Source organism: Zea mays, chromosome 7 (assembly GCF_902167145.1).
Source record: "Zea mays cultivar B73 chromosome 7, Zm-B73-REFERENCE-NAM-5.0, whole genome shotgun sequence".
NCBI lineage: Eukaryota > Viridiplantae > Streptophyta > Magnoliopsida > Poales > Poaceae > Zea > Zea mays.
The window spans coordinates 138,518,275-138,589,886 of record NC_050102.1 but is presented as its reverse complement, the minus strand read 5'-3'; the positions used below and the strand labels follow the sequence as shown (position 1 = coordinate 138,589,886).

At 48.8% G+C, this 71,612-nt stretch overlaps 2 protein-coding genes across 6 annotated transcripts; both read left to right on the top strand.

Annotated features, from left to right (window-relative positions):
- Positions 1-45,605: 45,605 nt before the first annotated feature.
- On the top strand, positions 45,606-49,265 carry LOC542666 (squamosa promoter-binding-like protein 17). Its single transcript, NM_001308478.1, has 3 exons — positions 45,606-46,225; positions 48,081-48,217; positions 48,313-49,265. Exons 1-3 carry the CDS (start codon positions 45,897-45,899, stop codon positions 48,981-48,983), a joined length of 1,137 nt encoding a protein of 378 aa, NP_001295407.1. The 5' UTR covers positions 45,606-45,896; the 3' UTR covers positions 48,984-49,265.
- Positions 49,266-56,686: 7,421 nt separating this feature from the next.
- Positions 56,687-61,227, top strand: LOC100216639 (EIL transcription factor). Of its 5 annotated transcripts, none has more exons than XR_555347.4 (4): positions 56,762-57,076; positions 57,399-59,364; positions 59,443-59,644; positions 60,709-61,188. XR_555347.4 is itself a non-coding variant. In XM_035960396.1 (3 exons), exon 2 carries the CDS (start codon positions 57,529-57,531, stop codon positions 59,356-59,358), a length of 1,830 nt encoding a protein of 609 aa, XP_035816289.1. In that variant the 5' UTR covers positions 56,687-57,271; positions 57,399-57,528; the 3' UTR covers positions 59,359-59,364; positions 59,443-61,188. The 5 variants fall into 5 exon arrangements, 3 of the variants coding, with proteins under 3 accessions (XP_035816289.1, XP_023156230.1, NP_001346402.1); XR_004851188.1 differs by having other exon boundaries at positions 56,930-57,289; positions 60,709-61,227; XM_035960396.1 differs by having other exon boundaries at positions 56,687-57,271; positions 59,443-61,188.
- The last annotated feature ends 10,385 nt before the right edge of the window (positions 61,228-71,612 follow it).

Below are 71,612 nucleotides of genomic sequence, written 5' to 3'. Positions count from 1 at the left end.
ACCCTAGGACATTTCCGAGACCAGCGGGAATGATCTTGTAACGGAATCCCATCAGAGGGAGGCATCGAGCCCTCGGACCCCGTCGACAGGGGACCGGGTCCGGCAGATCACCCACAGGTACTTTTGGGCGTGCCTCTGGGCCTCTAGCCGACCCCTAACAAATGGGGCATGGACGTCCGCTCGGATTACCCGCCAGCAGCTCACCGGAGACACCATGTTCGGCGCCCTCCGAGGGCAACATGGCGCTTTCCCCCCTCCTCCTTGTGAAAAGGCGACACATGGGCGTATGTAAAAAAGTCGAGTCTGTCCCTGACCGTCCTCTCGCCCTGTGCAGAGGCTCGGGGGCTGCTCTCGCAAACCCGGCTCCGGCCAAACCGTTGACAGCGTCAACATACCAGCCCGAGAACTTGGGACCCGACCGTGCACCCGGGCTACGGCCAGCTCGCATGAGGGAACGACCAGACCAGCCGAAGCACTACGCGAGACATTAAGACCTCGGAGGAGTCAAACCACTCCTCCGAGGCCTCGGGGGCTACACCCGGCGGGTGCGCTCGCGCGCACCCACCGGAACAAAACGCAACCGAGAAAGGCTGGTCCCCTTGCAAAAAAGTGCGACAAAAGCCTCCAAGCGAGTGTTAACACTCCCTTCGAGGCTCGGGGGCTACTGTCGGGGACCATAATTAGGGGTACCCTCATTACTCCTAATTCTCAGCTGGTAACCCCCATCAGCACAAAGCTGCAAAGGCCTGATGGGTGCGATTAAGTCAGGGATCGGTCCATTCGAGGGACTCGATCACGCCTCGCCCGAGCCTAGCCTCGGGCAAGGGCAGCTGACCCCGGAGGATCTCCGCCTCGCCCGAGGCCCCCCTCCAGCGACGAACATACTTCCGGCTCGCCCGAGGGCCAGTCTTCGCCAAGAAGCAACCCTGGCCAAGTCGCCACGCCAACCGACCAAATCGCAGGGGCATTTAATGCAAAGGTGGCCTGACACCTTTATCCTGACGCGCGCCCTTCAGTCGACAGAGCCAAAGTGACCGCAGTCACTTCGCCGCTCCACTGACCGGCCTGACAGAAGGACAGCGCCGCCTGCGCCGCTCCGACTGCTGCGCCACTCGACAGAGTGAGGCTGACATGCAGTCAGGCCCGGCCTCAGGCACCATAGGAAACTCCGCTTTGCCCGACCCAGGGCTCGGACTCAGGCTCAGCCCCGGAAGACGGCGAACTCCGCTCCGCCCGACCCAGGGCTCGGACTCGGGCTCAGCCCCGGAAGACGGCTGAAGCGTCCCCAATCCTCTGGGACTCAAATGTGATACAATTACTAGTCCCAGGAGGCTAGTAAACACATTTATACATCAGATGATTCTAGATCTGCTTAAACGAGACAAACCTACAAAGGTGCGAACAACTTTAAGAGTTGGTCCACAACTCGAGACATATCATCAGAGTGGGGCTGAATGTTGGAACTTGCGCTCAGTTGCAAGGGGATCCAACGGGGGTGAACAGTGACGTTAACAGGGTTTTCGCGCTAGATGGCAAAAGCTCTGTTGATCTAGCCTCTCAAGGGCACTGTGCGGGGGTATTTATAGGTATCCGAGTGCCCAACGTCTTGTGTTAAGGACGCATGTGCCCTCAGATACCTAGGTTATCCCCAGAATATTCCCATAAAGCGGGGTTACAGACCGTAATTACAAGGCGCCTTTACAAATTAGGCCCGTAACACGCAGTAGCCACGCAGGGCCTGTTACAATGGGCCGGATCACCCGTGGGCCTCCATGCTGGACGAGGCCGCACGGTGGAATGACCTCGTTGTAGTCTTCGCCCGATGACGTATGGAGCGAAGGGTGTCCTCGCCCGTTGTCTTGTCTCCGTTGGACCAACGACCACGGCGAAGGCCTCGAGCGAAGGGTTGCATCTTTGCCTTCGTCCCCAACATTTGCCCTCCGAGGGACCAGTTCGACTAAGTCATCTGGTGCTGAAGACGTCACTAGATGGTGGAGACGCTGCCCTCGCTCGAAGTGGTTCCGCGGGGGTTTTTGACATGACCGTTGATTGACACCGTACTGTTGGACTGCGGGTTTCTCGAAGCGCCGCGCCCTATGTATAAAAGGGGGCGGGGGCGGCGCGCTTTGAACTTTATCCTTACGCGCTCCGTGAAAAGCCTAGCCGCCTTTTCCACCGTCTTGCTGCTCGTCTGCCCTCCTTGCTCCTGTTCGCCGGAGATCTGGCTCGAGTGAAGCAAACCGCCCGCCGCCGCCGACGGTACGTAGCGATGCCGACCTCTTCTTCTTCCGCTGCCGCTACGCCGCCGGACGACGCGTCGTCTGAGGAAACGCTGAGTACTTTGGCGGCGGAGGAGTTGCGTGCCGGCGATACGGTGGATTTTGGTGTGTCGCGGATGTCGTCGGTCCGCATGCAAGATATGCAGCGGCTGGGTTACTTTGGCGGTGGAGTCGCTCGTGTCCCGGGGACGGAGGAAGTCCCCGCACCGGAAGGTGAGTTGGTTGTGTTCGAGGCGTTCTTCGCTGCCGGTCTCCGCCTGCCTACGCACCGATTTGTTGGAGAAGTTCTGCGCAGATTTAACGTTCAGATCCATCAGCTGACTCCGAATGCCGTGGTGGCACTGTCGAAGTATGTGTGGGCGACGACTTCGTACGGCGGACAGCCATCAGTCGAAGTCTTCGCGAAGTACTATTGCCTGCACTGGCAGAAGAGGATGATTGGGGATGAAGTTGCCCAGTTTGGGTCCTGTACATTTACGCCGAAGACCGGCAAGACCACGATGGAGGTAGTGGAGTTGGTTCCCTACGCCCACAGCAAGTGGGGCAATTGGCAAGATTTTTGGTTCTACGTCACGGAGGGTACCGTCGAAGACCATCCGGGGCTCCCCGTGTCCGAGATGTGCTCGCATTTCTACTCAGCGTACCCGCCTTTTGAAGTGGCGGAGGAGGATGCGGACGAAGGGGCCCTTCGGTGCGCCGCCGGCCTGAGCAGTGGGCACGATTTGATTGAGGAATTTATTGCGTACGGGGTATGGCCTTTGGCGCATGGCTGGGCGTTGGGCGAAGTGTGCCCTCGCCGGATGCCTTCTCATGGTGGGAAGCTGGTGCGAAGTCCTGTCTTCGCGCTGGATCTGCATAGCCACGATCCGGTCGCCTTTGTGCGTGAGGCGGAGGATGGGGCGGTGCGGATCGTTGGTCGGTACGTGCCGAGGACAGAGGGCTAGTGAAAGTCGCCGAGAGGGGGGGTGGATAGGCGAAACCTGAAAATTAAAACTTTATCCCCCAACTAGATCCTTTGATTAGTGGTTAGAACAAGATGAACAATTATCGGAGTATAAAAACTAAGTTCTTGCTAGTAAAGAGTATAGCTTTCAAATAATGCGGAAGTGATAAATCAATACAACTAATAATTCTATGATAACAAAGCAAGAAAGCTTAGATGAAAAAGAGCACTAACTCAAGTTCTTTTCTTGCGGAGTGTTGCTTCACTTAAATGAGATTTTAACTTGAAGCAACACCAAATGATATGAGCAAAGAATAGTGCAAGAGAACTTAGAGTAAGGGAAAGCAAACAAATCACAAGCAAAAGCACAATGAACACGGGTGATTTGTTTTACCGAGGTTCGGCCCTCGAAGGCCTAGTCCCCGTTGAGGAGTCCACTTAAGGACGGGTCTTTTTCAACCCTTTCCCTCTCTCCCGATCACACAAGGATCGGCGAGCTCTTCTTCTTCTCAAGGATCACTCTCGATCCCACAAGGACCACCACAATCTTTGGTGTCTCTTGCTAGCTTTTACAAGCCTCCAAAACTTTGGAGGAAGTTTGGATGGGAGTCAAAAACTCCACGCGCAAATGAACACAAAGATGTAGCACACACTATCTCTCAATGAATCTCACAAGGCGCTAGGGCTAAACTCAATTGAGTAGCTCTCAATTGCTTGCACTCTCTTTTGTGGCACTTGTGTTGGTTGTAGTGGACTAAATCTTGTGTATAGGATGGATCAATGAATATATGTGGTTGGGAGGGCTTGAGTATGTCAACTAGATGACTTGGAATGTTGCTTGAACTCCCTCACATTGAAGTGGCCGGTTGGGGTGGTATTTATAGCCACCATCCAATTTTGTAGCCGTTGGAGAAGCTGCTGGCGATGGGCGCACCGGACAGTCCGGTGCACACCGGACATGTCCGGTGCGCCAGCCACGTCATCCTATCCGTTGAGATTGGAGTTGGTCGACCGTTGAAGGCTTTGTCCTCATGTGGCACCGGACAGTCCGGTGCCCCTCTGACTTCTGCTCTGACACTCTGAATTCAACTGTACACTTTGCAGAGTCGACCGTTGCGCGCAGATGACCGTTGCTCCGCTGGCACACCGGACAGTCCGGTGTACACCGGACAGTCCGGTGAATTTTAGCGGAGCGACCTCCCACTTTCCCGAAGCTGGCCAGTTCAGAGCCGCTTCACTCTGGAGCACCGGACACTGTCCGGTGGTGCACCGGACAGTCCGGTGAATTATAGTGGGCTGCGCCTGAGAAACCCGAAGGTGAAGAGTTTGAAGGCAATCCTCCCTGGTGCACCGGACACTGTCCGGTGGTGCACCGGACACTGTCCGGTGGCACACCGGACAGTCCGGTGCGCCCGACCAGGGAGCACTTCGGTTTCTTTTTGCTCCTTTCTTTTGACTCTTGTCTTGTTCTTTTTATTGGTTTTATGTTGAATCTTGGCACCTATAAAACATATAATCTAGAGCAAACTAATTAGTCCAATTGTTTGTGTTGGACATTCAACCACCAAAATCATTTAGGAAAAGGTTTAAAGCCTATTTCCCTTTCAGCTAGCGTAGCTGGGATATCCGCGGGTCGAATGACCGTTTGAACAGGGTTTTTGAATTGAATCGACTGCCGTATGGCGGTTATCCCGGCCAGGACGATGTGGATCGTCGCGGGAAGAAACCGATGGTAGAGTCTGGAGACGACCCCGCGCCGGCGGCCGCCCCGTCCTCTAAGAAGAGGAAACTAGGCACTTGTGTTGGTTGTAGTGGACTAAATCTTGTGTATAGGATGGATCAATGAATATATGTGGTTGGGAGGGCTTGAGTATGTCAACTAGATGACTTGGAATGTTGCTTGAACTCCCTGGCATTGAAGTGGCCGGTTGGGGTGGTATTTATAGCCACCATCCAATTTTGTAGCCGTTGGAGAAGCTGCTGGCGATGGACGCACCGGACAGTCCGGTGCACACCGGACATGTCCGGTGCGCCAGCCACGTCATCCTATCCGTTGAGATTGGAGCTGGTCGACCGTTGAAGGCTTTGTCCTCATGTGGCACCGGACAGTCTGGTGCAGCACCGGACAGTCCGGTGCCCCTCTGACTTCTGCTCTGACACTCTGAATTCAACTGTACACTTTGCAGAGTCGACCGTTGCGCGCAGATGACCGTTGCTCCGCTGGCACACCGGACAGTCCGGTGTACACCGGACAGTCCGGTGAATTTTAGCGGAGCGACCTCACACTTTCCCGAAGCTGGCCAGTTCAGAGCCGCTTCACTCTGGAGCACCGGACACTGTCCGGTGGTGCACCGGACAGTCCGGTGAATTATAGTGAGCTGCGCCTGAGAAACCCGAAGGTGAAGAGTTTGAAGGCAATCCTCCCTGGTGCACCGGACACTGTCCGGTGGTGCACCGGACAGTCCGGTGCGCCCGACCAGGGAGCACTTCGGTTTCTTTTTGCTCCTTTCTTTTGACTCTTGTCTTGTTCTTTTTATTGGTTTTATGTTGAATCTTGGCACCTGTAAAACATATAATCTAGAGCAAACTAATTAGTCCAATTGTTTGTGTTGGACATTCAACCACCAAAATCATTTAGGAAAAGGTTTAAAGCCTATTTCCCTTTCAATCTCCCCCTTTTTGGTGATTGATGCCAACACAAACCAAAGCAAAAATATAAGAGAATAATTGAACTAGTTTGCATAGAATAGGTGCAAAGATTGCTTGGAATTAAACCAATATTGATTTCATAAGATATGCATGAATGGTTTTCTTTGTTTTTAACATTTTGGACCACACTTGCACCATATGTTTTGTTTTTGCAAAATCTTTTGTAAATCTTTTCAAAGTTCTTTTGCGAATAGTCAAAGTTAAATGAATAAGAGTTTACAAGGCATTTTCAAGATTTGAGATTTTCTCCCCCTGTTTCAAATGCTTTTCCTTTGGCTTAACAAAACTCCCCCTAAATGAGATCCACCTCTTAGTGTTCAAGAGGGTTTTGATATATCATTTTGGAAATACTACTTTCTCCCCCTTCTTGAACATAATAGGATACCAATTGAAAATTTCTCTTTGAAAGACTAAGTTTTTGAAATTGGCGGTGGTGCGGTCCTTTTGCTTTGGGCTAATACTCTCTCCCCCTTTGGCATGAATCGCCAAAAAAACGGAGTCAGCAGAGCCCATTGATAACTTTTCTCTCTCTCCCTTTGGCAAAAATATATGAGTGAAGATTATACCATAATTGGAGAGCTAGTGTGGAGTGATGGCGAAGGGTAGATAATACCGATAGAGTTTAGTGGAAGCCTTGACTTCGCCGAAGACTCCATTTCCCTTTCAATCTACGACTTAATTATAGAGATTACTTGAAAGCACATTAGTCGTAGACATAAAGAGATATGATCAAAAAGATATATTAAATTAAGCATGATCATAGTTCTATACAACATAGATTGCTCCCCCTAAATATGTGCATGGAGAGAAAGAACACATAGTTTGGCCTAAAATGCCAATTGCACATAATTAGGTTAATGAGAACATATCTAAATCATATAGAATGTGAAGTGCATTGTGCCATAGGATAAGTGTGATGCTCATGACAGTTTATGCACTACTGAAAGCATGTTACAAATATTTTAAGCATTTTCCCTTAAGGATTTCAAAGAGGCTTAAGGACCATCCACCTTTGAGACAAAGGCAGCTTATCCTCATTACAAGGTCAAGCTTTAAGCTCTTTGACAATAAGATTACTTCATCCAGGTTAACAAAGATGCATAAATGCAAGAATGAAATGTTTGAGAGGTTAAACTAGGTATGAAGCAGGGAAAAAATGCAAAGGACATGCTTTCTCTTCCTTTTATACAAGATATGTAAAGAAAGTATAGAAAAAGGAAGATTCAGGTACAAGTTTGAATGAAAGGAAGTGGTTTTACCCTTTTGTACCTTCACATAGAGACGCTCTCTTCATTGTGCTTTGTCTTTAGTCTTGGTTGCTTAAGACCTATACTTAATGACAATATGTGGAAATACTTTGCACAAGAGAGAGTTCTATAACTAGTGATCTTTTTCAAGTTATTGTTAGCATATATCAAATGGATCACAAGTTGCATAAATGAATCATGAATTCTCCTTTTTCCTTAGTGCATACCAATTGAAATCAAATTCAAATTACATGAGGCACTAAGAAGCATAAGTGATAATTGAAGTTGTTCAATGATCAACCAATATGCGATCAAGAAAACAACAAAGGCATTAAATTTTCAATCAAGCTTAAAAATAGGAGAATCCAATAAGCATGCTACTTTTAGAAATGAAAGCAACAATCCTTGATAAAAGTGATATTACTTTAACAAGTTTGATTGATGAGAAGTAGCATACTATATGAGAAACATTATTCTCATGCAAGAGACTATATGAAATTACTAAGATAAAGCAATAGTCTCAACATAATCAAAATATAATAATGGACTCCCCCTAAAGATATGCATCAAGTAATTTAAAGAAATGATTTCGATGCATTCATTTTTAAGGACATAAAGGGGGAAGCATTATACATTTTGATCAAGGCTCATAAATTTTGCAACAAATAACTTAAGCCTGGTAACCTCATAATGAAAAAGGATTTAGAATGCTTACAACCACACCATTGATTGTTGTGAAAACCTTATTGTCCAAGTAGGTGTTGTTGACCTTGATGTTCTTTTCTTTTTCATTTGAGTGCCCTCCCTTTATATTTGTCTCTTTTTCCTTCCAAACTTATTGAAAATACTCAAGAGACATGTTAATAGCGCAAGGGAGTATATGGTGAAGGATGATTACTTTAGATAATTAGCATACAAAATTCATCATCCACAAGTCACACAGACATGAAGTAAAATCCTTAACATTAGTGCATTTCATTTGAGAAAAATGAGAGAGCACCTTTTAAGCATTTTAATAATCATTGGAGATTTTACTTTATCATATTGAAGTTAGTTAATCATCACTTGGAAGCAAATCAATATGATAACATATATATAAATATCGCAAAGGCATTAAATAGATTCTAATGGACAAGAGCTTTTAGAAGAATGAGATTGAATGCACATTTAGTTGAAATGAGTCCAATAAAGAATCTATTTCTCACATGGGTAGAATATGATAATTTAGATTAAATAGTCATTGAGATGGGAACTAAATTTAACCAAGAAGATGAGTTCCCATACCTTTGCTTTTACCTCTCTTCCTTTGGGTGAAGAGCAACCCATGAGGCTTGTGGCATTAAACTTGCACTTACTCTCTTGTAGATTTTCATAAGTAAGCTCAAGAGAGATGTTAAGAACAACACAAGCACTAGTTTCCCTTTTTGTAATCATTTTTGATAAAGAAAGAAAAGGTGAATTACTAAAGCATGGAAACTTTATAAAATGAACTAGATTATCTTATGAAGTATGCCTAGTTTTAACTCATAAAACAAGCATGGTTAAATTCTTGAGACTATGGGAATAAATCTAATTCATAACATGGAGAGCGATAAATGTAGGAGAATCATATCCAATTTAAGCAATAAAACATACAACATAAATTATTGGATTGATTTTCCTTGTCATGATGGATTACGCATTTCCATAGAGAAAATTATCTCTACAAGTGAGACTACTTAAATTATTTAGATAAAAACATTAGTTCTCACTTTTCTAGCTATAGAGAGAATTTTTCCTTTTATAAGTGTCCTAAGTATTTGAATTCCTTACATGACACTTTATTCTTTTAAGAACATGAAATATCTCTCTATATCTAGAACATGGCAATAATAGACTAATTAATGTAAAAACATGCCATGAGAACTTGCAACAATTCAAAGCATGTAGATTGTCATAATAGAATTGATAAATACACAATCTACCATATGAGAGGAATTTCTTCAAAGAATGATGACATAATTTTAAAACATCCTTAAGTGCTTTCTATTTCTATGTGACTACACAAGGCACATGACAAATTAAGATAATTGCACTTAAGAATATAAATGTTACCATCCCTTGACTTTCCTCCATGTTGTAGGCTTTGATATTCCGCACATGATGATTCTTTATTTCCTACAACATTAATATCTTCCCGAGATGATATGAGTTTTGAATACAATAAACTGAAGTAACCTTGGGTCAATCTTGAATATGTAGATCATTTGAAGATTGATAGCTTGAGTTGATAAGAATTGAATTAACTCCCTCAAGCACTCCAAAGGTTCATACCATCTCCTTCTCCTACAAATCTTGTCAAGCACATTTTGGTACCCATCGCTTGATGGGTCCATTAAGGTTAGTAAACAAAGATCTAGGAACCCAAGTGTCCTTTGTGCTAGCGCTTGGTAAACTTGTTACCTTTCTAGCACAAGTTGCAATCTTGGGTTGCCTAGTTATATATGAATCAAATGACAAATTAGGAGTGAAATTGTTACCAATGGGACAATCCTTGCATTGATGTCCCTTTTCCCGGCATGTGTAGCATAGGCGTTTTCCAAGTTTTGAAACTTTCTTCCTTCCTTGTTTGTTGCTTGCTACATGGTTAGTAAAAATTTTCTTTTCTAACCCTATGCCTCTTTGTTTTAAATGGGGACAAGATCTAAGTGAGTGTCCCTTCTTGGAGCAAGTAAAACAAAGTTTATCATCCTTGTTAATAATCAAGCCATTAATATAGGGGCATGACCTAATCAAGTGCCCCTCTTCAAAGCATTCACTACACTTCTTAATGTGAAGTGTGGCTTGATCATTACCTTGGATGTTACCTTTTGTGGAGGCGTGGTTGAGGCTTTTGGAGGAGGTGTTGAATTTCATATTTTGTTCCCTCCTCATGGCAATCCTCAAATCCTTGACATTTTCCTCAAGGGATGTAGTGCATGCCACGGTTGTTCCCGTCTCAAGCTTCTTCACCATGTGATCACGGTTATCTTGAGAAGGTTGGGCAATGCATTTCCCTTTTAGTTGTGTCAAGCTCTTCTTTAGCCTCTCATTTTCTTCTTTGAGCTTTTGATATGTATCATCATTTGTTCCTGCAAATTCTAGCTCAAAAGAAGATTTGCTTGTCGACGGACAACAAGCATTAGCACATGGTAATATAGTATCAATATGAACACATGTGCAAGAGTGAGGTTGTTGGAATTTTAAGTTTTCTATCACAACCTCATGAGCAATGTTTAATATGATATGATCATCTCTAAGATTTTCATGAGAGCATATGAGCATATCATATTTTTCTTGAAAAGCTAGATTTTCAATTTTTAGCTTTTCTACTTGGTCCTTAAGCAAGGTATTCTTATTTATTAATTGAGCTATACAATGTAACGCGTTATCTTGCTCAATTGAAATAGTTTCATACCTTTGGACCAAATCAACATGAGAGCACTTTAGCTCCTCATGCTCTTTAGTCAACTCGTCAAAGTATTGCATCTTCATGGAGAGAATACTTTCTAGCCTTTGACGAGCTTCGCTTTGCTCTCTCGCTCTTTCTATAAGTTTGAGCATGACCGCCTTATCTTCTTGGCTTAGGCGAGCGTAGAGTTGCATGAAGCTTCTTTCTTCCTCCTCATCCTCATTTGTGCTTCCGCTATCATTTTCATTAGCCACACAACACATGTGGGAATCGAAATGGGAAGACACACCTTTTGGAGAGGTGGATTCATCGTTTGGTCTCCACCGTTCATCTTCTTCTTCTTCCTTGCAAGGGTTAGTATCACAAATACCAAAGGAAGTAGAAGCACAAAATGAACTATCATTTTTGGACTTATTAAACTTGCTTTTAATTCTAGTCCAAATATCATGCGCATCGGGAATATGTTCATAATGATTCATTATGAGGGCATGATAATCTTCCTTGCTAAGAGAATTAACCAAGATGTCAAAAGCTAGATAGTTTAAGCGAATACATCTTTGGTCTTCATCGGAAACATTTTCCCTATCATAACTAGGAGGGATAATACTCTTGTCTAAAATTTGTTCTAATTGTGGATCTACGGTTCTAAAGGCATTTATAACTCTAGTAGACCATGAATCATAATTAGAACAATCGGAAAGCAATATTTCAAGAGTTACCTCCGTGTTTTCCTTAGAAGATGTCTTCTTGTTCTTTTGGGATCTTTTACGAGCCATCACTTCGAGTTGTTAGACTCAAGATGAAGTGCCTAGCTCCGATACCAATTGAAAGTCGCCTAGAGGGGGGGTGGATAGGCGAAACCTGAAAATTAAAACTTTATCCCCCAACTAGATCCTTTGATTAGTGGTTAGAACAAGATGAACAATTATCGGAGTATAAAAACTAAGTTCTTGCTAGTAAAGAGTATAGCTTTCAAATAATGCGGAAGTGATAAATCAATACAACTAATAATTCTATGATAACAAAGCAAGAAAGCTTAGATGAAAAAGAGCACTAACTCAAGTTCTTTTCTTGCGGAGTGTTGCTTCACTTAAATGAGATTTTAACTTGAAGCAACACCAAATGATATGAGCAAAGAATAGTGCAAGAGAACTTAGAGTAAGGGAAAGCAAACAAATCACAAGCAAAAGCACAATGAACACGGGTGATTTGTTTTACCGAGGTTCGGCCCTCGAAGGCCTAGTCCCCGTTGAGGAGTCCACTTAAGGACGGGTCTTTTTCAACCCTTTCCCTCTCTCCCGATCACACAAGGATCGGCGAGCTCTTCTTCTTCTCAAGGATCACTCTCGATCCCACAAGGACCACCACAATCTTTGGTGTCTCTTGCTAGCTTTTACAAGCCTCCAAAACTTTGGAGGAAGTTTGGATGGGAGTCAAAAACTCCACGCGCAAATGAACACAAAGATGTAGCACACACTATCTCTCAATGAATCTCACAAGGCGCTAGGGCTAAACTCAATTGAGTAGCTCTCAATTGCTTGCACTCTCTTTTGTGGCACTTGTGTTGGTTGTAGTGGACTAAATCTTGTGTATAGGATGGATCAATGAATATATGTGGTTGGGAGGGCTTGAGTATGTCAACTAGATGACTTGGAATGTTGCTTGAACTCCCTCACATTGAAGTGGCCGGTTGGGGTGGTATTTATAGCCACCATCCAATTTTGTAGCCGTTGGAGAAGCTGCTGGCGATGGGCGCACCGGACAGTCCGGTGCACACCGGACATGTCCGGTGCGCCAGCCACGTCATCCTATCCGTTGAGATTGGAGTTGGTCGACCGTTGAAGGCTTTGTCCTCATGTGGCACCGGACAGTCCGGTGCCCCTCTGACTTCTGCTCTGACACTCTGAATTCAACTGTACACTTTGCAGAGTCGACCGTTGCGCGCAGATGACCGTTGCTCCGCTGGCACACCGGACAGTCCGGTGTACACCGGACAGTCCGGTGAATTTTAGCGGAGCGACCTCCCACTTTCCCGAAGCTGGCCAGTTCAGAGCCGCTTCACTCTGGAGCACCGGACACTGTCCGGTGGTGCACCGGACAGTCCGGTGAATTATAGTGGGCTGCGCCTGAGAAACCCGAAGGTGAAGAGTTTGAAGGCAATCCTCCCTGGTGCACCGGACACTGTCCGGTGGTGCACCGGACACTGTCCGGTGGCACACCGGACAGTCCGGTGCGCCCGACCAGGGAGCACTTCGGTTTCTTTTTGCTCCTTTCTTTTGACTCTTGTCTTGTTCTTTTTATTGGTTTTATGTTGAATCTTGGCACCTATAAAACATATAATCTAGAGCAAACTAATTAGTCCAATTGTTTGTGTTGGACATTCAACCACCAAAATCATTTAGGAAAAGGTTTAAAGCCTATTTCCCTTTCAGCTAGCGTAGCTGGGATATCCGCGGGTCGAATGACCGTTTGAACAGGGTTTTTGAATTGAATCGACTGCCGTATGGCGGTTATCCCGGCCAGGACGATGTGGATCGTCGCGGGAAGAAACCGGTGGTAGAGTCTGGAGACGACCCCGCGCCGGCGGCCGCCCCGTCCTCTAAGAAGAGGAAACTAGGTACTGCTATGGGAGGACTTGGGGTTTCCGATGGTTTTGCTAGAGAATTGATGAGGACATGCGCGGCCCCGGGGGGAAGGATGTCTTCGCCCGAGCTCCGGGAGTCTTCGGCGCGGATGCTGAGGGTTACCGGGGGTTGGTGGCCTGGGAATGTTCCTATCCCCCGCGCGGCCGGCGAAGACTTTTTTACATCTCGCATGGTTCGTGAGTGGAAACTGTTTCCTTACGGGCGGAATATTGTTGCTGTTGTGTCGGCAGTGATGGACAAGGATTGCCAAGGAGCTGCACAGAAGTGCCAGGCGGTTGTTAGGCTTCATGAAGCCAGGCCGAAGAGGCAGCAGAGGGCTGCGAAGGCTACTGCCCCCGGCGGAGGCTAGCCGCCGCTGGCGGCGAAGTCGGTCGTCCCTGCATCCAGCAGGGCGCCGGAGGCTGCGGCTGCCACCGGTGGTTCCAAGTCTGTGAAGGCTGCACCGGCGTCCGGCAGGGTGCCGGAGGCCGTGAAGGCGGCCCGAGGGTTGCCGCCGCCGGGCAAGCGCGTCGCCGACTTTGCCACCGACATTAGTGTGGAAGACTATCTTGTTGGTAAGTCGCTAGCTCGTTGTTTTTTTAATTTGTTGATACGTCGTAGGGTCGGACGAAGGCCAACTTGTCGTTGTTCCGCCTGCCGCGGCGACCACGGCGGCTGCCGTAGTGCCAAAGGCGAAGGGTGGTGCTCTGAGTGCTGGCGGCGAGATGCCGGCACTTGCTGCTGTCAGGGACGAGGCGGGCGCTGTGTCCCGCCGGCTGAAGGAGATGAAGGAGGCACTAAGTCAGGTACATTGAGCTAGACTTCGGTTCGTTTTTTCGGCTTCATTGGGGTTGTGGTCTTACGTGTGTTTTGCAGGCGGCTGACTTCGCAGATCGCGCGGCGTCGGGGGCCCTCACGGCAGTTGTGTCTGCCGAAGTCGAGAGACTTCGGACGCAACATGCCGACGCCGTCCGGGAAAAATCGGTTGCGGACAGTAAGTGCCGCAAGCTGGCGGACAAGGTGGCCGCGCTGGAGGGGGAGAAGACTGACCTCCGGCGCCAACTGGCGGAGGAGAGGAGGGAGGCCAATGAGGCCCTCGCCAAGGCGCAGGCTGCGCAGGCGGAGGCCAATGTGGCGCGGGTGGAGGGCAATCTTGCCAGAGAGCGTGCCGAGCAGTTGGAGGAACGGCTCAGCGCCCTGCAGAGCCGTGTGGAGAGGGCCGAGGCCGCGACGCGCACGGAGGCTGAGCGGACACGCAAGCAGCTTATGGATTCATACCGTGAGCTGGGCGCGCGGACCGCTGAGTTCGAAGTGTCGGACCGAGAGCCCGGACTTTGCTGCCTGGAGTGGGTACAGGAGGAGTTGCAGGCGCTCCCCACCATCGTGGAGGGGTTCATGTCTTATGCCTCCCTGGTCACCTGCGAGGGGGCGATGAACGCGCTCTCTCGCGAAGGGTGCCGGCACTTTGAGGTCTTCGACCAAGCCGATGAGGATATCGAGCGTGATATCTACAAGGTTGAGGACCCTATAGTGAAGGAATCCGCCGGAGCCCTTTACGACCGGATGTGGGGCCCCCACGGTCGAGAGGTGGTCAGGGAGCGGGCCGAGACGGCGAGGGGTCAGGTAATGCTTGGCTTTTGTTTGGTGTTTGTTGGATGTGGGCTATGTGTGGGTTTGCTGAATTTGTGTGCTGTGTCTCAGGCGGCGCGTGGCGAGAGGGTGGATGACTTCGGGGCTTTGAACAGCGCGCTGCCTGACCCGGAGTCGAACCCGGCGGAGGCTGTGCCCGAGGCCGCCCTGGAGCCGCCCCCGGAGACCGCCAAAGGCGTTCCTAATGCCCCCGCAGCCACTGCGGCCGGCGAAGGCCCGCCGCCAACTGTTGCGCCGAGGGCTGAGGATCCTGTGACGGTGGCGGCGGAGGCGACGGCGGAGGCGACGGCGACGGCTGGGTCTTCGCAGGTGGCGTAGTGGGTGTGGGTAGTTAGGGAATTTTGGATATGTTGCTGAATCTTGGTTGCTGCGCAGGTTCAAGATTTTGGGCCTGCGCACGCAACCACCACTACTAATTTTTTGGCGGCTTCGACCGTGGATGATGGTAATAAATCGGATGGGTCTACATCTAAGTTTTCTAATTTTGGTGACTCTGGGAGCTCGGTTGAGTGGACTGAGGAGTCGTCGGATGAGGACTTGGACTATTTTGCGGCCTTGGATGTGGCAGCGGCGGAGGCTTCACCGTGCGCTGCGGATGCAGAAGATGTGCCTGGTCCGAGTACTGGGCGTAGGCGGCGAAGGGCGGTTGCGAAGCGTAGAATGAGTGGGGCGGACGGCGGTCGACTTCGTGTGAGTAGGGCCGACCGGCAGGAACTGTTGTCCTTGCCGGCCGCCGTGAGTACAGGTGAGGGGGAATTGCGGAGTCTTTTTGCGGGTGAGGAGCTTAAGATAATGTTATTCAACTATAGGGAGATGGGAATTATTCCGAAGGTTGAGCCGATGTAGAGTGTGATGTCCTCGCTTGTACATGTGTAATGGCTTGTATGATGAAGTTGTGTGCCCTCGCACATTCGGCTAAGCTAGCGAAGGCGTTACGTACTTGGTCAGGTGTAATTGTTATGCTGGACTGGTGTGCGTGTAGTCGGTCTTTGCGCGGACTGTTGCACGGACAGGTGTGATTGTTATTGTGCTAGCCCGGCTGCGCCCGTAGGCGACTTCTGCACGGATAGTCTCCTTGGTAGACTTCGGTTTTTCGCACTTGTTGTGCTAGTCCGGCTGCACCCTTAGGCGACTTCTGCACGGTAAGTTTTCACGGTAGACTTTGATTTTTCACACTTATTGTGCTAATCCGGCTGCACCCTTAGGCGACTTCTGCACGGTAAGTCTTCGCGGTAGACTTCAATTTTTCGCACTTATTGTGCTAATCCGGCTGCACCCTTAGGCGACTTCTGCACGGTAAGTCTTCGCGGTACACTTCGATTTTTCGCACTTGTTGTGCTAATCCGGCTGCACCCTTAGGCGACTTCTGCACGGTAAGTCTTCGCGGTAGACTTCGATTTTTTGCACTTGTTGTGCTAATCCGGCTGCACCCTTAGGCGACTTCTGCACGGATTTGTCGCACGCGAGGGTGGCTAGCGCTGAGCCTCGCGGTGACTTCGTATTGGTCGAATGTCGAAGACCGTCGTCGCGGTCTTTTTTCGACGCATGTTTTTGCGGGGGATTTTTCACTTGTATATTACATGGCTCCGCCTCGTTAAAAACCTCACCCCCCGGGGGAAAAGAGTGCGGGCCAGAATAAATTGTTTTTTGCGAATTACAATGGCGAATCAGCCCTGATGAGTCAAACAAAAAATTTGCGGAGGTTGTCGATGTTCCAGGAGTGCTCCAGGTCTTCGCCGTTTGGCGTTGTGAGCCTGTAAGCGCTGGGGGAAGCTTTCGTCTTGACTATGAAGGGGCCCTCCCACCTGGGCTCCAGCTTGCCCTTGGACTCTGTCCGGGCTGTTCGGATGAGTACGAGGTCCCCTTCGCTGAATTCCCTCGGGATGACTGCATGGTCGCGCCATGCTTTTGTCTGGGCTTGGTATTTGTTTAGAGCCTGTAGGGCGAAGACTCGGTCTCCATCGATGAGATCCTTTGAAGTGGGCTCGTCCAAGTCGGGGACGGCTGACGGAACTGTTCGCGGGGACCCATGTTTTATTTCTTGTGGGGTCATGGCCTCCGATCCGTATAGAAGGCGGAAAGGAGTGAACCCGGTCGCCCTGCACTCGGTCATGTTTAGTGCCTAGACCGCCTCGGGTAACAAATCGGCCCACCTGCCCTTTTTTCGTCGAGGAGCATCTTTTTGACAGCTGTGAAGATTTTTCCATTGGCGCGTTCCACAACTCCGTTGGACTGCGGGTGATAGACTGAGGCGAAGGCAAGCTTGGTGCCGATGGTGAAGCAAAAATCCTTAAAGTCTTGGCTGTCAAACTGCTTGCCGTTGTCGACTGTTAGTTTGGACGGTACTCCGAAGCGGCAAACAATGTTTTGCCAAAAGAATTTTTGGGCCGTCTTTGATGTTATTGTGGAGACAGCTCTTGCCTCGATCCATTTGGTGAAGTATTCGACAGCGACGAATGCGAACTTAAGGTTCCCCTGAGCCGTGGGTAGGGGCCCGACGATGTCTAGGCCCCAGCGCTGGAGAGGCCATGTGTGGGCGATCAGCTTTGTAAATTGCGAAGGGCTGCCTGATCGAGGGGAAAACTTCTGGCAGGCTTCGCAGGACCTTGTGACCCGATTTGCGGCGCAGATCATTGCGGGCCAGTAGAAACCTTGGCGGATCACCTTAGCAGCTAGGGCCCTTGGCCCTGCGTGAGAGCCGCAGGTACCACTGTGGACTTTGCGTAGGATCTGGACACCTTCGGTTTCGGTGACGCATTTAAGCATTGGCTGACTGACCCCCTTCTTGTAGAGTTGGCCCTCAATCAGTGCGAAGTCCCGGCTTCGATGTTTGAGGCGCTTGGCCTCGTTGATGTCGGTTGGGTGATAATACCCCTGTAGGAACAGAGTTATTGGTGCCCGCCAGTCTTCAGTCATGATAAGGTTGACTATGCGGTGGCCCTCGCTGTCATTGGTTATTTGGAGCCCTTCGGGGCTCCGGACGGCTGGTGTGCCGATGACGTGGTAGAACACGTCGGAGGGCAGGGACTCGCCTCTGGCGGCAGCCTTGGCCAATGCGTCAGCCTCTTCATTCTTGGCCCGGTCCACATGCTGCAAAGTGAATCCCTTGAATTGTCTCTCGAGACTTCGGATGTCCACGAGGTATTGCATGAGTGCGGGGTCCTTCGCTGCATAGTCTTTCTCGACCTGGCCGGCAACCACCTTGGAGTCTGTTCTGATGATGCAGGTGGTGACCCCAAGGGCCCTCAGCTTGCAGAGACCGAGGATGACTGCTTCGTATTCTGCTATGTTATTTGTGCATCTGTCAGATTCCAGAGCGAAGCTGAGGCGGGCTGCATATCTGTGCTTGACCCCGGCTGGTGAGGTGATGACTGCAGCGGCGCCTGCCCCCGCATGGCACCATGCGCCGTCGCAGTGGATCGTCCAAACCTTCTCTGCGGACGGGTCCGGCTGTGTTATTGGCCCAGTCCAGTCGATGATGAAGTCTGCCAGGACTTATGACTTGATGGCTGTCCTGGGCTCGAAATTGATGTGGTAGCCGGAGAGTTCGGCCGCCCATTTGGTAATCCTCACCGATGCTTCCGGATTTCTGAACAATTCGCCGAGTCCCCTGTCTGAGGTGACTCGGACCTTGAATGCTTCAAAATAATGGCGCAATTTGCGCGAAGACATAACAACTGCGTAGGCAATCTTCTCTAGTTCTGTCATGTTACATTTGGACGGTGTCAGCACTTCGGAGACGTAATAAACTGGGCACTGCCTGATTACGCCCTCAACTGTCTGCTCCTGCACCAGTGCCGCACTGACCGCATGAGGCGAAGCCGCTACATAGAGCAACAGTGGTAGCGAAGAGTCGGGGCTTGTAAGGACTGCCAACTCCGACAGGTACTGTTTTAATGAGGCGAAGGCCGCTGCCTGCTCTGGTCCCCAAGCAAAGTCCTTTGCGCCACGGAGAGTTTTGAGGAAAGGAAGACTTCGCTCAGCGGATCTGGAGATGAATCTGTTGAGGGCGGCCAATCTGCCCGTCAGGCGCTGGACGTCTCTGGCGGACTGCGGAGGCGTCATGTTTATGATGGCCTGAATTTTAGTTGGGTTGGCCTCGATGCCGCGGTGTGATACCAGGTAGCCCAATATTTTGCCTTGGCGAACGCTGAAGATGCACTTTTCTGGGTTTAGGCGGAGTCGTGCGTCTCGCATGTTCGCGAATGTCTCGGCGAGGTCAGCAAGATGGTCCTCCTTGCTCTTGCTGGCGACGACGATGTCGTCCACATATGTGAATATATTTCTGCCAACTTGCCCTTCGAGCACTGTTTTGTAAGCCTGGAAAAGGTGGACCCGGTGTTCTTGAGTCCCTCCGGCATTCTGATGAAGCAATATGTGCCGAAGGGTGTTATAAAGCTGGTGCTAGCCTTGTCTTCCTCCTTCATGTATATCTGGTGGTAACCGGAGAAGCAGTCGAGGAGTGACATGACTTCGCACCCGGCCGCGCTATCGACTATTTTGTCGATCCGCGGCAACGGGAAGTTGTCCTTTGGGCAGGCCTTGTTGAGACTGGTGAAGTCGATGCACATTCGCCACTTCCCGCTCTTTTTCTGCACCATTACAACGTTGGAGAGCCACGTGGGGTAAGCCACCGGCTCGATGAATTTGGCTTCCAGGAGGCGGTGCACCTCTGCCTTGGCGGCCTCTGTCTTCTCGTCGGACATTTTGCGAAGCCGCTGCTTTTTCGGTCTCACTGAAGGGTCAATTCCCAAGCTGTGCTCAATTATGGATCGGCTGACCTCAACTAGGTCGAGGGCTGACCAGGCGAAGACATCTTTATTCTTGGACAGGCAGCAGAGGAGTTTCTCCTCTTCATGCGAAGTGAGGTCTTCGCTGATAGTGACTGTCTGCTTGGGCGTGGCCTGATCGAGGGGGACAGTCTTGGTCCCGTCGTTGCTCTGCAGCTGTGCCTTGTCGTGCTCTTTGTCGGTTGGGCTGACAGGCGCAGGGACTTCGCGCTGGGCCGTGAGGTAGTGCACGTTTCTTTGCCCGGGGACGAAGTCCCGTTCTATGTTGCGCGCGGTCTGTTGATTGCCGTAGACCGCAATGGCGCATAACTGTAACACCCTGAATTTGGGGGTATAAAATTTCTTTGCTCATATTCACAAATTCAGGTGTTACTTCCCTTTTCTCATCCTTCCTCATTCTTTTCTTTCTCATTTCTATAGGAGAAAAGTGCTTATTTTATTTGTAATTATAGTTTAATATGGTTAAACCCTAAGGGAGTATGAGTTGTTGCATCATGTTGAACCCTAGATTTCACTTTTGCTTGGTGCATAATTCTTGGAAAGTCTAATTTGAATTTGTGGCTTATTTGGATTTGAATCAAATAGAGAAAATAAAAAGAAAAGAGAAAAACAAATTTCAGAATAAAAAGAAAAGGAAAGAAGCCCAACCCCGCCGCCCCCTCGGCCTTTCGGCCCACTAAGCCCATCCCGCGCGCGCGCCTCTCTCCCCCCCGCTCTCTCTGCCCTGGCGGGCCCGCCCGTCAGCACAGCCGCCTTCCGCGCGCCCGCCCCCGCTTTCCCCTCTCTCTCTGCTCGCGGGCCCGGGCTGTCAGCCCCGTCGTCCTCGCGTAACCGCCGCCCGTCAGCGCAGCCGCCTTCTCCGCGCCCACGTCGCGCGTGGAGCTCGCAACCGCCCCGCCCCTGGCCACTTGAGCCCAGAGCCCCACTCGCCCTCTCCCCCTCCCTCATTTGCGCACCAGCAGACCCCTCTTCCACCTCCCCCTCGCTGCACGCACGCCCGAGAGCCGCCGCCGTAAACCCCCGCCGTCCCGAGCTCGTTTCCCGTCGCCGTTGGAGCTCCGCCGTGCCCGTTGCCACGGTGAGCTCCGCCTCGACGTCCGCAACCCGGGACGCGCCCCAATTTCCTCTCCCCCTCCCTATTTCTCTCTGCCCGCACTCACCCGCCGTTCCCCGTGCAGCCGCGGAGGTCCGCCACCGTCGCCCCGGGCCACCGTCGCGCCATTGCCGCCACCGAGGAGTCCCCGGAGCCCGCCTTGAGGTAAAGAACCTCTCCTGCCCCCTCCAAACCCGCGTATTGCCTTCTACTGCGCTTAATTCCTCGCCGGAGTTGTTTTATGCCGCCGCCGAGCTGCTCCGTCGTGAACCGCCCCCCTCCGGTGTCCCTGCCCCGACCCAGCCCCCACCGGGCGATTCCCCGTGCCCTCCCCAACCTTCCTGGCCGCTCAGGTCGCCCCAGAGACCCGCCGAGCGCCCGCGCCCCTCGTCTCCGGCGAGTCCTCCGCCGCGAAGACGAGCGCCGCCGCCCCAGCTAGCCGTAGGAGAAGCCAAGGCCGCCCACCCGATCCCTGCCGCCCGTCCCAGATCGGGCGGCCCCGTTTTAATTAGGCCGAGCCTAATCCCGACCGTCCGCCGGAGATCCAGCGGCCCAGGCCCGCTTCCCCCACACCCCGCCTCCCTGCCAGTTGGGTCACCTCGACCAACCCTATGTTTTACTACATATATATACTATATTATACCTTGTAAAAGTTTTTATCTTATTCTGTCTATGGTTTATTCACTTGTCATATTAGTTCTGCTCTTACTCTTATGCTTACGGTGTCTTTTGTAGATGGCTCGTCTTAGACACACTGCACGTAAGTCGGTGATTCCTTTCCTGCCGTCTCGACTTGCGGAGCGTCCTCTGCACCGCACCGTGTCCGGTCAGTCGAGTCACCTGGAGAGACTGCACCACCGCCTGCGTGAGGAGCAGGAGCGCCGGCGCCAGCACAGAGAGCAGCAGGGCTCTTCCTCCCCACCTCAGCAGGAGGTGGAGTCCGTGAGGCGCCGTTCCTCTGTTGCCCAGCTGGAGGCGCCCCCTGCACCACCGCGGGACGCCCCGGCTGTTGGAGGAGGTCCTGGAGGAGACCCCGACGACGATGACTCAGACCACAGCACAGAGTCTTCTGAGCCGCAGGAGGCGGAAGGATGGGTCGCCCGACCCATCACCCGTGACGCCGCTCGCGGTTGTCACTTCCACGACGCACTCGACACCTTGCTGCGCCAGGCTTTCGACCGGCACACCTGGTCGATCGAGTATCGTTGTGTAGTCTACCAGCACAGTCGCGGGAGGTACCCGGACCGCTGGGAGGCTACCTGCCTAGTTCGCCGTCCGGAGGATGACCTCCGGGGTGCGGAGGCCGTTTCGGAGCACTATTCCATCTCCGAGAGGGACACTGCAGAGGCGGCTATGCAGGATGCAGCACGGCGTGCACTCTCCCAGTACTGTTCTTTGTTCGGTGGGGTGGCCGACGGTCTTAACCTTCGGTACTACCCCCGCCGCCCTACTGGCAGCACAGAGAGTGTGGTTGTCTCACCTGTTGGTGAGGCTAACCCTAGGTTGAGCAGCACAGTCAACCTAGCCGCAGTGCTTAACACCGAGCTGGATCACTCTCTGGACGAGCTAAGCAGGGCTCGAACGGAGATTGCGGAGTTGCGTGCTGAGCTGGCAGAGCGCCATCACCAGGAGGGTGGTTCCCCCGCTCCTGTTGGGACTCAGCACCCATACCGCTCGCCGCCACGTGGTCACCACACTTATGGTTCCCCTGTCTGTAAGACCAGGATAGATCTGGATCCTTATATCGTTAGCGTCGGAGTTTGTAATAATTCTTAAGTCAGATGTCTCAGTCTTAGGTAGTCAGTTTAGTCTGCTTATCAGTTGCTTCCATTTAGTTTAGTTTGCTTATCAGTTGCTTACATGCTTGTTATGGTGAACTTGTGCTGGATTTGAATCTTTGTAATGACTGTAGCCAACATGTGGGTTTCCCCTGCAATTTGGCTTAGCTAGTAATGTTAATGAAGTCAGTTGTTTAGTTGGGAAACCATTTACTTCTACTTTCCTTTCTATCTGAGAAGCTGTGTTGAATCATAATGAGGATCAGTGAAGCTCTTGGTTCACTCAGTGTCATGAAGAATTCTGTATTTTCCTTTTCTTATGCTGAAGGATTGTAAGATCAATGCTGATGTATGAATGTCCTCCACAGATGTCTGACAACAGGCGCCGATGCAACAGGCGTGCTCAGCAAGAGCAGCATGACCAGCAGGAGGAACATCAGAGGCAGCCTCCCCCACCACCCCCGATGTCAGTAGAGCAGATGTTCTTGATGCAGACTCAGGCAGTGCAGGCCATTGGGCAGACTCTGGCAGCCATGCAGCAGGCTCAACAGCAACCCCAACCCCAATTGCAAGTGCAGATGCCCCAGATGCCACGGGATAAGCGTGGTGAGTTCATGAGAGGGCACCCTCCTACCTTCGCCCATTCTGCTGACCCCATGGATGCAGAAGACTGGCTGCGCGCGGTGGAAAGGGAACTGCGCACCGCCCAATGTGACAACAGGGAGAAGGTTCTGTATGGTCCCCGGCAGCTAAGGGGAGCAGCCCAGTCCTGGTGGGAGTCCTACCTCGCCACACATGCTGACCCCGAAGCCATCACCTGGGAAGAATTCAGCGAGAGTTTCCGCAGGTACCATGTGCCAGAGGGACTGATGATCGTGAAGAAGGAGGAGTTTCTGGCTCTGAAGCAGGGACCCCTGTCTGTTAGTGAATACAGAGACAAGTTTCTGCAGCTGTCTCGTTATGCACCTGAGGACGTCAACACTGATGCTAAAAGGCAGTACAGGTTCATGAGAGGTTTGGTGGATCCCCTGCATTACCAGTTGATGAATCACACCTTCCCCACCTTCCAGCACCTGATCGACAGGGCAGTTATGACTGAGAAGAAGCGTAAGGACATGGAAGATCGGAAGCGCAAGATGAGTGGACCCCAGTCCGGAGGCATCAGCCGTCCACGTTTCCCAGGCAGTTCATCTCAGCAGGGCAGGCCTGGTCACCCACAGGGATACCAGAATCAGAATCAGCGTCCGCATCAGCAGCAGTTTCAGAGGCAGTACCCACAGCAGCAGCAGCAGTATCGTCAGCACAGCCAGCAGGGTAGTAATCAGTATCAGAATCAGAACAACCAGGCACCTCGCCTTCCTGCCCCAGCAGCAAATCAGAGCAACCAAGCAGCCCCAGCACAAGGGGGAGGCAGAGGATGTTTCCACTGTGGAGATCAAGGCCACTGGGCGATGCAGTGCCCAAAGAAGTTGGCGCAGCAGCAGACCAACCCCAATGCTCCAACAAGGCAAGGTGTACTGCAGCCGGCAGCAGGCAATCGTAGCCAAGCGTACAACCGTGGAAAGGTGAACCACTTGGAGGCCGAAGCGATCCAGGATGCACCAGATGTGGCAGTAGGTATGTTCTCCGTCGAATCTCATCCCGCAAAAGTGCTATTTGATACTGGTGCAACTCATTCATTTGTCACTGCAACCTGGGTAGAATTGCATAACATTTCAGTAGAGGCAATGATGCCGCCCATGAGGATTAATTCGGTTGGTGGCAAGGTGCAAACAGATAAAATATGCTCAAATATAATGGTGGAAATAAGGGGGATAGGATTCCCCAGTGACTTAATAGTAATAGACACCCCTGGGATAGATGTTATTCTAGGGATGAATTGGTTAATGAAGTATGAGGCAAATGTTAGTTGTGACAAGAGGACCGTAACATTGAAGTCCCCGTCAGGAGAAGAGGTAGTGGCCGAGCTATGGATGCCTAAATCAGCGGAGGGAGTCTGTCACCAGATTTCAGTTGATAGTAAGGAGCCTAACCCGCTCGAGGCTATCAAGGTCGTGTCAGACTTTCCGGATGTGTTTCCCGAGGAGCTAACGGGCATGCCACCCAAGAGAAAGGTTGAATTTGCCATAGAGCTTATCCCTGGTACCGCCCCCATTTCCAAAAGAGCCTATCGAGTGTCTGGACCAGAACTGGTGGAACTCAAGAAGCAGATAGATGAGATGTTAGAGAAGGGTTACATCAGACCAAGTACCTCGCCTTGGGCCGCCCCAGTGTTGTTTGTAGAGAAGAAAGATGGTACCAAAAGGATGTGCATAGACTACAGAGCCTTGAATGAAGTTACTGTCAAGAACAAGTACCCCCTGCCAAGGATAGAAGATTTGTTCGACCAGCTCAGAGGTGCCAGCGTATTCTCGAAGATAGATCTGAGATCAGGTTATCATCAACTCAGAATCCGACCCTCGGACATACCGAAGACGGCATTCATCACCAAGTATGGGTTATATGAGTTCACAGTTATGTCCTTTGGTTTGACAAATGCGCCAGCCTTCTTTATGTACCTGATGAACAGTGTGTTCATGGATTATCTGGACAAGTTTGTGGTAGTGTTCATCGATGACATTCTCATATACTCTCAAAGTGAGGAAGATCATGTAGAGCATTTGAAGATGGTATTGCAAAGACTTCGAGAGCATCAGTTGTATGCCAAGCTGGGCAAATGCGAGTTCTGAATTCATGAAGTCTTATTTTTGGGTCACATCATAAATCAAGATGGGTTAGCAGTGGATCCGAAGAAAGTGGCAGATATCCTGAACTGGAAAGCACCAAAGGATGTTCGTGGGATCAAGAGCTTCATTGGAATGGCCGGATACTATAGGCGTTTCATTGAAGGCTTTTCAAAGATTGCTAGACCAATGACAGCATTACTGGCGAAGAAGGTTGAGTTTAAGTGGACCCAAAAGTGTCAGGAAGCATTTGAAGAACTGAAGAATAGATTGACTACAGCTCCTGTGTTAGTCCTGCCTGATGTTCACAAGTCATTCTCGGTGTATTGCGACGCTTCTTACACCGGATTGGGATGTGTGCTAATGCAAGAAGGAAGAGTGGTAGCATACTCATCTCGGCAGCTGAAGATCCATGAGAAAAATTATCCCACACATGACCTGGAGTTGGCAGCAGTGGTTCATGCCTTAAAGACCTGGAGACATTACCTGTATGGGCAGAAGTGCGACATCTACACAGATCATAAAAGTCTGAAGTACATATTCACCCAGTCAGAGTTAAACATGAGGCAGCGAAGATGGTTGGAATTGATCAAAGACTATGAGTTAGAGATACATTACCATCCAGGCAAAGCCAATGTTGTTGCAGATGCTCTGAGCAGGAAGAGTCAAGTTAATATGTTGGCCTCGTACCCGATGCCATATGAGTTAGCCAAAGAGTTCGACAGACTGAGCCTCGGTTTCCTGAACAGTACGCAAGGAGTAACAGTGGAATTAGAGCCCACCCTAGAGCGGGAGATCAAAGAAGGGCAGAAGGATGATGAAAACATCAACAAGATCCGGCAGCTGATCTTAGAAGGAAGAGGCAAAGACTTTCGAGAGGATGAAGAGGGAGTAATATGGTTCAAGGACCGATTGTGTGTTCCCGACCTCAAACCTATTCGGGAACTGATCCTCAAGGAAGCTCATGAGACAGCTTACTCCATACACCCTGGAAGTGAGAAGATGTACCAGGATTTAAAACGAAGGTTTTGGTGGTATGGCATGAAAAGAGAGATTGCAGAATATGTCGCCATCTGTGATAGCTGTCAGAGAACCAAAGCAGAGCATCAGAGGCCTGCCGGATTGTTGCAGCCATTGCGGATTCCTCAGTGGAAGTGGGATGAGATCGGGATGGATTTTATAGTTGGCCTACCTCGTACCCGGGCCGGTTATGATTCCATCTGGGTGGTTGTGGACCGCTTAACAAAGGTGGCCCATTTCATACCTGTGAAGACAACATACACCGGAGCAACGTTAGCTGAGTTATACATGTCACGGATAGTCTGCCTTCATGGTGTGCCGAAGAAGATAGTGTCAGATCGAGGAACGCAGTTCACCTCTCATTTTTGGCAGCAGCTACAAGAAGCTTTGGGCACCCATTTGAACTTCAGCTCAGCTTACCACCCGCAGACAGACGGTCAGACTGAGAGAACTAATCAGATCCTAGAGGATATGTTGAGAGCCTGTGCGTTGCAAGACAAGTCAGGATGGGACAAAAGATTACCTTATGCAGAATTCTCCTACAACAATAGTTACCAGGCCAGCTTGAAGATGTCGTCGTTTCAGGCACTCTATGGATGGAGTTGTAGGACTCCGCTGCATTGGGACCAGCCTGGAGAGAGACAGGTGTTTGGCCCCAACATCTTGCTTGAAGCCGAAGAGAATATTAAAATGGTTCGAGAGAATCTGAAGATAGCACAATCAAGACAGTGAAGCTATGCGGACCGAAGGAGAAGAGAACTGAGTTTTGAAGTGGGAGACTATGTATATCTGAAGGTGTCACCTATCAGGGGAGTCAGAAGGTTCGGAGTTAAAGGCAAGTTAGCACCCCGGTACGTTGGACCATATCAGATTCGAGCAAAGCGTGGAGAAGTGGCCTACCAGCTCAACCTACCAGAGAGCTTGTCAGCAGTGCACAATGTGTTCCACGTGTCGCAATTGAAGAAATGTCTGCGAGTACCAGAAGAACAGTTGCCAGTGGAGGGTTTGGAAGTCCAGGAGGATCTGACCTACATAGAGAAGCCAACGCAGATTCTGGAGTTTGCAGACAGAGTCACCCGGAGGAACACCATCAGAATGTGCAAAGTCAGATGGGGTCACCACTCTGAAGAAGAAGCAACCTGGGAACGAGAAGATGACCTGAAGGCCAAATACCCTGAACTCTTTGCTGACCAACCTTGAATCTCGGGGCGAGATTCTTTTAAGGGGGATAGGTTTGTAACATCCTGAATTTGGGGGTATAAAATTTCTTTGCTCATATTCACAAATTCAGGTGTTACTTCCCTTTTCTCATCCTTCCTCATTCTTTTCTTTCTCATTTCTATAGGAGAAAAGTGCTTATTTTATTTGTAATTATAGTTTAATATGGTTAAACCCTAAGGGAGTATGAGTTGTTGCATCATGTTGAACCCTAGATTTCACTTTTGCTTGGTGCATAATTCTTGGAAAGTCTAATTTGAATTTGTGGCTTATTTGGATTTGAATCAAATAGAGAAAATAAAAAGAAAAGAGAAAAACAAATTTCAGAATAAAAAGAAAAGGAAAGAAGCCCAACCCCGCCGCCCCCTCGGCCTTTCGGCCCACTAAGCCCATCCCGCGCGCGCGCGCCTCTCTCCCCCCGCTCTCTCTCTGCCCTGGCGGGCCCGCCCGTCAGCGCAGCCGCCTTCCGCGCGCCCGCCCCCGCTTTCCCCTCTCTCTCTGCTCGCGGGCCCGGGCTGTCAGCCCCGTCGTCCTCGCGTAACCGCCGCCCGTCAGCGCAGCCGCCTTCTCCGCGCCCACGTCGCGCGTGGAGCTCGCAACCGCCCCGCCCCTGGCCACTTGAGCCCAGAGCCCCACTCGCCCTCTCCCCCTCCCTCATTTGTGCACCAGCAGACCCCTCTTCCACCTCCCCCTCGCTGCACGCACGCCCGAGAGCCGCCGCCGTAAACCCCCACCGTCCCGAGCTCGTTTCCCCGTCGCCGTTGGAGCTCCACCGTGCCAGTTGCCACGGTGAGCTCCGCCTCGACGTCCGCAACCCAGGACGCGCCCCAATTTCCTCTCCCCCTCCCTATTTCTCTCTGCCCGCGCTCACCCGCTGTTCCCCGTGCAGCCACGGAGGTCCGCCACCGTCGCCCCGGGCCACCGTCGCGCCATTGCCGCCACCGAGGAGTCCCCGGAGCCCGCCTTGAGGTAAAGAACCTCTCCTGCCCCCTCCAAACCCGCGTATTGCCTTCTACTGCGCTTAATTCCTCGCCGGAGTTGTTTTATGCCGCCGCCGAGCCGCTCCGCCGTGAACCGCCCCCCTCCGGTGTCCCTGCCCCGACCCAGCCCCCACCGGGCGATTCCCCGTGCCCTCCCCAACCTTCCCGGCCGCTCAGGTCGCCCAGAGACCCGCCGAGCGCCCGCGCCCCTCGTCTCCGGCGAGTCCTCCGCCGCGGGGACGAGCGCCGCCGCCCCAGCTAGCCGTAGGAGAAGCCAAGGCCGCCCACCCGATCCCCGCCGCCCGTCCTAGATCGGGCGGCCCCATTTTAATTAGGCCGAGCCTAATCCCGGCCGTCCGCCGGAGATCCAGCGGCCCAGGCCCGCTTCCCCCACACCCCGCCTCCCTGCCAGTTGGGTCCCGCCTGTCAGCCCGCCCGCGCGCTCGCGCTGCCCGCCGGTCCCGCCTGTCAGCCCGCCCGTGCCCGCGCTGCCGTTTGGGTCCCGCCCGTCAGCCGCGTGCTCGCGCTGCCCGCCCGGCCCTGCCTGTCAGCCGCCCAGGCCGCCGCGCGCTCGCGCGCCCGCCCGCAGGATCTAATCCTGGTCGTTCGCCTTAGATCTGACGGCCGTAGTAGCCCGATACCCCTTCGCCCGCGCGTTTTCTTAAAGAGACCCCCGGTTTTCTGGAATTTGAACCCGCCGTCCCTGGTTTCTCTCAGTTAGGTCCCTGGGCCTTTTATTTAATTCAAAATAGGTATTTAGGGTATATTTTTAACCCCTAAACTTGTAAAATCCATAACTTTGTCATATGAACTCCAAATTAGGTGCTTCAAATTGCAAAATGCTCATGATGTTTTTGTCTGTCTATTTAAACAATGTTTCCCTGCTGTTTCCATGTACCAATTGATGATTAATCATTAGGATAGGATTAAGGTTATTGGAACCCTATTTGAGATAATTAGAAGTTGGTAGACTTTAATAAAAGTTGGAGTACTTAAGTTTAGGGACTTAAACACCTAGGTTTAGGAACTTAAAACCATGTAATGATTTAATCCCACCCCTGACTTAAACCTGATTAGTGGATAATGAATCACTTTGTATAGTCCTCTACCCCAGACCTAGGGAACACCAGAGTGCCTATCCCTTTTCTACAATGAACTTGTGATCCCTCTCTGCTGCATATGTTTGGTATGTTGCTTTTTGTTTGTTATTTTCCCAAGTGCATAGTGTGAATGATTACTTTACGTAGACAACGAGCAGTCTGTGTTTCCCGAGGAAGTTGCAGAGGAAGTCCCTGATCAGCAGTTTGGTGAAGGCAAGTGTCCTCTGTCCCATTATGTCCTATTCATTTATAACTTACTACCCCGCATTACTTACTTGAAACCTAAGGATTGACTAGCTTTACACTTTACTTTATCCTTGATGACCTTATGGGCTGTTATGGTTAGCACTCTGCTATTGCCTTAACTTAATCAATGAACATGATGTGACTATTTATGATACTGTTATCCTGATGATGTTGATGATTTTGTGATACTCTAGGGGGCTCAGGCTGTTTCCTGAGTACCTCTCCGTAAGGACCTGTTCGTTGAGAGACCACCCGGGATAACAGTGCAACCATGAGGGTGAAATGGGATGCCCTTAGCTAACTAATTAGAGGAACTAGAGGTGTAGTTGCTTAGTCGTCGTGCCGTCAATGGGGTCCAGGCACAGTGCTTGCTCTGCCGAGGCTGAGTGCCGAGGTTCTTTCGTTTTGCTTTTTGTTAGTCACTCTCCTGCGGGGAGGGGTACTGTGTTTATCAAACTGGAGAAACCTAACGGGCAGCTATGATCTCTAGGGAATCTTTGTAAAAGCTACGTAGTGATGCCCTGCCGGACCACCTAGGTAGTGGTCAATGGGGATTAGCTCTCCCCGGGTAGAAAGGGAATCATGACTCATGGGTAAGCGTGATGTTGGTAAGCGTGGTGTGGTGGATGCGGGGCGGGGGCGTGGATATATGGTGGAGGGGGTTGCTGGTAAGTGTGCGCGATAACTCTGGGGTTGTCGGCTGGCTGCGCCCGTGCCATCCTGTCTTTGGTGGCCTTCGTTTCTGGGCAGTCTTTGGTTTGGTGGGAGCAGTCTTCGCCATGGAAGAGGCAGTAGAATCGGCGCGGCGGCTGCGCACGCCCCCGACCCCTACCGCGAGTTCCATTTCCGCGGCCCTGGGAGGGATATTCCTGGCGACGAGGGGCGTCAGCAGCGGGGTGCTGGTTGGCGATGTTGTGCACTTGCTGTTGATTGTGGTCGTCTCGACCGGAGTCTTGCTGCGGAGTCCTCGTCCACGTGCGGCTGGACTATGGAGCATCTTTGGGCTTCCTCTGGGACTCAACCTTGCGCTGGTGGAGCTCTTCGGATTTGGCGTATTTTTCAAACAGCTGATATAATTCCTGGAGGTTCTTGGGCGGATCTCTGATGCAGTGGCTATAGAGGACGCCGGCGCGAAGGCCACTGATGGCGTAGTGGATAGCGATCTGGTCATCGACTGAGGGCAGCTGTGACTTGAGTGTTAAAAATTTGCGGTAATACTCCCGCAGAGTCTCCTTTTCCAGCTGCTTGCAGAGCGAGAGTTCGGCCAAGGCGTCGGTGTCTGGGCGGTACCCTTGGAAGTTGAGCAGGAACTTGTCCCGGAGGCTTCTCTAGGAATCGATGGACAGCGGAGGCAACCTGGTGAACCAGGTGAGAGCTGGCCTTCGAGGGCGATGATGAAAGACTTGGCCATTGTGGCGTCGTCCCCTCCGGAAGATGCAACGGCGACCTGATAACTCATTATGTATTGTGCTGGGTCGGTGCTGCCGTTGTACTTGGGATAGGTCCCTGCCTGGAAGTTGGCGGGCCAAGGCATTACTTGCAGATGTGGCGCCAGGGGACTTCGCTCGTCGAGGTAGTTGACCCCTTGGAATGGCGCGGCGTGCGGGAAGGTGTGGTCGCGTTGGGGGAAACGCGGGTCTTCCGGTTGTGCGCGCTGCTGCAGGGGTGGGCCGTGCTGCAGGCCAAGGTGGCCTTCGCGCTGCATCAGCGTGATCTCCCGCTCGAGGTCCTGGGCCTTCTGCTCTTCGTCGCGTATCATTTGCCGCACCTTGGCTAGTGCGGACACGCGCTGGCGCTTGGCCTCCAGTATCTCTTTCTGCCTCTGGAGATTGCGGTTCTTGAGGCGCAGGGCGCGCAGCTGTAGTTGTTCTTCCGCTGAGACGCCGAGGACTTCACCGTCCTCGGTGAGGTCCGCGCCCTCCGGTGGGGCGAAGCCTGGGGGAGGCTGCGATTGTCCTTCAGGGCCGCAGGTGCGGAGAGTGTCGTCTTCGCAGGTGCGGAGAACGTCGTCTTCAGTGGCCTCTTGGTGGGTGGATTGGGTGAGGGCGAGGGCCTTGCCCTTTCTTGCGGCAAGTAGCGCTGCCTTCGCAGCCTCGTCTGCCTTCGAGTTAGCTTTCTTGGGTGCCATCGCGGGTGGTTTTTTCGTAGCACGAACGGTGGGCGCCAAATGTTGGAACTTGCGCTCAGTTGCAAGGGGATCCAACGGGGTTGAATAGTGATGTTAACAGGGTTTTCGCGCTAGATGGCAAAAGCTCTGTTGATCTAGCCTCTCAAGGGCACTGTGCGGGGGTATTTATAGGTATCCGAGTGCCCAGCGTCTTGTGTTAAGGACGCATGTGCCCTCAGATACCTAGGTTATCCCCAGAATATTCCCATAAAGCGGGGTTACAGACCGTAATTACAGAGGCGCCTTTACAAATTAGGCCTGTAACACGCAGTAGCCACGCAGGGCCTGTTACAATAGGCCGGATCACCCGTGGGCCTCCATGCTGGACGAGGCCGCACGGTGGAATGACCTCGTTGTAGTCTTCACCCGATGACGTATGGAGCGAAGGGTGTCCTCGCCCGTTGTCTTGTCTCCGTTGGACCAACGACCACGACGAAGGCCTCGAGCGAAGGGTGGCGTCTTCGCCTTCGTCCCCAACACTGAAGCAGCCCGATATACGTAGTGAAGCAATTCAGCGGTCCAACAGCCACAGGCAAGGTTGGGAACAGTCATAACTCTTACCCGATCTCCTTTTTCTGAAAAACAACAAATAAGCAAGGGTGAGTACAAACGTACTCAGCAGCCCACCTTCACCCGCGGAATGGGGAAATCAGATATAATGCATGGAATATGTGGAGCTCAGGATATTTTGCAGAAATAGCAATATTTTATGCAGAGTTGTTTTAAAAAACATTTTGTATTTTTGCAAAACGCATCCTCTCCAAAAGGAGCAGGAAGTTTTTCAGTATTATAACAAAATCCCCTGGACTAAACAATCCAGGTATCTCAGTAGTTCCCACTGGTTTTCATTTTCAAAAACAGCTACTGGACTTCCCGTCCACCATAGCTCACGACTCAACCGCCGAACCTTTTAAAAACCACTTTTCTCAAAACCATCTCTTTTTTTTGGAAAACAAAACATTAATTGCCATACCATACCAGACTCGTCCATTCCTGTGGACACAGACTATTCGAATAGGTTTTCAAACTCTGCGCAGAGGTGTACACTTTACCCACTAGTCCGGCTCTGCGATCTCATAGCTAGTGAGACCCGAATCCGAATCTCTTTCTTTCCTCGCACGTCCTAACCTTAACGGTTATCCGGAAGGAGTCAGGCCACCACCATGTCCAAACCGGACAAAACTTTCCCCCTCCTTATCCTCCCGGTACTCCCCAACCTTCATAACCCTAGGGTCGGACCGCACGAGTTCAGATTGAGTGACTGCCCACACAGTCTCGAGTGGTTGTACTATTAAAGAGTACAGGTAGTGAAGATGACAAATCGATCCTTATATGAGGGGACAATCCTTCTGCTCACGCCTAAACCAGTTGAGCCAACACCTTAGGCCCTCCCCTAAACCAGGGAGTCCCTGATTATCCCACTCACAAGGTGATAAGGGTGAAAACCCTTCATCACACACATTTTGAAAAGCATTTTCTTTTGAAAACTCACACCTGTTCTCAAATCATTTGGAACATATATATCAGGGATTAATTGCGGCAAGCGGCTGGGTGGCCATAATAACATGTCTCAAAATCATATCATGCATAAAATAACAGGCTGAGGGTTGTGGTTGAAAAATCATAGGTAATTTATGCATCAAAGGGATCCAGTGAGCTTGCCGTGCTTATTCGGCGAAGGGGGAAGGGGAGCTCGCGGAACTGGCTTCTGGCTCCACCGCCTAGCGTAGACTTGCAGATCTGGCCTCCACGAGACGACATGAACGCTCCGATAACTATGCAACATGAACAAGCAAACATACAAACCAGCAAGTATACCAACAAATATTTAGTATAGTGGTCAGAATAGCGATATATGGATGGGTAGAGTCTTGAGTAGAATCTGTGTCATGTGGTGTTGTGATATTACTGGTGGTGGAGCGGAGGTGCTTACCAGGAGGGTGGACTGGAGGCGAAGCGACACTATGCGTGTAGCCGGCAGAGCGGAGTAACTGAGTGGGTGGGGTGTTTGCCTTGGCTGAGGGTGTTGAGTGTGTGTGGAGAGGGAGAGGGTAGCTAGGTGTATTTATAGCTGGGTAGATGTGGTGTAGCACAGTGAAGTTCACTGTTGGTGAGAATAGTGACGAATGAATCGTCTGACTTAGTATGAACAGGAGAGTTATAGGCAGAATATGGGACAAGTGTATTTTGGGAGTTTTCTGGAATATGGACCATGCTTAAGGGATGACATGGTTGGATAGGGAATAGTTTGATAAGAATTTAGAAACGAGAATTATTGGAATCTGAGTTTGGGAGCCTGGTTCGAAGGAATCTCAAAGTTAAGCGTGCTCAACTTGGAGAAACCTGGGATGGGTGACCAGATGGGAAGTTCCCTACTGGAAGGAAAATCACAGTCACCGGAGTTCGTATGACTGGAATATGGGTCTGGCTGGTCTTAGGTGGACTGGACAGCATGATGTATGAGTAGTTGAAATTTGGGGTGATCGGCTAATAGATGAATAGTAATGATGAATAGTAACGATGAATAGTGACGACGAAAAAGTTACTAGATATCATCGATGAGTAGTAACGATGATGAATAGTAACACTGAATAGTAACGATGGTGAATAGTGTCAGTGAATAGTAATGATGAATAGTAACGGTGAATAGTGATGGTGAATAGTCGTATGAACGAACGATGAATAGGAACTATGAACGAACGATGAATAGGAACTATGAATGAACGGACGAACGATCGAATGATCGGACGAACGAACGATCGGAATTTCGGCAGCATAACGGCAGGACAAAGATTATCTGGAAGAACGATGAATAGGGACCATGAACGAACGATGAACGATGAATAGGAACTATGAACGAACGATGAACGATCGAATGATCGAACGAACGAACGATCGGAATTTTGGCAGCATAACGGTAGGAAAAAGATTATTTGGACGAACGAACGGACGAACGATCGAGTGATCGGACGAACGAACGATCGGAATTTCGGCAGCATAACGACAGGACAAAGATTATCTGGAAGAACGATGAATAGGGACTATGAACGAACGATGAACGATGAATAGGAACTATGAACGAACGATGAACGATCGAATGATCAAACGAACGAACGATCGGAATTTCGGCAGCATAACGGTAGGAAAAAGATTATTTGGACGAACGAACGATCGAACGATCGGACGAACGAACCATGAACGATCGGATGAACGAACGAACAAACTAAGAACAGGGGACGAACGATCGAAGAACGATCGAACGATCCTAGTGCTAGTGTGTGCTTGTGTGGAACATGGAGTGGGTGTGTGTGTGGGGGGAAGAGAGTTGCCATGAAATGGCTTGGGGTGGGATGAGAGGAGGCCCTTGCCCCTCTATTTATAGCCATGGTGGGAGGATTAGGGGGAGGGATGGGAGGATTAGTGGGAGGATGAGATGATTAGTGGGAGGTTAGCATGTATTTGCCTTGTATAAGTGAGATTTGCTTGTAGAGCTCACCGTATGACACTGGAGGCATACGTATACGTATGAGCATGAGGAAAGTTATGAAGAAGATATTTGTAGGGACTTGAAAAATGATTCTGAAGGTATTTCTCAAAAGGAAAAATACCTGGAGATATATCGATGGAATATTTGGGCAGTATTTCTGGAAAGAACTTGAAGAGGATCACTATGGAAATATCTGGGCAGTATTTCTGTAAACAATTTGAGGGGGATCACTGGGGAAATACTTGTAGGATATTTTGAGGAGGATTTTGGAGATAATATAGACCACTATATTTTATTTGTTGATATCAACTTGCAAACAAACATTTTGAAACGAAATTTGAAATTCATTTTGAATTTAGAGCAAGTTTGAGAAAATTTCAGGATTTGAATTTTTGGGATGCTACAACGGCGAACTCCGCTCCGCCCGACCCAGGGCTCGGACTCGGGCTCAGCCCCGGAAGACGGCGAACTCCGCTCCGCCCGACCCAGGGCTCGGACTCGGGCTCAGCCCCTGAAGACGACGAACTCCGATTCGCCCGACCCCAGGGCTCGGACTCAGCCCTGGCCTCCGCCGACGGTCTCCGCCTCGCCCGACCCAAGGGCTCGGACTCGACCTCGGCCTCGGAAGACAGACTCGACCTCGACTTCGGAGGAGCCTCCACATCGCCTAACCTAGGGCGCGGACCGACCACGTCAACAGGAGGCGCCATCATTACCCTACCCCAAGCTGACTCAGGCTACGGGGAACAAGACCGGCGTCCCATCTGGCTTGCTCCGCCAGATAAGCAATGATGGCGCCTCGCACGCTCTGTGACGACGGCGGCTCTCAGCCCCCTTACGGAAGCAAGAGGACGTCAGCAAGGACTCGACAGCTCCGACAGTTGTCCTTCCGCCAGGCTCCAGCGCTCCTCCGACGGCCACGACACCACACGAACCGGGTGCCAAAACCTCTCCGGCTGCCACGATGGCATGTACTTAGGGCGCTAGCTCTCCTCCGCTAGACACGTTAGCACTCTGCTACACCCCCATTGTACACATGGATCCTCTCCTTACGCCTATAAAAGGAAGGACCAGGGCCCTCTTACATAGGGTTGGCCGCGCGGGGACGAGGACGGGACAGGCGCTCGCGTGAGGCCGCTCGCTCCCTCTACCGCGTGGACACTTGTAACCCCCTACTGCAAGCGCACCCAACCTGGGCGCGGGACGAACACGAAGGCCGCGGGATTTCCACCTCTCTCACGCCCGTCTCCGGCCGCCTTTTTCCCCCCTTCGCGCTCGGCCTCGCGCCGACCCATCTGGGCTGGGGCACGCGGCGACATTTCACTCGTCGGCCCAGGGACCCTCCGGTCTCGAAACGCCGACAGTTTGCGAGAACCGAACCTCGGTAAAACAAATCCACGTGTCTCACTCCTTATTCGCTTGCGGTTTGTTTTGCACCCTCTCTCGCGGACTCGATTATATTTCTAACGCTAACCCGGCTTGTAGTTGTGATTATTTTTGAGAATTTCAGTTTCGCCCTATTCACCCCCCCCCTCTAGGCGACTTTCAGATGGCCTTCCGCCGCAGCGAGCCGATCTTGCGCCGCCTCCGCTCGTCCTCCGAGTTGCGGGCTAGCGCGCAGCGCGAGGGACGAGGCGACCTCATCCGAGCGTGGTGGCGGCTGCTGTTCCTTCGAGAAGAAGCTTTCACCCAGCACATGACGACACGCGGATGGGATAGCATTTGGCACCTCCACCTACCGATGCTACCAAAGAAAAGGGGACTCTTTGCCAGGTCGTCTTCGTTCCAAGGACACCGGCAGAGACGCGCTTCAGATCTCGCCCGTACGTCCATGAACCTGGCGGGCGAGTGAAGCGAAGGCCGGCGTACGGGTCCGGCAGCAGATGGGGGAGGGAAGGGGAGGTAGACAAGGTGGTGGTGGTGCTTGGATCGGTCGGTACCTGGGAGGCGCTGACGCTGTCCTCTCGGGAGCCGGTGAATCCGTGGGAGAAGACGACGGCGAACCTGGCTTGGTCCCGGGGCACGCCGCTCTCGCAGTAGGCGAGGTGGCGGCCGTCGCGGAGCCTGAGCCTGACGAGGTTGAAGTCGTGTGCGTAAATGGCGGAGCTGGCGGAGCGGTTGAGGCCGTGGTCGTGGTCGTGAGGAGGAGGTCGAGGTCGTGGGCATCCTACTCGCGCCGTTGCTGGAGTGGAGGCGGCAGGCGCCGTAGCCTGGGGTGTAGAAGGCAGGCGCCGTAGGATGGGCTGTAGAATGGGCCGCACCATCGTTGGGCCACATACACCGCTCGAACATAGGCACTGCTATGGTGTTATTTGATTAGTGCCATACCGGCCACCCAGAGCGTTGAAACGTGACTTATAAGCGTTGGTGTGTGTTGTTTGTTGCTTAGATGTGTTGGTGTGTGCTGTTTCTTGCTAAGACGAACATCTCTGGTACCGTAGCAAGATGATTTTTTGGCGCGGGGCTGTACGACCGGAGGTAGAACGAGTCAGAGGCAGAACGGCAGAACGGGTCAGAGGCAGACTACTATTGCTTACTTAATAAGTAGTAGAGATTAATGTAGTGGACTACTGGACTGCCTTATGCCCTTATGTATTTGTGTGCACTTGTATTCTCGCGGGGTGCTTTATATATTTGTAATTTGTGGACTACTGTCAGTGCTAGCATGTGTATTGCTGTTTTTTTCTGACTTTCGATTATATTTTTGCTGTTGAACATGCTATATTGCTACGTACTGGAAAACCCGACGGGAACCCCAAACCCACCCAAAACCCGATGGGTGCGGGTGCGGGATTCCACCCGCGGGTGCAGTCGCGGGCGGGTTTGGTCACATTTCGTGGGTGCGGTCGCGGGCGGGTTTTTGTTCCACCCAACCCGAACCCGACCCGTTGCTATCCCTGGTTGGAGGTGGTCTTACGCCCGTTCTTTTATCTTCCTCGTGACATCTCCGCAAGCGACTTTGCGCATCAGACAACCGCATGCGCCAAACAAACAAAGTATGGTAATCATTGAATGCATCACATAACACCTGTAGCCAATTACACTCATGTTACCACCTAGAGATGGCAGTGGGTACTTGATGGGTATTTACTCCATTAGGCTATGTATATGGGCTAAATATTCTACTAATATGTTTCTTATTGGATAAAAACCCTCCAACCAATGGGTAAACAGATATTAGAACGTTATGCCCTCACCCATACTCGTTAACCCGTGGGTATAAAATACCCTATATAAACTTGACAGGAAAACATAAACTTGAGCCTTTGGCTTAGCCAAAAAACAAATCAAACCATAGCTATACAATCTCTAAGCAGATTTTATAGTTGTTTGTCGTTCAACTATAAAATTAGATATTATTTCTGCAGATACGAGCACAATCCTAGCCATGTAGTTTGATTTTTGTAGCCTCGTGTGTGTAATGTTAGAAATCAAACGGTGTGATGCTTAATTATGGCACACTGTTTATTTAAATTCGATGCTTAGTATGTGGTATTTTTTTTTACAATTCATTATATTTATTAAATGATGCTTACAACATATGGTATATGTCTAATCTTTATGGGTATGGATGACCCGACGAGTGACTCATATGCAAATGCGTATGTGTATGAGGGTAAACTTATACCTATCGGTGAATATGGGTGAACTGACAGGATTATTTTTTATTTTGTAAGTATACGAGATAACAATAGATAATGGGTATTTATTCCTTGTCATCTCTGTTACCGCTTAGTGGCTCTGAACCAAAACAGCATCTAAAGGTTGGGCGTACGTGGGGTTGTTTGTGGCCATTTGCTAGGCTAGGCACGAGGCATCCATCTAAAAAGCAGTCCCAGCGCCCAGCGGTAAATCAATTGAGCGTCCTTTTTTTTGTCGTTGCAGTGTTGCACACATGCGGTGGCAACAGTAAGATCACGTCAAGAAAAGAAAGTCGCAGGCGTAGCACGCAGGTGCCTATGGATGGAGCCAGAAAGGCGTCTCTTCCTCTGCTCTGCTCCCCCGGTGGGTGGGCAGCGGCCCAGAATTTATCTAGTGGTGTACACTCTCGGCTCCATCGTGCCGTCGAATCCGTCGCGTACTGTGCCAGTGTACCCCTCTCTCTCTCCCTGGCGCTCGTCGGGAGAACCTGGGGCGCGTGTGTACCAACGAGACCGCGGCGTTGGGGGGGCTTGGCACGAACGATGGCAAATGGCAGCTGGCTGCTGGGGGTCGCGGCCCCCCCGCACGGGCTGCTCCAGCTAACCAGCCCAAAAGGAAAACGCCGAAAGCGACCTCTCCTCCGCGGTCACAGCCCACGCACTGTTCCTGTCCGGCCGGCTGGCGCGGCCACACAGCCAATCCGCGGGCCTGCCCTCCTGGCTGGATCCCTATCGCGCTGTAGCACTAGTGCACCACCCCCACCAACAGAAGAATCTCGCGCGACGGCACAGGGCCAGGCGGCTCAAGAGCGCTGCGCCGGTCGAGTCGAGTCGAGTCGACGGGAAACAATGCGAGAGAAGAAGAGCACTGAGAAATTTGAATAGATATGTATTTCCAAACTTATTTAGAAAATGGTGATCTGCAACTGCAAGCATGGGAGAAAAGCACTGAGGCATCTTTTTATTTTTTTACCACGGAGGGAGGGAGGTGGAGGGGAACAGCGGTTGAACTGTGTTGCCTTCCACATCACCTCTCGCGCTACGCTACTGACTCTACTCTTGAATACGTGCGCATTTGGATATCCGAGCCACAGCTGGGGCCTGTCAAAATCCTCGCTCGGACAGAGGCCATACATACTTTGAGACCAGGCAGGATGCTTGCGCCTCGGCCCATCTCGCACGCGCACAGTCACAGGCGCACAGTACTACTACCGCGCACTAGCACGCGGGGCCGGGGCCGGGCCCGGCACTGCGCGCGGCCCACGTGCGCCAGCGACCCACCCCCACCCGGTAGGGGACGTCAGCGTCTCTGCCCTGTTGAATTGATCCCCGTCCGTCTCCCACCGTCGCGTCTCTGTAGCTGAGGGCCTGGCCCTGGCCGGCGCGGTGCACCACCACCGCCCAGCCCCAGCCCCAGCCCCAGCGGCAGCCGCAAGACTCCACGACGCCACGCAGATGGGAAAGGAAACACGGCGGGTTCCCGAATACGACGCGCGCGCGCTCCTGACTCCCGAGAGGACTGAGGTGACCGGTGCGGTGAGAGTGAGAGCTGGCTGGCGGCACCCCTGCCAACGGAGCTAGCGCTCGACGGCGAGGAAGCAACGGGCTGCCTTCTTCAATCACTCATGCTGTTACGTACGTAGGTTAGGCGACTGTGAATCGCCAAGTTCTAGATGGATTTGTTTGCTGCCGCAAGCACAAGCACGATCCAACTACGGGGAAACCGGCCCGTTGTCGGACCCCAAAGAAAAAAAAAATAAAAACTCCCGACTCGGTCGAGGCACAAAAGGCGAAGGAACACGACTGCCAAAAACCCAGCGTTTGTTGTGTGCCGCCAATCCTTAGAGACACAGACACACACACACTGGCGCCGAGTACCGCTGCCCTTTTCCCCCCTTCCCTTCTCCTGCCCTGATCGAATCGTTTCTCTCGGAAACCAGATCATCGCAGCGCTGCCGAGGTTAACAGAGATGAGAGATAGAGAGATCGGATGACTGATGCAGTTGCCTCAGTCGCGTCATTATGGGACCTAGCGGCGGCCGGCTTTACTAGTACCATCTAGTGGTGCGGACAGTGGCACAGTACAAGGCTATGCATTTTTCAACAAGCTAAGCTAGCCCAGCAAGAGATTCCATCGAAGAATGACTTCGACTTCGATCCGTACTTCCGTCGTCGTCACCACCCATGCCATGCCATGCATGTCCTAATTGTTCTAATTTTACTCTCGATCCCTCCCTATTCCGTTCTACTAATTCTCCTGTACGTATGCTCAGGCGCTTTGTTTATCTATCTGCACGAACGCACTCTTTCAGATTACTCCAACGTGCTCCGCAGCTTGGATATTATAGCATTTTTTTTGGGCGTCAAGAGAAAAGTTTACTTCTAATAAATAAATCATCTAAACATGTGTACTAGTAATATGGCATATCTGTTTTTTTGAGCATTTTTCAATGAATTTATCTTATCTGTTCTGTCATATCATATCATGATATGTCTGATGCATGTTCATGCTAGTAACATATCATATATGTTTGTTTTAATTTTATAGTCATGCTGTTTATTTTTCTATCTATTTATTTTCAATTGTTCTGTCATGATACATGCATCATGTTTATATGCTTATTATATTTATATGATTTATATGCTTTATGTTCTTATGTTCAATATTGTTATGGATATATTTGACATCATGATTTTTATGATTAATTATCTTTTATATGTCTTTATCGTAATGTTAATTTATGAAATTAAAATAATATAGAAAGTACCTATATTTCTAACCGTTCAAGGGATCATCTGGATTTTTTTTTTTCTCTCGTTCGGACAAAGTTTAGATGACTAAAGTTTATACGGATAAAGTTTATTATTTTCATGTTTAAATACATGGATAACTGAGGGGACTGACAACTGGTTACTCAGCGTGAAGTTTTCTCTGCGTTTTTTTAGACGTTCAAGGTAATCCTGCCCTTCGCACGGTATTCAGATCCACAGCGATTCAAGCATTCGAAGAGGCAAGCTGCATAAAATATATATATACACATAGTGCCCCTCCCTGCTAACGTATCGCGAGTAGCCAGCACGAAGCCCCGCGTCAATCAGCTGGAGCATTTTGAGGCCAATCCAAAGCTCACTGCCGAGAACTTTTGAACCTGGCCTAGATACAAGGGAAAAAAAATGAAAGGAGCTCTCGCGCTGAGAAAAAGAGATTCTATACACCAATCCGAACACGCCAAGGCCGGCATGCTCTGACTCTGACCCGGCCACACCAGCGGTTAAACTACGGCAGGAGACGTCTTGTCGACCTCAAAAGCGGGCGGCTAGAGGCCAAGAACGTCCATCGCGCGCCCCCATGCATGATGTAAAAAGGCCTTCGTTTTGTTACGTCTCGCGGAACGAAGACTGTGTTAGCTAATGGTACTACCTGTCCGGCCGATATTTTCTGTGGAGATCGACAGCTACGTGCACAGCTGCACATGCAAGAGCAAGACCAGCCAACGCCTCTGGAAAGCCAGGGGCTGCAAGTTCAGGAATGCTTACACTGCCGCTGTGCAATTTCATCAGTCTCAGGTCGATATCCAAATATATCTGATACATGATATGGTATGTTTGGTTCACCTCTAGGCAAAACTGCACCTGACAAGGCACACTGCAATCAGACGTTGGGTTTTTACTAAGATAAGATCCTTGCCCGGCCGGAGTAGACAACAACTCGATAGTTTCATGTGTGCCCACACTAATAAGTAAACAATGTAGTATCTTCCAACTCTCTTTTCAACAGCAAGTACAAGTGTGTACAACCAAATAGTTATATAATGTGTGGAGTTTTAAGGAAGGGTACTTCGGTTCCAGTTAGGCAAAAGTTGTTTACAAAACCCATATCTAAAAGTCTTAGAATAAGATCCAGAGAAAAGCACAGTACTTGACGATGCCATTGAATACTGTACTAGCTAGCTAGCCCCTCTCTAGCCGGAATAAAAGGGGGGGAGTACTGTACCGTACTGTACTCTACCAATCACGTTAGAGTTTATAGACCAAATGGAGAGGTAGAGCCCCTGATCCACCGCAACCTGGAGTAGTAGTAGTAGTATGTGCAATAAAAACGCTCTAAAATATTACAGCGGCTGATGAGAGACAGAGCAGCAGCCTCACCCTCTCCCTCTCCTCAGTAATAGGAGGGCATCGTTCGCGGCCTTGCCGGACCCGCCACACCACCACCCGCCATCAATAGTGTCCACCACGCCCGCTGTGCAGAGTGAGCAGTGGCAGCTGCTGGCGCCGGCCAATGGCCACGCGTGCACGAGCGCTCCTGCCTCCGCTGGCCTGCTCTGTTCCTCCTCCGCCACGGTTGAATGGTTGATAGACTTGGCTTGATCGCACGTACAGCAATCAAGGGCGCTGCCGCGGAGCGAGGAGGGCTCTGGCCCTGATCTGATAGCGCTCGCCTCCGATGCGGAGCAGGCGCGGCTAGCTATACACTACGCATCGTATCATATCGACCGGTCAGGTCATCTTTGGCGCGCACAGCACAGGCTGCGTGGCACAGTGCACAGCTGCTGGTAGCATAGGAAAACGGACGGGTAAAATCTGGCACAGCGTTGCGTGGCACCGTGCGTAGCTGCTGGTAGCGTTGGAAAATGGATGGGTAAAGTCCAGTGCCGATTCGTGCCGTTTTTTATATTTAATCAGTTCATTATGAATATACATAAAAATTTGGAAACGAGACGGAAACATTAGATAGTATATTTTATCTGTTTTTATGATATCCTTTTTCGCGAGGTTAAACCAGTATTTATTCCATATTTCAAAAATCCGGAATAGATCTGGTATGCATTAGCTAAAGACTCATAACCTTATTAGGTGATAAATTATAGCACAAAAAGGTTATTATAGCCATAGACTCATCAATAACAAGTGACATAAAAGGCTCAAACAACACTAATCATGGCTATATAATCTCCACTAGCAAGCTAATAACATTGAAGTGTCGTCCCTCTCTATATATATTTGTTTCCTGTTATTGTCCGGCTTGTCAATCACTAGTTAGCCATCAATATTTTATGTATTCCTCTTAATTTATGAGTTTTCGCTCCGTTCATTTTTGTACACTTGTTTACTCTGTTCCTGTTTTTGATACCAGCTATTCCGGACCCAGTCCTGTTTCCGCTGAAAAAATGCGGAAACGAAAACGTGAAAGTAGTTTTTTTTGTCCGTTTTCATCCAGGCCCGTCCAGCACCCAGTCATAGAGTAGCTGTTTGGTTCAGCTTCTAGTCGGCTTCTAGCCGCCAGAAGCAGAAGCTGCTACCAAACGCGCAGATTTTGGCCCGGCTTCTGCGCGACGCGCTTCGGTAAGAAGCCCCCCGCGCACGGTCCGCTGGAAGCGGCCGTCACTTGGCTTCGGATAGAAGTCTCTCCACTTCGCTAGGGTACTCGCCCAAGCACGCGCCGCCGCTGTGCACCCAACGTGTCGCCGTCGTCGTCTTCGTAGGTACGGTCGACCTCCATCCGCGAACTCCTTGTCATCTGTGCCGTACCTATGTGCGCGCGTGATGGGATCGTCAGAGACAGCTGTTGTGCACGGAATTATTAAGGCCTCGTTTATTTGTCCAGGATTGCCCCCAACAATCATTTAAACTGATCAGAGTTTACACTCCGTTCGGATGTAGATATTAGAGCACAAAATTAGGAATTGAGATTAACTTTCTAAACTCTGTTGTTTGATGGAATTCAGATTTAGAATCAGAGACCTAATTTTCTGAAATTGGACTATAACTAGAAAGTTACTCTCACAACAGAGAGCGTCACCCTCCACTGTATTACTTGAAATTTGACCGCACAATTCGGAATAGCTCTATCCATTTTTATAGGTGAAGCGGCAATGTTGACTTTCTTATCGTACTGTTATATCTTTATCCTAGGCAGTTGATGAGATGGCCTTCTATGTGCTCTTCTCATACCCCAGCTAGAACACATGTCTTGTTTAGGTTATCATTCGTCTTGCTGAGCTTTTCGATAATGGTATAACCGTTTAGAAATTTTACAGGTACTGGAGTATTATGGTGGCTAGATTTGAAGTTCAATAAGTGACTGATTAGCATGACAAATTTAGAGGTGTCCGAAAGATTTAACTCTTTACACGATGGAATATATAACTAGCACTGTTAAGTTGATATACATAGATCACTACAAATTTGGTTTATGACTTAGACTATTAAAAAATCCGTTTAAATTTTATTCTAAAAGATCAGAGTAAACAAATATCTTAAACATCAACAGCCGTACCACGAGGAAGGAAACCGAGCGAGCAAGCAGCATAGGCGCGTAGCCGCGTGGAACAGTAGGAATTGCACGAGAAAAGAGGAGCTTGGTGGTGCGGGACTGCGGGGTGCGGTAGTGGCGGCCGAGCTGTTGGTGCCTGAGACGTGGAGGAGGGAGCCGAGTGGGAGTGGGATTGCGTGTGCCACGCTGGTGAGGGGACGAGAGGAGGGAGGAAAGGGACGGCAGCACAGCACACAGGCGCACACGCGCGCACACTGCACCAGACACGCCAAAAGCGTTATTTTAAGGGCGGCGCCACCACTATTGTCGCCTGCTTCACCCTCCCTGCTCACTGCCGCCTACCCTCGTTGAAGCGCGCTCTCTCGCTCTCGCTCTCCTCGCGCTTCCTCCCACTCCCACTGGACAGAGAGGAGGGTTAGTGGAGGGCGGGGTAGGAAGCTACCGCCGCCACAGTAACAGCGTTAGCTAGGGGGGAAGCACGGAAGCGGGAAGCAATGGCGACCGGCGGCGGCAGCAGCAGGAGCGACGACGTGCGCGGGCTCAAGTTTGGCAAGAAGATCTACTTCGAGCAGGACGGCGGGAGCGGGAGCGGGGCGGGGGCGGTGGGCGGCAGGAAGGGGAAGGGCGTGGCCACCGGTGGCGCGAGGCCGGCGTCCGCCGCCTCCGCAGCCCAGCCGCCGAGGTGCCAGGTGGACGGGTGCGGCGTGGATCTGAGCGCCGTCAAGCAGTACTACTGCCGGCACAAGGTGTGCAACATGCACTCCAAGGAGCCGCGCGTCTTCGTCGCCGGCATCGAGCAGCGCTTCTGCCAACAGTGCAGCAGGTAAAAAAAAAATTTCGAACCAGCAGTCATTCACCTTCGGTTGCTCTCAGCAGTACTAGCACCCCAAATTGGGTTCCGAAAAATTGCGCATTCCAGTGGACCACCCTGCTTCGGCGGCCTACTATTCGGCTCGTGATACCTTGGGAACTACAGTGTCGTCTCGTCAGTAGCTAGCTGAATTCGTGACCACATGTTCGCACACTACTGCTATCTTCATCCCACTCGCTTCAACTTAGAAACAACGATTTCTGACGATTTCCAAGCATCCAACTACTGTATCTTTTAAAACATGCTTGCAGGCGAGTTCACGAATTCTAACATAGCGTAGCATCCGTCCATAAATAGTTGGATGCTATGCTGGGAGTACCGTTGGTGGTGGGCGTCAAAATTGATGTAAACTTCGGGCAAGTGGAATCTGACCAGAATAGTAAGGGACATAGATGTGAGCATTCACAGTATCTTGTCTGAGCAGCACGGATATAGCAAGCCTAGATTTATCTCTTTTTTTTCTCTTTATTCTACTATAGGTAGCCTATGTGAACGCCTATTGGCCAGTGCAGTACTACGCCTGTGCCTGTACGGCACTATTTACCGACCTTAAATGAGATGGAGCAGGAGTTGGATATGAAGCAAACAGGGTTGGAACAAAACAAACATAGTGGAAAACGGAATGTGGTGATGCTGAAAAATGCATATGGTCCATGTTTGCAAGCTGATAACGTCGCCTTTTTTTTTCTAATTAAGAATCTGCATCAAGTGTTGTATAGTGTAAGGTTGCACGGGCATACCATAGCATAGTCCTAAAATGCCGTTGCTTCGTTGCATTATCTTGATGAACTGTTTGGAGGGGTCGGGGTAGGGTTAGGGTGGGGTGGGGGAGGGCGTGCAGGAGCCATACTCACATTGTCTCTAGCCTTCGGCATCACCGGTAAAGGGAAGGTTCGGGCCGTTCGTTGATAGATATATAAATTAAAGGCCTGTTTGGTTTGTGACTAACTATGTCTCACTTTATTTAAGGTTAATCTGTCTCACTTTGTTTAAGGTTAATCGTTCGAATTGAAGAACTAATCTTAGATAGAAAAGTTAGATAAAGCGTGGCAAATTAGGTAGCAAACCAAACATGCCTTAAACCTCTTGTTTCATTGATAAACACGTCACTTTACAAAGGCTCTACGCGTGTCCGCTCCCCGTGAATGATTGCAGGTGCTCTTCCCACATGGTAACCTTTCAAACCTTTTTCCATGCATATGGGGCCCTGATGTGTGGATCTAATCATGAAAGCTGTTGTGTCTTTGGTTAATATCGCTATACACATACATGTACTTTGAATAAAACTGTTAGTTCAGGAGGATTAGGAAAGGAAAAAAAAAACACATACACGCTGCTGCTTGTATGGACGCACGCGGCTTTTCACATGACATCTGTGTTTGATATTGTATATTTGTTCATCTGAGGCAAGTTGGTATTAAGATATAAGCTAACAGTATAGCAGGGTCTTGATTACCGAGTTAACAATTCCCTCTTTCCATGTGCTATAGAAGTATAATAGTTTTTCTACATTGCTGTTGATCCATGGATATTCCTTTAGTCTGTTTTTTTTTTGTTTTGTAAAACTAATTGTCCTGTGCAAATCTCAGTGCTGATTATAGATTACAACTGGTGACATGACTCGTTTTTTCGTTATCAGTGGTCTGATTTATAGATGCTACTATTTGTTTTCCCAACATTGTTTTTGGGTTGTGAATGCACGAGCCGTTGACCTACTACTATTGGTCGTCTTTGACCCTGCTTTGATTAGCGAATTCACTCGTTGAGTCTGTACTGTGAGTGAAAAACCTGTTCCCTCTAATCACAGGTTCCACCAGCTACATGAATTTGACCAAGGGAAACGTAGCTGCCGCCGCCGCCTCATCGGTCACAACGAGCGCCGGAGGAAGCCACCACCTGGACCTCTCACTTCACGATATGGCCGGCTCGCTGCATCACTTCAAGGTATCCAGTGCTGCACCTTGTTAGTAGCTGTACACCGATGCCATGCTCCATCGTTACTAACCCGCCGTTTCTCGGCCAATCTACTGTTTCCTCAGAGCCTGGCAGGTTCAGAAGCTTCCTGCTCGACTTCTCGTACCCAAGGGTTCCAAGCAGCGTGAGGGATGCGTGGCCAGGAATCCAGCACGGTGGCGACAGGATGCTGGGCACCGTCCAGTGGCATGGGCACCAAGAACCTCCTCACCCACACCGCAGTGCAGCTGCTGGCTATGGCAACCATGCTGCATACAACTGCCATGGCGGCTTGGTAGCAGGCGGGGCCCCAATGCTCTCCTCTGCCGCCTTTGAGCTCCCGCCTGGCGGATGTGTCGCGGGAGTTGCCGCCGACTCCAGCTGTGCTCTCTCTCTTCTGTCAACTCAGCCATGGGACACGACCTCCCACGACCACCGGTCCCCAGCAATGCCCGCGGCCGGCGCCTTCGACGGCACCCCGGTGGCGCCGTCCGTCATGGCGAGCAGCTACGCGGCGTCGAGCGCCTGGACGGGCTCGCGGGACCCCGCTGCCGACGGCGCCAGGAACGCGCAGCGTCTCGACGATGCTCTGCACCTGGTCCACCCAGGCTCCGCGGCGGTCCACTTCTCCGGCGAGCTCGAGCTCGCCCTGCAGGGAAGCGGCGGGCCGCCACACCTGCCGCGCGTCGACCATGGCGGCTCCGGCGGCGGCACCTTCAACCATTCCACCACCAGCGCGATGAACTGGTCCCTGTAGCAGCACTGCCTGCCTTCATCCGGTCGCCACGCCACGAGATGTGGAGGGAGCACTTTTGCATTGGACACCACCCTGGTTTTGTGCGCCTTACCTTGCCGTTCTCGTTTTTTCAGGGTGGAGAAACTGGGATTCCTAACCATAGTAGATCTACCGTGAATTCCCTTCCCGTGTAGTAGCGCATTGCGTCCATGAACTCATTTGATCGATCGTCGTGTCACCGTGTGCGTAACTGCGTATCTGTTTGGCGTAACTGCGTATCTGTTTGTTGAATCTTTCCGAACATTGCGGACTTCCCATGCTGCTTCAAGCAACAACTCGGGCTATAAATATATCGTACTACTGGAGAACCTCGGCGAGCTGGTACGGCCGCGATGAGTTCGGCAGACAAGACGCATGGTTCGCACGGCGCGTGGTCTGTCATCGACGAGGCGTTCATGAAGGCTCCGCCGTCGGACGACCCGGCTTGCTCCGTGCAGGTGGACGCTGTCGCATACCGCGAGACCATCCAGACCTGGGTGGAAGACCTGCGCGCCAAGAACGGGGCGCGCCCGCTCTCAGCGGCCATGTACCGCCGCCGGCGCGCCCTCAACCACTGCAGCGTAGCTCTCGAGTTCGCCCAGCGGCGCAGGGTGGCGGTGGGCCTGGAGGACGACGAGCTGTGCCGGTCCGTGCAGGCCGCGATGGACACCCAGGTGGTCGGTTCGTGCGCCTACTGCGGCTGCAATTTCTCCGTCGTGGCCGTGGTCGCCGTGGGGGGCCTGGGCATGGCCTGCGGCGTCTGTTTCCGGCTGGTTCGAGTGTACAACCCGGTGCCGCTGGTTCGCAACCCCCCGGCGAACGCGGAGGAGAGGTGGAAGGGCTGGCTGCCATGGTAGGCGCGGCAGCCACGAAGGACGCCTACGCGATTTTCATGATCAGCGGAAATGTAGCACTGTTCTAACACACATCTGATAGACTGGTTATTTTGCAGTTCTATTAGTATTTTTTTAGTTAAGCAATAGATTGCATAGATTGCAACGAACCGAATTTAGAATGTTAGCAATGGTCGTCCGGAAGAAGGCACCTGAACGATTTCCGTTACTGAACAGATCTGTTTAGGTACATTAGATTAAACTTTTCGTTTGGCTTTAATCCATACTCACTTATACTGTTTCTACAATGTTTTTGTCTCTATAGATTGCAGCAGCAGCAGTAGTCTAAATAGCCGGCTTTAATCTGAAGTGAATACTGTTCGCTGTAGCTAGATTAAAGCTGCTCGGACCGCTGCAACGACAATCTATATGGATAAAATATTATTGAAAAAATAGAAGCCAGTGGATTAAAGCCACAACTAACAGGTAGGCAATTGGGGCCTTCTTCTTTCGGACAAAGCTATGGAAAGTCTTCAGAGCTTGCTGACGAAGACGACAGTAGGAAAAGTCGGTGTTACCTTTAATTTATTTAGTAGCTCAAATGTATAGGCTCGAGAGTATGATTGTAATTTCATCGAAGTTGTTTCCCATGCGTATAAATAAAGAAACATTGCCATGCATTAGGCTATCTCCAGCATCTTATTCTTACCTATCTCCATACTCATATTTAAACTTCACTCTACGAACAATGCAGTCTACAGTGCAGAACAGTGTTTTTGGATAAACTTTAAGTAGACTGCTGCAGACGACCTTAGAGACCCTTTTTTTTGGTAATCAAGAAAGAGTCGGCAGGTACATCTTTGAAGCTGTATTTTTCCCTTCCTTGTAATCTCGCGGAGCCGTAGGTATACAAAAACGAAGTAATACATTATGAGGTCAAATTAAGTGTCTACTTATTTTTCATATGGTTGACTTCATACTTTCTTCATGTTTTATCCATTCAACTCTCACATATTCATCCTTTATTCAACCATCTCTTTTAAAAAAAGAAAAGATCAACGGATAAAGATAAAGCTTAATTTAATTATGTTGTCTTGTTTTTTTATAACTAAAGGAATAAAAAACAAGTGTCCATCGGGTAGCTAAAAAATTATTCCACTGGCCATTAGATTAGGCAATGTGGCCTTTGGATTATCTAGGCTAATAATTGGTTGGTTTAGTGGTTACATAACTTGTTTTGCCTTGTGCTTTCACATGCATGATCAAGACCCTCAATTAGCTCGTATGTTTGGATGAAAATAATCGTTTAGACTATCTCCAACAGCTCTCATATAATATTGTGCACGACCATATGTACGATCGCTCGAAATCCAGCCAATTCAATATGGCCTACGCTGGATCTACCATGAAATAAAATTAAGAGCTAGCAAGCTTCTCAGTTCAGCAAAGAGATAGAGATTCGTCACAACACCGAAGGCCAAACGCACACGAGCACATCGCCTGTACGACAGCCTCCGCTTCGGTCTCAATGGTCACATGCCCCACGTCAGCGTCGACCAACACATGAGCTTCATATCTTCTTCTTTCATCGCCAAAACTGGCTCAACGACATCTCTTGCATTGCAGATCCTTTCTCCGACAGCAAGGCCTTCTCCTGGCTCAGGTTCAAAAGGCTCCGCATCTTCTCCATGACTTCAGACTTGAAAAATAAGCGTGCACCATGTTCATTAAAACGTTTGCATGTAACGCACCTGGTAGGTGTCAAGGTCCACGGTTCATGCAGAGAGGATGTCTGTTGTAGCTGAGCCTCCGTAAAACATGCTTTGTATCTCACATCTGGGTGTGCCGACAAGAACCCTCGTGTCAGTGCCTCAACCCCCAGGCCCACCTGTCAGCTCTTACCGCGCGCTCGCACTCGGATCTAATATTGGTCGTTGATCGAGGATCTGACGGTTGAGGAGACCCGATACCCCTCCACGCGACCATTTTGCTAAATAAACCCTCGGTTTTCCGAAAAACAACCCGATGTCCATGGTTTTCGCGCGCAGGTCCCTGTACTCTTGTAGACAGACCCCCGACCTTTTAATTAATCACAGATTTGGACCTAATTTTGTATTTTAAACTTCAAAACATGTTTATTTCATATCTTTTGTATATGAACTCCAAATTGAGTGATTCAAATTGCAAAATGTTCATAGGATTATTCTCTGTCTAAGTAAATTATGATCATTCACTGTCTCACACATTAGTTTTATGCCTAGACTATAGGTTAGTTTAGGTAATGGTTTATCTATTAATAAGGAAAATAAAAAGGAAAACTCTAATGGTAATTAGATGTTTAACTTTGTAAGATTAACAACATGTAAAGTATGAATTTATCCCTGGTAGAATTTCTGTGTCCCATTAAGATAAATGCATTTAATTTATGTAATCCATGGAGGTAGATAATACTTAGAAAATCACAAACCTCTAAGTGTGCCAGTTCACCCTAGCACCTAAGTTTACCTTTTGTGTTTATACTGCTATATCAAACTTATGTTCACTTGATTGTATATGTTTGGTGTGTCTTTATCCAAATGTATTGGATGCATGATCGCTTTGTTTAGACAACGAGCAGCCCATGGTTCCTAAGTGTGTTGCCAAAGACATTCCTGACCAACAACCTGGTGAAGGCAAGTGTCCTCTGACCTATTATGTCCTACTACTTTATAATTCACTGTCCCACATTACTCTATTGAACCCTAAGGATTGACTAGTCTATATTTACCTTACCCTTATTTACCTTTTGGGTTATCATGGTTAGCTTTATGTTATTGCTTTACCTTAATCAACGAACATGATGTGAATATTTATGATACGATGATGTTATCCCGATGATGATCTTGTGATACTTTAGGGGACTTAGGCTGTTTCCTAAGTACCTCTCCGTAAGGACCTGTTCGTTGAGTGACCACCTAGGATAACAGTACAACCATGAGGGTGGAATGAGACGCCCTTAGCTGATTAATTAGAGGAACTTGAGGTGTAGTTGGCTTCGCTATAGGACCGTCAATGGGGTCTGGGCACAGTACTTGCTCTACCGAGGCTGGTTGCCGATGTTCTTTCGATTTGGTTTTGTTAGTCACCCTTCCTATGGAGAGAAGTACTGTGTTTATCAAACTGGAGAAACCTGACGGGTGGCTATGACTTATGGGGAATCTTTGTAAAGGTTACATAGTGAAACCTTGCCTACTCACCTTGGTAGTGTTTGAGGGTTTGATCGACCCGAGGCAAAAAGGGATCACGACTCGTGGGTAAAGTGTGCAACCTCTGCAGAGTGTTAGAAACTGGTATATTAGCCGTGCTCACGGTTAAGAGCAGCCTTGGGATCCTCTTTGATTAGAAGAACTTTGTATACTTTTATGATGATGATTAATATTGATGGTTAAAATTCTGGTCTCTGGTATTTCCTCTTAGAGGGAGTACTTTTGGGTAATAACTGGGTTTATTACTAAAACTTGGCTATACTATTAATAATAAATACTTGACTAACTAAAAGCAACTGCTTAACCTTAACTCCACATACAACTAGTCCACTTTAGCCAAACGAGACATTTGCTGAGTACGTTGATGTGTATTGACTGTATTCACCCTTGCTTTAAGAAAACCACCCCCACCCTAGGTTGTCCCCACTGTATTCAGTGCTCAGGAGGAGATACAGGCAACATGGAGGACTTTGAGGAGTTCCAGGACTACGACGAGTTTTAGTTATGTTAGTGTCAAACCCTCAGTCAGCTACCTCCGAAGGCCTTATCTGCTACGTTCGCTTTTCCGCTTTGATAATGTCAATGACTATGTTAAGTAATGACTCTATGGATGTCTTGGACATCTTGATGTAATAAAGTACTATTTCCGCTATTTACTTTGAGCAATGTGTGTAATCGCTATGTACGTGAGTTTCTAATCCTGACACGTACATGATTCGCATTCGGTTTGCCTTCCAAAACCGAGTGTAACACTCCAGCAGCCCTTCGATGACCTCATAAGGCGCGAGGAGGAGGTGCCACGACAGCACACTGAATGGTGCGACAAGGAGGAGGAGGTGCAACAACTCAAGGAACGACGCGAAAAGTGAAGGAAAAGTACCTATCATTCTTCACAGTGGATCGCCACGAGAAGATCATCTGTCAATGGGAGATTGATATGACACCTCTCTTAGCATCGCTTTAGGCTCCTATTGTAAGTATTCTAGATCCATCTTTTAAGGCTTTCATAGATCAGCATGGATCACTTAAAACAATACATAGATGAGAAATTTACTGCCCCTAGTTTTTCCTCACATGGATATAATACAGAATCACCTGCGCTAAACATAGTGGCGGACCTAAGTTTTTATATAGGGTGTGCCGCAATAAAATTTTCATATACAATTATAATTTATATATAAATTTATACTAATGACCTTTTCCATCGTCTAGCATCCCAACCGGTCGCTCGAACATGAATTTTCCAACATGAACTCTAACCTACAATTTTAATAAAAGCCAATAGGTGGATTTGCTTACTGAATATCAATCCATGTGCTCTCAATCGTGATTGCTTGGTAAACACAACATATTTCTCTAAGGACCCCAAAAGAATTAACACAGCAACCATGAGCCCTCTTGCAAAGCCAATTCATGTAACCTAAATATGTTGTCAAAAGCTGAGCAACATCGACCATAAGCACCCATGTATCTCTGTCCATTTGCTCCTCACCGATGTGCAACACCTTATCAATTGTAAATAAAGGGGAAAGAAAATGTACGATCACATATTTATATACTTATTAACGGGAGAAATAATTTGACGAGCCCAACAACAATTCGACTAGTCTGCACACATCACCTAGATGGATCTAGAGATGGCAATGGAGACCCGATCCTCGATTCCCCACGGGGAATTTCCCTATAGGGGACGGATATGGGACTAATTTAGTCCCCGCGGGGATCTAAACGAAGGAAATTTAATCCCCGTCGGGTTTGCGGGGACGGGGACGGGGAACCATCCCCTGTCTCTGTTCCCCGTGTACCCGCCCCACGAAACTTTTTATCCAAGTTAGTCAATTTATTTGTTAGAATTATAATAAAAACTCAATGTATGACATGTTATAAAATAGCAAACTAAACTCTAAAGTAGATGTCTCGTGTAGTTTTCAATCTTGTTTGTTAAATTTGTATTAATTTGATACAATTAATTTAAATCTATATTTAAATATTGTACTTCTAGTGAGGACAGATTCTCCACGGGGTTCCCCACAGGGATAAATTCCCCGACGGGGACGAGGATGGCAGAAAAGCTCCCCCGTGAGCATTCGCGGGGACGGGGACATGGAATTTTCCTCTCTGCGAGGATGGGGATGGGGAGCCATTCCCCGATGGGAAAATCCTCGTTGCCATCCCTAGATGAACCCACGCGAGGCTCAGCCTCGTAGATGAATCCTGTGGGCGCCCGACTAGGCGAGGCGTTCTAGCGGCGCTGAGGCTGGGCAAGGCGTCCGCGGCTAGGTCTGCTCATGCTAAAGCGTCAAAACTGTAAGGCCGAAGGGGTACCGAGGGTGGGTGTGTCACTGTCACGACACACCTGAATAGAGATGGCCAAACGGGCCACCTGGCCTGGTCCAGCCCGAGCCCGGTGAAGTCCGGCCCGTTTTTGGCCCGTCCCGCCAGACACGGTTAGAAAACCGGGCTGGGCCGTCTAAGCCCGCGGGCTTGATTTTCTGTCCGAGCCCGGCCCGCAGTGGGTCTAAACGGGTCGGCGGGCCCGTTTAACACGAAAAAGCGGGCTAAGCGAGCCGATAAGCACGTTTTAGTAAAAAAACGGGCTTAACAGGCTTAGAGGTAAACGGACCGTGACAGGTTAGCCCACCGTGCCTAGTTTCTTGTCCGAGCCTGGCCCGTTTATTCGTGCTGAGCCGACTCGGACCCGCATAGAACCGGACTCGGACCAAGCCCAAACAGCAGACTTCATACCAGGCTCGTGGACCTCGTGTTTATTGGCCATCTATACATCTGAACCCCTTTGTCCGCCCCTTACCTGGACCGATTCGGCCTCGTCTTCATCGACCGCCTCAACGGCCTCAAGCGCTACCGCAAGAGAGAGGAGAGACACTAGAACTAGACTGAGAGCGGCATGAGCACCGTACCGCACCGTACCGTCTCCGGCTTTGATTATTACGTGCTGCGTGCGCCGCTGCTATGCCATTGTCGCGGCCCGGATGGACGGGACTTGCATAGTGATTTGCTATGTTACGCCTTTGCCGGGAATATATCTTATTTTCATATACAGTGGTTCTGCGGTCTGCTGCCATTCTTCTGTTGCATGAGGATCGAAGGGATTAAATCTATTTTGTTAATAGAATCAACAAATAAAATGAAGTAGATCAACCCTGAATTTGGGGTTCGATGTGCCCTCCCAGCGGGGGCGGAGGGTGTTGAAGCAACGACCGCCTTCGTTCACCTCCCACCACTGCGCAGCGCCAGGAACCGCGACGCCGTCCGGTCTCCACCCACGACAGGCCGGCTGTGCACGATCACATACACACCCAACGTGCACTCAGCCTGCTGCGTCGTCAGCTCTCGATCCCTGCTACTGTGCCGTTATTATCTCAGGCGATACAATTCACAGTTGTTGGCTTGGCTGGCTCCAATTCTCCTCTTCTTCAAGTAAGAAGCCAGTGGCCTGTTGAGCAGTGGGACGCACGGGCGTAGCCATAGACTCGCTGTAGGTGCGGCGGGCAGAAACTGAAAAAGCTCGGCGCACTTTGGGAATTGGGATCGGCATCGCATCATCGCTGACCGGTGAACCGGATCCTCCTGCGCGGAGGGTGCACCTGCTGTGGCCCCTGCCGACGTGCGGGCTGCGGAGAGAATAAATAGGCGCTCTCCTGTACATGTCCGGTCTTCCGGACAACAGCCCAACACACTACACATTCGACACATATGGTCCAACACGACCGAACGGAGCAGAGGATCCACCGAAACACCAAACGGAGGCCTCGTGTCTGCTTTCGCCCATCCCTGCTCTTGCCCCGTTTCTCCCTTCCATCGTGCTTCCTCCTCTCTCTCTCTCTTTTTCGCTCCCGATTTCCAAATCTCAAATAATAAATAACCAGAAGGGAAGCGAATCTTCTCCATCAACCCAGCAAATCGCTCGTTCGAGCGTCCCACTCGACGAGAAATTCTCACCCATCACCTCCGCGTCGCTCCCCCCGTTCGCCGCCAGGTACGAACGCACTGCCACCCCCTCTGGCCGTCGGTTGCTGCTCTGATTAGGGTTCTTACTCCGTGCGGTCGCGGATTAACGGGGATAGGGGGATGGATTTTTAAGCTCGATCGTCCCTCTCGCTGCCGTCTGCTGTTGTCTTATACGGATTATAGTTTTGGCGCCTCAATCGCGAGGGTAGGGTCAACGCGGGAGGTACGGATTCCTGTATGGGTACGTACATATAATTAGCAAATGAGTAGCGGGGAATTGCGTGTTTTGACATTTTCGTCGGTTGCGCACTGACTATGCATTTTTTTTTGGGTGTTGATTGATACTGTAGGGGCCCAATTTCGTGTGGACAGGCACAGGCTGCTGTGATCCTTTGGTGGATGGGGGCAGCGCAGCTAGCCACCGGAGGTTGCCTAGTTTGAAATTTAACCGCGTTACCGAAGTGGTACTCCGTAGTTCTTATGGATCAACTTGCCCTGCTTGCGACGGAGCTGGGTGACTCGTCAGACTTTGAGGTGGAGGGCATCCAGAACCTCACTGAGAACGATGTCAGTGACGAGGAGATTGAGCCCGAGGACCTGGCGCGGCGAATGTGGAAGGACAGAGTCAGGCTGAGGAGGATCAAGGAGCGGCAGCACAAGCTTGCCCTGCAGCAGGCAGAGCTGCAGAAGTTGAGGCCCAAGCCCATATCCGACCAGGCCATGCGCAAGAAGATGTCAAGGGCACACGACGGGATCCTCAAGTATATGCTCAAGCTCATGCAGGTGTGCAATGCACGCGGGTTCGTTTATGGGATCATCCCGGACAAGGGGAAGCCTGTCAGTGGCGCTTCCGATAATATCAGAGCTTGGTGGAAGGAGAAGGTGAAGTTTGATAAGAACGGGCCTGCGGCGATTGAGAAATACGAGTCTGACAACTTAGTATCCGCTACTGCCCAGAGTGGTGGAACTAAGAGCCAGCACAGCTTGATGGATCTCCAAGATGCCACTCTTGGTTCACTGCTTTCCTCATTGATGCAGCATTGTGATCCACCGCAGCGCAAGTACCCATTGGAGAAGGGTGCTTCACCCCCGTGGTGGCCTTCAGGGAAGGAGGAATGGTGGACCGCCCTGGGTCTTCCAAGCGGCCAAGTTCCTCCTTACAAGAAACCACATGATCTTAAGAAGGTCTGGAAGGCTGGTGTGCTTACAGGTGTAATCAAGCACATGTCTCCCAATTTTGATAAGATAAGGAATCATGTACGGAAATCAAAGTGTTTGCAGGATAAAATGACTGCAAAAGAAAGCCTGATTTGGCTGGGAGTTCTACAGAGAGAAGAAAGCCTTGTTCACAGAATCGACAATGGCGTATCGGAGATTACTCAGCGCAGTATGCCAGAGGAGAGGATTGCAGACACAAATAGCAGCAGTAATGAGTATGATGTGTATGGTTTTGAGGATGCTCCTGTTTCTACATCATCTAAAGATGATGAACAAGATCTGTCTCCAGTTGCACAATCTGCTGTGGAGCATGTTCCGAAAAGAGGAAGGGAAAGAGCTTACAATAAACGCCCTAATCAAATCGTTCCTGGTAAGGCAAAAGAACCACCAAAGAGAAAAAGAACACGCCACAGCTCCACTGTTACCGAGCCAGATGCACACAGAGTTGTTGATGCACCAGAAAACTCAAGAAATTTGATCCCTGATATGAATAGATTGGATCAAGTAGAAATCCCAGGCACGTCAAACCAGATTGTCACCTTTGACCATGGGGGCACCACAACTGAAGCTTTACAACACAGAGGAGATGCTCAAGTACAGGTCCATCCTCCTGGTGCTGAGGTTAATAGCTTCTATAGTGCTCCAACTGCAAACCCTACTCCTATAAGCATATATATGGGTGACCAGCCTATACCTTATCAAAATAATGACAGCACAAGGCCGAGATCTGAAAATAGTTTTCCTGTAGATGCTCATACTGGTTTAAATAATCTTCCCAGCAGTTATCAGAACTTACCTCCGAAACAATCACTACCACTTCCCATGATGGATCATCATGTGGTTCCCATGGGTATCAGGGCACCTACTGATAGCATTCCTTACGGTGATCATATACTAGGTGGTGGAAATTCAACTTCTGTTCCTGGAGATATGCAGCAACTCATAGATTTTCCTTTCTATGCTGAACAAGATAAGTTTGTTGGCAGTTCCTTTGAGGGGTTGCCTTTAGACTATATCAGTATCAGTAGTCCAATCCCAGATATTGATGACTTGCTGCATGATGATGATTTAATGGAATACTTGGGAACATAACATTCGGTAATTCCATTACATATCCTTTTTCTTTGCTGGTTCTTTCTTTATGATAATTTAGTTCTTTTCTCATTTCGTTTTCAGGTCAGGATGAGTCTGCTAGCATTTGTTTTCATCCATTTTAGTCTCACTGGAGTCATCATCCTAACTTAAGTATGGAGGGCTAAACTTCTCATTTTGTTGCCGGTCTTGTCATTGGAGACCAACCATCTGTTGTATGCTGAGTGATGACTTGTATTCTTTGGCAATAATGTGTCATACAGTGACACAATTGCACATGTGGAAGGTGAACATGGCCTAAGTTAAATATGATATCTTTCTGGAGATAATATCTGTTGAAGAAAGGGCTAGATTTTTTTTTATAGTTTTAGAATCCTTGAGATATGATTGTTTTCCTCTGTCATCCTATCTTTGTCTATGGCTTTTGCCATCTACAAAAACATCGGGAATCCAACACTGTATATGCAATAAAGAAATGAAAAAAATGATTTTGCCATCCTCTCTGTTGTGTTTGTTTTTTATTTCAATGTCCCCTAAGAATGCTGTTGTTGCATAACAAAGTCCACTGCTACCTTCATCTGCTGATTGTAGTTGCATAGCATAACTGTTGTTCAGATTTGTCCCAAAGTTGAGATAATCATCTTTGCACATTAAAGTTCAGATTTGTCCCAAAGTAGCAGCAATAAGTTATTATAACTAAATTGCAAATGACACTAGGCTACTAATATATACTGTTATCTTGTATTATTTTGCACTGTCAAATCTGCAGCATGGCTGAGATAGCCCTGAAGATGTGTATGGTAGGCTGTTTTGCTGACTAACTGTTAGTACAAATGTAGTGCCTGCGAAAAGCTGCTTGCCATGATGGTGGTCCTTTGAAATTGTATTCATGCAATAACACATCCATAATTAAATAAGAATTTCGATATTGTGTTTCTTCCATTAGGGAGCCAACCATTGTACTAGAAGTCTTCAGAATAGTGTTTGTAGATTTATGATTTTCAGTACAAAAGATAGGCATCTTACTCTCTTAGGCTTGTGTTCTGCCTCTAGGCGCTTTCGTCTTGTAAAATTTCTTTTGTGACAAACATGTAGTTCAACTTTTTTTGGTCTCTCTGTCTGGCGAATCTTTTGGGGAAAATTTACCATTTGGAACTCAAAATGGGTGCTTTTATACTTCTTAGTCCCGTAAGCTTCTGCTCTGTCTCTAGGCTCGTTTCTCTTAGTCTTTTGTGACAAACTGTATATAGTCCACAGTCCACACTTTTTTCTTTCTATTTGGCTAATCTTTGTTGAAGATTTTGCTACTATGCACTCAAAATATGTTTTCTGCTGGATTCTCCAATCTAGGACCCAATCGCAAGGAAATGATGATGTGTTCTGTGAATGGTGGTTGAGAACCAGTTTGATCAAACTGGAAACGGGGTCTCAACTCGCTGATGACTTTAGGGGCCTGGATGTTGTGGAAGCATCAGAATGGCTGTTTTTAAGGGTGCTGCACCCAGTGTCCAGCTTGTCCTTGGATGAATTTGGGAGTAAGAATACCGCTAATGCATGACTGGAGCTAGGTGCTTGGAGCAGCTTATGACTGCTGCCACGTATACATATAATAGGTTCATCCGCTAGTGTGTTCCTGAACAATTAGTGGGTGTGTGTTGTGGTTGGGCTTTTTTTTTTGTAAATATGTTTTCTTAATAGAAAGATATGCAGAGAAAATTAAAAGGGACCCATACCAACTGTTTTACATTCAAAGGATGTGCATGCAGACTATCTCACACTCAGAAGCCCTAAGAATATTATTAAATGTCAGATTCTTTTCTTATTTCTCAATGTGAGACACTTCCACACCAGAATTTGAAGTTCTTTTTATCCCTCTGTGTTACTGCTGTTGGTAATTTGTGATACGGAGACTGGAACCAGTTCTGTTCCTTTTGCTATGTTCTTTTGTGTGAAAGATACAAGGTTCATATCTCTTGGCGCGGGAGTTGTTGGGCTGTGGGCTGCTGCCTCCTTGTGCGCAAATTGGCAGGAGCCAATACTTGTGGGGTCCTCTAATCATAACCCCTTCGCAGGAAGTCTGTCACATGCGCGGCAGGCCTGGAGCATCTCAAGAGATCGTCAGGGATTCAGAGAATTCAGAAAGACTGGGACCAGACAAAAAAAAAAAGAGCTCTGGCGAGCAGAATATCTAGCTGTGACTGTGAAACGGGGTGTCAGGCACCCGTTTGACTTTTATCGGCAAATGTTGTACTGCACTGGCTTGCGTCGACAGCCGTCGTTACATGCATGTGTGTTTTATGTTTGCACTGGAAGTCTGGAACCTTTTTTCGCCTCCAGTGACGCAAGTTGTATTGTGGAAATCGAACACGCACCGGCAGGCGGCACCCGAGCATGTAACTGCTCAGGCTTCAATGTTTCTTTGTAACTGCTCAGGCTTCAATGTTTCTTTGTAACTGCTCCGTGCTTCACTGAGCCAGTTACAGGTTTCGCAATAGAAATGAGCATGGTCAGGTCAGTCTCTGATCCTTTCTAGCTATGATTAGACATGGTGCAAACTTTGGAAAACTCTTTCCAGCCGGCACCAACCAAAAAAATGCCGTGAACACAATGGTAACATTCTGCAGCCCATATGATGTGATATGATATGATATTTCCTGGCAAGCAAGCTGACAAATTTGCTGTTTCCTCGGCATCAGGCAGCAAGTTGACGAGCCTGTTTGTGACCACACATCGGACTGACGGACTGTCGCAAGTCTCCTCTCCCCGCTGACATGGGCAGCAACCATTCAACCGACTGAGAAAAGGTTCAATTCTCTACACCAGTCGAAGAATAAATTGTAGCCGCAGAGGAGTTGGCATCTCGAGATCGCCAATGTCAAGATGTCATGCGCCCCATTAAATTCCTTCAGAATTCCTCCTCTCGCTCATCAGTTCTCATCATCCCATGTATGCCAGGGAAAATACTTCTAAGTATGGATCCATTCGCATTGTACCGATGTTTCAGCATATGATCTACCAGATTATGTAATCCAGCTTAAATAATCTAGATGAGAAACAAGGAGACAAATTATTAGGACAGATCATATAATCTGGATGCCGGATTATCATAATACTATAAACTGCTCAACAAATGCTTATTTCAGCTTATTTGGTAAAATGACCCGATACCCATAGTAATTTCAGGAGAAATTATCCACCGATGCCACTCTTTACACAAAATATGTTTTATCTATTTTTTTTCTTATCCCCGCCACACAACATATTACTAAAACCAATAATCGAAGTTCCAATAAACTGAGTTGCCAAACAGTTACACCCAGATCATTTAATCTAGATTATATAATACAGATTATCTGCTCTCATATAAAATCCAGATTATATAATCTACAAGCTGAAACAAACAAGGCCTTGATCAATAAAACTCGTTAGGTGTGTTATCTCGCTCGGTAAAAAAGATCAAGCCTGACTCTGTTCTAACCAATTCGCGCTATGATCGGGACAACAACCCTATCTTTTGGTTAAAGGCCTTCGGTCATAGGCATTGTATCAATCGAGGCAGAGCTGACTAGAGTTTACATTTTCGTTCCATGATTTCAGAAAACCGTTTTGTTGGCCAAAGTTTGAATTTTATATTTTTAAATTTTAAACTGAAATACATAAAAAATTGAGCGGTTTTCATATCTCGTATAGGATCGAAATGCGAAATACGACGATAAATTAGACTTCTCAAGTGAGAAGTTTAACTCCGGGACCTACACGGAAACCAATACCTCTTGTTTTCGCCAACTTTAGCCGACACAATACCTAGGATCCAATCTCATGTTTGGCGCCTGGGTGACCAAAGATGTCCAACCATGGCGGCAGTGAACCTTATTGATTCTTCCTCATCGACCACCAAAACTCTACCTAGGTGTCTAATCCAAAGGAGTAGAAGGATCATGATAGTCGCCTGCAGGGGTGAATAGGCAACACCTGAAAATTTTAAAACTTAAACAACACATGATCCCAATTAGCGGTTAAAGCGAGAGAGAATATAAACCGAGTGAGAGAAAATGGTTCTCTTGTGCTTGTTGCTCTTATAGATGCATAATTAATTTAGAGAGCAACTGAAGTGACTTAGAATGAGAACTAAAAACAAGAAAACTTAGGGGGGAGAGAAGAACAAATCACAACAAAAAGTAAAGAACACAAGAAGATACACTATTTATTTACCGATGTTCGATTCCAAATTATACGTCCCCATTGAGGTGTCCCAAAGGACAGGGTCTCTCTCGACCCTCTGAAGCGATCCCAACGATCAAGCTTGAGCCCTCAGATCCAATAAGAGATAGTCTCCACAAGGTACTTCACAAACTTAGATCCTCTTGCTAGCCTTTACAATATTCAATAGAGTATCACTCACACAAGAGCAAGAAATATAGCAACACAACACCAAAAACGTAGATCACAAGAGCACACTCTCTCTAGAATGACTATCTCTACACAAACGGGGTGCTCGAATCACTCAGAATGGCTTGAAGGTGTTGCACAAGTGTTTGGGAATGATGCTTAGCTCCAGTGGTGGTTGGTGTTGCACAAGTGTCGTTGAGAAAATTGCTAAAAACCTGCTTTCTTCGAGTGAACTGGACCACCGGACCTCCAACGGTCACCTCAATCAACAGGATCTGCATTGCGCTTGCCTTGTCCGTGACACCAGACCTCGCTATGTGTCCTGCCACACCAGCTAGTCATTGGAGTCGACCATTGAACACTAAAGTTTCCATTGGACCCGACTGGTATAGTGCACACCAAACTGGTCTGACATGCCGAAGTGCTTCTGGTTTCTTCTGTAGACCTCTCTGGTAAAGTGGTCTAACGCACCATTGGACTGGTCCGATGCGCCATGCCACAGGAGCGCTTCTGCAGAGCTCTCTACATACATGGTCTGACACACCACCAGATTGGTCTGGTGCGTCAGGCCACATGAACTCCTTTGTAGCCGTCTCTAGAAACAAGGTCTGTTGCGCCACTAGACAATTGAACTTTGACTCTTTTTAGTTCTCCAACTTTGATTAGCTGAACTTGAGATTATTTCTATGACTTATACAAACTTATTTAGAGGTTATCAATCAAATTGAAGTCATAGATTTGGTCCTTTTTAGATCTCCAACTTAGAATCATGTTCTAGCTCAAACTAAGCACCAAAACACACCTTTTCCAAAATCCGCTTTTCCAAACTCTGTGAGGTGCTCAAAAACATCCCTAATGGTATTTAGAACTTATCCAAACATTTGAACCCCTCATAGTTCAACTTCTCCATGATTTGCCCTTTCTAGCTTTGTTTGAGCTAAGTGTTGAATGAATACCTCAATTTGACACTTATGAACCTGCAAGCACATACATAGCAAACTAGAGGAAACTAGAAATGACATATAGCACATTTCCCTTTTAGATCACAAGGAGGGCAAGAAACAGACACACTAACTCCTGACACCACGACGACCGCCATGGCTATATAACTCGACCTCGAAGGCATGAACAACTATTCCTCTCCTTCCTCTCTCTATGATACAAGATCGAAATCGAATATATCTATGGCTAAGAGATTGGACGATTAGAGAAGGGAAAGGAAATTATATCCTAAGGATTTACATAAAGGCAATTAGATCCTAAGGATTTACATATTCAGAATGGTATCGAAGTCGCTATTGTCCTTTTCCCCAGACCCTAAGTCCACAGATTGTTCGAAAAGAGAAATAGAAGAAATTTCAAGGACTCAGTGAGGCTGAAGTGGTCAGGAAAGATCCCCAATCCTAACCCCGACCCCAACTCAGGAAGAGCTAAGAGTAGTAGAATATTAAGATCGAATTGGATACCTCGAAGATAAAGATCCCCAAACCCTAACCCTAAATCTAGACTTAGGGTGGCTCGGGGAGATCCTCTAACCCTAGCCCTCATAAACGAACACAGAAAGCAGAGGCTAGAGAAAAAGAGAAGTTAGAGGGATTGGAATGCAAGAACCCAAACTCCTATCCCAACCCTAACCCTAACTTAGAAAATCCCCCAAAATCTATATTACAGAAGGGGAAGGGAGGAAGAAGGATGAGCAGGGTAGAGGACACAACTTTAGAGTCATAGTCGATGGCGAGCTTCAGAGTGGAGACCTGGCTTTGTCTTCCCATGACACCATAGTGGGATCTCTTGATGATGGTGTGCACCCAAAGAGGAGCACACGTGCCAGTCAGAGGCCCACGATGTCGCTGTCACGTCATTCTCTTGAACCTCATAGAGAAGTAGAACAAAAGAACAAAGATGGAACACAACTAGAGGAGAATGAAAATGAAGCTAGGGTTCCCCCTCCATGAGAAACACGATTTTTATAACATACTTAGTGAACGAACACTCTCAGATCAAGACCGACGGTGAAGGTCAGTGCGGGAGAGTAGGCACGACCGTAGTGGGTTGGATTCACAGTCTGGGCCTAGGTTGTCGTACTCGCACGCGCTACTACCATAGAAGAACACATGTCGCATAGTACTGGGCCTAAAGGTTGCATAGTAACAAAGTAGACTAAATTTTCTTCTTTTTCTCAGAATTATTTCCCTTTTTCATTTATATAGAATATAAATATATGAAATTAAATAGAAAAAAAGAGGGAGAAAATTGATAGAAGTTTTTTTTTCTGAGACATAGGTTTTTTGGAAATATTCATGGACTATATTTTTCCGTTGCTTAATTTTAGAAATTTTTATGCATTATTTTGTTTGATTATGAAGCCAACATGGTTACATAGTATTGAAAAATGCATAAGTTGTAAGAATTATTTAGGGATCGGAATAATAGTATTTACCCAAAGTTGAGTACTTTTGTTCCACATTTTGTGATAAGCATGTATTTTATATTCATCCAATGACGATTTAAGATTTTTAGAATGAAAAAGATGGTTCTCAGATACATGATTATTTTTGACAGCACCGAATTTAATTCATTCAAGTACTATTTTATGATTCAGATTTTTTATTAAGTATGATCTTAAGTTTTATTGTTTTCTGAAGTGCAAATACTAATATGATTTTAAATTAATCTGGGCAAATAGATCAAACAATATGAGCATAAAGCGATACAATATGACATAGAGAATATAAAACAAGATATATCAAATAGAAAATTGTTTGATGATTATTAAGAGCCTCATCATTACTCCGATAAGAGGGTCTATACCAAAGTATGAGATAGCTAGAGAGTATCTAAATAGGGTGATTGTATAGTTCACCTGCCTCTCAAAGGCTTATTCTAGCACTTTGGTGAGTGACTTTATTAACATGACATATGTTGGTTGTAAAGTACGTGTGTATATCAAGAAAATAACCTATGTTGTTGCATGCTTAACAAGAACCGTGGGTAGTCTCTGCCTGCGGAGTTTGTAGTACATGTGATAATGAAGTATATCTCAAATAAGTATGAGATATTTCATATGCACTACAATACTACAGTCCAATACAAATGGAACCTAGATCAGCTTAAGGCACAACGTGTCCAATAAGAAGAAGAAAGGCTCAAGGGTTACAAATATGACTCTTTAAGTTATGCCAAACATAAGATTAAGAAAAACAATAATAAGTATAAACAAACATTTAAGAAGTTAGGGCATCATGACGACCAAGGGCTTTCAAATAGCAAGGCTTTGGTAGTTCTAACAAGCAGAAGCAGTCTGCAGACTTTCTATTATCTCTAGACACCTATCTATACTTCAAAAAGAATATACCCTACAAGTGGCAATGCTACAATATCTTAAAATACCTTCTTGAGAACGGTAAAGATCAAGTAACCTTTGTAATGAGTCTTTATATTTAGAATATTCCACACATTCATGGTGGATTGATAGCAATTGTTCATGTTGCAAACTCTCTATAGGGCTTCAGTATAAGCCAAGGGCTTCCAAAAGGCTAAAGAACAATTAGTGTGGCTAACGGAGTAGATGCACCAATAGAATCCATTGGTGATGTACCTCTTACTTTAGATGATGGCTTAATACTGCTATTGATATATGTTCCTTTTATACTCTCCTTGAGGAGAAACTCAGTTTCATCATCAAGATTAGATGATTAGAACATTCATTGTCACTTCGGTGACCACAAGTATATTATTCAGGTTAATGGTAATAATGTGGGTCTCGCCATACGACGAGACTCTAGGAATGCGATATTGTGAATGCGACAGAAACACTGTCATCTTGAAAAGGCAGCTAAATAAAAAGAAACGATGAAGAATACTCATCAAAATTATGGCACTATCATTTAGGCCACAATTTGGGGGGGGGTAAACATCTTATCAAAGAAGAGATTATGCATCCTTAGATTCCATAGATCTAGAATATTGCATAGATTGTATCAAGGATAAATTTGCGATGCAAACCAAGAAAACAACTAATTATAGTACAAGAGTACTAGAAATTATACACACAAACATCTCTAATCCATATATAACAAGGACCGTCGATGTTTATAATTCATTTGTAACCTTCACATATGATTAATCTCGCTCTAGCTATATATATTTATCCTATCAAAGAAATATCAGAAGATTTAGAAAAGTTGAGAACCAACATGATCTGAAGATCAACATTGTAAGATGTGACCATGTGGAGAGTATTATCGACGCCATACATTGTATGGACTAGTACTAGGACGTTCTGTAGGTTTCCTTCAAGACAGTGGCATTGTAATCTAGTACTCAACAATAGGTGAGCCATAATATAATGGGGTAATAAAATATGAAATAATATTGTGATGGACATGGTAAGGAATATGTCCAGTTACTCTAGTTTACCATTAGTTCTATGGATGGAGGCCCTAAAACACGCTATTCATATACTCAACAAAATAATTCCTAGCAAATCAGTACACAAGATCCCATATGAGTTGTAGACTAGAAGAAAACCGATGTTAAATTATCTCCACATTTGGAGCTATCATACGAAAGCAATAATATTTAATCTTGGGTAGAAAAATTAGATGAGAGACCAACAAGTTTTAATTTATCAACCATCCCAAGTTTGTAGAAACAAGACATGCAATATTTCTAAAGAATGAAATGATCAAGGGGAGCTTGGTACCTCGAGAAATAGACCTTGAGAAAAGAGGGTGTATGCCCTGATTCTGATGGTTTAAGAACCATATTTCTCGGTACTTGATGAAGTTTTACCACCAGTTTCTCCAACTATAAGTTAAACCCCTGCTACAAATGTTGCATCATCAAGCACGATGGTCAATGAGCAAGTTGCATTAGCCTCTGTAGTGTCTAAGCATATGGCGCTAGCAACATAGGGGCACTAGAACCAAGGAATGATGTTGTGCCTAATGATACACATTGCAGGAACCATAGAATACTCATAATATAGTAATTTTAAGGTCTCGGAGAGCTAAAAGATCTACAATCTCTTATGGTTATAAAGTATATACAAGTGAAGAAGTAGAATATTGTGAGATATATATTAGTGAGGATGTAGACTTCAAAGGAGACCCCACTAATTATAAAGAAGTCATGGAAGTCCAAACTCATCCAAGCAGTTCTCTGTCGTGAAGCATGAAATAGAGTCTATGTAAATGAATAAAGTTTGGGACTCAAAGGTCATTCCTAAAGAAGTCAAAATAGTAGGTTGCAAGCGGTTGTACAAAACTAAGCAGGACTCTAGAGAGAATGTAGAAATATACAAAGCTAGACTTGTGGCTAAAAGGGTTCATAGAAAGAAGGCATAGATTATAATGAAACATTATTGTCTGCCACAATCAAAGATTTGTTTAGAATAATCATGGCATTAGTAGCTCACTATGATTTAGAACTCAAATAAATATAAAGACAACATCCTGAATGAAGAATTGCTAGAAAATATGTATATGGCACAACTTAAAGGTTTCTTCATGAGAGGAAAATAAAGTATGTTATGACTGTCGGAGAGTAGATCTCCAGCCGGGTGGCGGAGTGCACCCGCCCTAAGTCCTGAGATGAGGAGGGGCTTAGGCGTTTCGCTTGATTGTTGGAGTGAAGGGGAAGAACACAAGAACATACAAGGGTTTAGAGTGGTTCGGGCCGCCGGAGTGTAATACTCTACTCCACTGTGAGGTGTATTGCTTGAGAGCCTGTATGAGCTAGCGAGTCTAAGATTGCGTGTTGTGTGAAACGTCGCATGCCTCCCCTTTTATAGCTGAAGGGGGCATGCACAAAAGGGACTGGGCCCCGACATGTGGGCCCAGGAACATAAAGAATATAGCACTTGGAGCTACTAATGCCTGTTGTCGAGACAATCTTCTCTTCCCTGACGCCCGAGATCTGTGTATCCTTGGCGTACAGAGGAAGCTTCTTGCAGGAGAGAGGATGAGTATAGCGCGCCGCTCGACCCAGGCGTACTGTTTGCCAGCAGACCCAGCAGGCGCGCCGCCTGCTGGACGACCTTGATGCCGCCTGCCAGCGGATGGGACGGGATGCATTAAATGCTGAGAGGGCACGTCGCCCGTCAGCGCAGTGGCAGACGGCGCGTCTATTCCTCAATAAATGCAGGGGATGCACGACTTCTGGTTAGGTTCGGCCCGATAGCTTATGTCATGGGCTACAAGCAGCGGGTCTCCGCCTATGCAGGAAGTGGAGAGCAAGGCCCGCACACGTGTCAGCACCGAACCCCTGCACACACCAAGGTCCTTCTCGTTCCGGAACCCTACTGGGGTTCGGACCTACCCGGGGGCTCTGGACCTGTATGTATATAGGGGCCCGGTGTCCTTCTGTGGGGGTCCAGACTTACTGAGGTGTGGTGCCTTTCCTTGCCACGTGGCGCCCTTTGGCCTGCCCATCCGGTAGGGTCAGGCGCGGTCCTTCGCGTGGCTAGGAGACGTCGTCAGGGTGTGATGTCTTCATGCTGTAGGAGAGGGTACCCCTGATTTAGGGTACCGACAGTGGCCCCCGGTCCTGCCTCAGGGGAGGATGCGAGCCTGCAGGTGGGACCAAAGTCTGACTGGCGGTTGGACCGCTGCTTCCGTGCGCCTGTTGCTGCAATTACTGCCGGCCTGCCTATGACTACGCCAACTGTCGTGCCTATTCCCACGGTTGATTGACCCGTGACCGTCGTACTTAATGGCACTGTTGGGCCATGTGCGGGGCTGCCTCGAGTCGCTGCACTGGTTCTAAAAATTTTACCTTTTCAGAGACCTGTGACAGTCCCGAGAAGATGTGGCATTGGCGCAGGCGGCGGTGCGATTTCTTTGCACACGGTAACCGGCGCGCCGGTTACATGGCGTGTGGGCCTGGGCCCCTGAGTTGGACCGCCAGTTGCGGCGGAGCTGAGGGAGCGCACAGCCGTGGGACGGTTGTACGCTTCTTGCGCTGCGATTCGCCTCTTTGACCGCTAGGTGCGGTGAAGACGAAGGGGCGTCTAACTGTGGGGTAGTTGCATGCCCTATGTGCGGCGGTTCGCCTTCCTTACCGCTGGTTACCCCGGAAATGGAGGAGCACGCAACCGCAGGGCAGTTGCACGCTCCTTCTCAGGGTTGGTCTGTATGACATGTGGGGCCTGGCCCCCGTGTCATAAGGTGGGATCCTTGGTGAACGCTGGGGGAGACTTCACCCATGACGCTTTAGGGGTGCGAGTGGGGGGGTCTGCCTTTTAAAAAGGGGTCGATCCCCCGGGCAGTAGGCATGCCTCGCTCCTCTTGCGACCACCGCGCCCTTTCGCCTTCTGGGTCTCCAGATGGGGTGCGCCGGTGTTCTCTGGAGGGATCCGAGTCAAGGCCATCTCTTTTGGCGATTTCACCGTCGGAGAGCGCGCGCTCATGGTGGTATCGCTGGTCTTGTCTTCTTGCTGCTGTTGGAGGGGTGCAACCCCACGGGAGTTTACATCCTTCCACCATCATTCGGCTTCAAGGATTTTCATCACGCAGCCCAGCTGCAGTCCCCTACCGGTGGTCATCCAGAAGGATGACTACCAGCCTTGTGGTGGGGAGAAGCAAGCCGGGCTGCGGCCTCCCACCTGCCCTCAGCTTCAAGGATGTTCATCATCCGTGCTGGGGAGGAGGGTGTGCCGAGTTGGGGCCCGCCTCTGCGTGGGCAGCGGCCCGCTTCTTCCCTCAGTGTTCGGGGGAGAAGGGCGTTCGCCGTCTGTGGCGCTGTCAGCTGCCGCGTGTCTAGCTCCCGGCCTGGGCGGCTCTGGTGCTGCCTCCGGCGCTGCCTCCTACCGCTGGGGCGGAGCGTGGCTGCCCGTCCACCGCACGGGCGACGGTCGCGCTGTG

Coding starts and splice junctions, on each gene's coding strand:
- LOC542666 (NM_001308478.1), top strand. CDS start 45,897: ATGGCGACCGGCGGCGGCAGCAGCAGGAGCGACGACGTGCGCGGGCTC. Junction 46,226..48,080: donor TTCTGCCAACAGTGCAGCAG/GTAAAAAAAAAA, acceptor CTCTAATCACAG/GTTCCACCAGCTACATGAAT. Junction 48,218..48,312: donor GCTCGCTGCATCACTTCAAG/GTATCCAGTGCT, acceptor CTGTTTCCTCAG/AGCCTGGCAGGTTCAGAAGC.
- LOC100216639 (XM_035960396.1), top strand. CDS start 57,529: ATGGATCAACTTGCCCTGCTTGCGACGGAGCTGGGTGACTCGTCAGAC.